Genomic DNA, 72,089 nt, shown 5'->3' with positions numbered 1-72,089 from the left:
GGAGGAATAGAGTTATTGAAGTTCTTGTCAAGAATGAAATGGAATCCAATGTCAGATGTAGACAATTACGGTCAACTAAATCACTTGCCGATTTTAAAGAGTGTAGCAGCACTCTTAAGAAGGAAATCAGGAAGACAAAGACAGGATGAAATATCTTTATCAGATAAGGTTAAAGATTAAACGAAACTGATACTACAAATCCTTTAAGAGCAAGAGACCAAATTAAGAGAGAGAGTAGACCCCTCTGAGAATCAATGCAGTTGACCTTGCGTTGAAGTTGAAGAGATGGGTCAGATACTAAATGAATATTTTGCGTCAGTTGTGACTATTGAGAAAGAAATGTGTATTAGACATGACAGGGAAATAAATATTGTTGTCGAGAGTGTGGTGCTGGAAAAGAACAGCTCGTTATACAGCATCCAAGCAGCAGCAGAATCGACGTTTTGGGCAAAAGCTCTTCATTAGGAATGAGGCTTGTGGGTCAAGGGGCTGAGACATAAATGGGAGGGAGTGAGGCTGGGGGAAGGTAGCTGGGAATGTGATTGGCAGATGAAGATGAGGGAGAAGGTAATAGCCATGGAAGTGGATTGAGCAGAGAGGTGAGAAGGAAGGTGGACAGGTGGGACAATTGAAAAGTGTGGTGCTGAGTTGGAGGCTTGTGACTGGGATAACGTGAGGGAAGGGGGAATGAGGAAACTGGCGAAATTCACATTGATTCCGTATGGGTGCGGGCTCCTAAGGAGGAAGATGAGGCTTCACACATTTGCCACAGGAAGAGGCTCAATAGCCTGGAGCGTTGGAGGTTGAGGGGTGATCTAATAGAGATAGGTTAAATAGACGGGATAGGTTAAATAGACAAAGTCCTTTCCCCAGGGTGAGGGAGTCCAGAACTGGAGGGCATAGCTTTAGGGTGAGAGAGGAAAAAATTAAAAGTGACCCGAGGGGCAACTTTTTCACACTGAGAGTGGTGCATGCCTGGAATGAGCTGCCAAAAGAAGTATTGGAGGCTGGTAAAATTGCAACATTAAAAAGGCCTCTGGCTGGATACATAAATAAGAAAGGTTTAGAGCAAATGCTGGCAAATGGGACTAGATTAGGTTAGGATATCTAGTTGGCATGAATGAGTTGGACTGAAGGGTCTGTTTCCATGCTGTACATTGTGATGGGTCAATGACTTCGTGACTTAATTCCATGAAAGCTGTAATTTATTTGACTATCATACTAGCTGGTAATATTACACCACAGCAGAACATTTAACATTTGCACAGAGATTTTACAGAACAAAATTTACACCAGTCCAGGAACGCAAAAAAATCAAGGGATGACTTTGAAACATTTTGAATACAGGAGTGAGAATGTAAAATGGAGAAATTGGAGGACAACATGCCTGTGTAGGTCACTCTGATGAGTGGATGGCAGGAAATGGGATTTGTTGATAAAACAAGCCAGGAGGATGCAAGAAATTTGGACAAAGTAAATGTACGGAATTTATAATCTGGTGTCAGGCTGATGTGGCGCTGGAATACAAGGGCAGAGGTAAAAATGCTATGAATGACGGATTCAGCAATTGTGAGCTGAGGCAGGGATGGGCTTAAGAGCTGTGTTCCAGAATGGAAACAATAAATCTTGTTGATGATGATCTTTCTGCGTTGATCTCAGGCTCCAATATCAACCCACAAGCAAACAATTTTCATCCAGAGTCAGTTCCTGCTAAGCTCGATGGAGTCACTGAGATCCACAAAACATTTTCAGGGAAGCATTGAGAATGTCGGCTCATTTCTGAGCTTCCCATTCCTGAGCTTCGGATCCCACCTGTCACCGAGCCCTCTGATTTGGCCATGGATTCTCCATCAACATAGTAGCTTATTGGTGGAAAGAAGCGAACAAATAATGGGAGGGATATCAGCATCAGGCCGTGGGAAACTGATTGGGAACAGATTAAGTATTGCTGAAAAGATATTTGTAATAAAAACATACAGGTTTATTATAGTATGTTATTTACTCTTGATAATAGAAACCTTGTTTGAACTTTTGTCCCGATGTGTGGATCAGAGAATTCCGTGTGGAAGAGTGGAGAGGATCCAGTCGTTTTATTTCCCATATTGACCTGGAAGCAACCATGATCCTTTCGTCCATGTCCCTTTTTCACAATCCGACTCATTCACTGAGAACGGATTGCTTGGGATGATTTTTTGGGGGGAAGTCTACTTCTTCTTCTGGTCATGTTTTTGCTGTTCGGCTCATTGCGAACAGCACTTTAAGCTCGCCTTATTCCTGCAGTCTCTTTCATTCTGTTCCTCAGATGGAGACATTCTTGCCCATTAGAAAAGGAGTGTTATCATTTTGCTCCTTCTCCTTTCAGTCCATGCCTCACGTGAACTCCTTGTTCCATTATCTGCTGCATCTCATGTTGGCTCTCAGTTACTTGGATTTATTCAGCAATTGAGTTATTTTTTATCGGATATTTCACTTCATACTTTAACTGGTCTCTGAACTTTTTCTCTGTCACCACAAAAATAACTGCATTTGTGTACAATCTTTGATTCCGCAGCATATATGCAACTCGTACAAAGAGACCAAAAGCAGCTTAATCCAAGGAATAACCCGCTTGAAAGTAATATAAGATATACTCCAACCATAGAAGGATGAAGCTGTCGAATATAGCAAAGAGTAAAAACAGAATTCTGTCTGCTCGCTATCCCCGGGTCATTGTCTGTTTTTCTCTGAGCCATCAGTCCCTTACGCATCGGAATGGCCGTCAGAACGTCCAGAAAGAGAATACAAGTGAATGGGAGAAATGTTGGTAAATTTTTTGTAAATACTTAAAGCTTGACCAGCGACTGTCATAATTGTAACTATAGTTTTGCTTGAGGTTTGTTCCTGAGAAATCGTTGGATTATGTACCATGCAACATTGTTGATGATCTTTCTAGGATTAAATTGATAATAGATTGGAATGTTCATCAAAGATAAGAAAATAAAGATTATTGTGAGAACCCTCGATGCAGTCTTCGCTGTGTGCAAGTCTGAGATTTCATCTGATGTAAATAATGACAACAAATCCATCAAAGAAAAGAGCAGCAGTTAACTAGACAGAACCAATAACCGTCAGGATGCTCAGGGCATAGGCAATACTACAAACAGGAGTCAATTGCAGGAAACACCGTGGATACTAATAGTAAACAAACCGATTAAGTAATACAGCAAATATAATGAAGAGGAGATCAGATGTTGCCATGGCCAACAGATAGCAAGTGGTGCATTTAGAAAGACCACAGTTGCCCCGAGTTATGAGCACAATCGTCATTAGACAAACTGTAAGAGATAGAAGGAGAAAAAGAGATGTGAAGTTACTGATCAAACATTCTCAGTGACTGCTCCCAGACTGTGAGTAATGGGTTTTCACACAAAGTAATTGATGTTCCATATCATATTAAGTTTAAACAATCTGAAGCAGAGCAACAAAACCTCTCTAAACGACTTATTTTCACTTGTAAATAACATAGGGAAGTGTATTGACAGCAAATTATTCCCAGAAATACTGTCATGTACTCAATACATTTGTTTGGGCTCGACAGTGGTTGACTTCACTTGCTTTGTCAGTCACTCTGATTGAATAGAGTTCCCTATAACAGCTACACAAAGACACCAGCAATCAATAAACAAAGTATAGGAGACAGCTAATACAGACATTGATTGAAAAATACATGAATTCAGTTTTGAAGCCTCCATAGTTGAGATTGCCTCCATAAGAGTACACCAAATGACATGACCTACAGTATATTGGCATTCCACATTGTGGACTCTGCCATGTGGGTGAACAAATGATCCGGCATTTAGTGTCTCCCTCTAAACGTCCTGACAATCTGACCTATGGAAACATTCAGTAGTGAATCCAACCATCATTTCCCAATTGGATACTGATTAAAATCAGTGTTTAACACAATTGAGGAAAAATGATCTGTCTTCTGGCTTTGAGACCAGCAAGAGTTAGGAAACTTATGGGACCTGGCAAAATAAGCTGTGACACAGATTATCTGCTGTGGTTCCACACAATACAGCACAGAGGAAATATGCAGAAAAGAGGAAAATCACATATACGTGTATTGAAATAGAATTCATCCCCAATGAACACAGTCCAACGATTTCTCAGGAACAAACCTCAAACAAGCAGACAAAGCACACCCAGAAACGCTCACCACTCTACGCTACATCAAAGACATCTCGGAAATGACTCCAGATGACACAGACCTTTTGGCATCATACTAGTCCACAAACCAACTAACACACTAAAATAGCAGCTAATGATTTTGAAACACCCCAGGCAGGCAACAAGCAAAACTAATGTCATTTAGAAAATACCTTGCAACAACTGTAACACACACTACATTGGACAAACAGGCAGAAAACTATCGACCAGGATACATGAACATCAACAAGCCACAAAAACACATAGCCCATTCTCACTAGTGTCCTTGCAAACAGATTAGGAAGAGCACTACTTTGACTGGTACAACAGATTCAGTTTAGGACAAGCCAAACAGAGACACTCACAAGAATTGCTAGAAGCTTGGCTTTCCAACCAGAACTCTATCAACAAACAACTTGACTTGGATCCCGTTTACCATCCACGAAGAAAAATAACAGGAAATGATATCACCACAGGAGATGGCGTTACCACAAGCAATTACATCATTAAGCCAAGGAAACCTAAACAAATAAGTAGAACGTGAGCCATGCCACCACTGCTTCGTCCGGAGACTCACTGATGATGTTACCTCGTATGGTGACAAAACATCTGAATACAAAACTTCCAGCTCAGCGAGCAAACTTACATCCAGGATTTTCCCAATGTTGGGGAAGTGCAGAAGTGGAGGTCACAGTCTAGGAATAAAGGCTAATCTGTTTAGCAATTCCTGATGAACAGCTTATCCGAATATTCGATGCTGCTGCTCATCGGATGCTGCCTGACCAGCTGTGCTTTTCCAGTACCACACCCTCGACTCTGATCTCCAGCATCTACAATCCTCACTTTCTCCGAGTAAGCTGTTCAGCACTGAGATGAAGAAACATTTCTTCACTCTGCGCGTTGTGAACTTGGGGAATTCTCCTTCACAGAAAACTGCTTGGGCCAGTGTGTCAGAAATATTCAAGATGGAGCGAGGCATGGCTCAAGTTGTATGGAGAGGAAGTGGAAGTCGGGGGGGTGGGGGGGGGGTACTGAGATTGCACAATCAGCCACGATTACATTAAATGATGGTGAAGACTCGAAAGGCCAAATGGAATATTCTTGCAACTTTTCTGGATGTTTCTATTTTTCCTGTTCTCTGCACATGAGACACTCCACTGGACACTAATCACCCTTCGTTTTCAGAGATATCCTCTTGAAAATCTTGGGATTACTTTTAAAATTACTCATGGAATGTGAGCTTTAGTGGTGAGGCCAGTATGCATTATCCAGGTCGAAATGCCTTTGTGGTGTTGTTGGAGACCTGCCTTTATGAACATCTGCATTCCCTCGGGTGCAGGAAAACCCACCATGTTTTTTGGCGGAGAGTTGTAGATTTTTCATCCAGCTAAAGTGATGGAATGACAATATATTTCCAATGTACCATGAAATGTGGTTTCAAAAGGAATTTGCATTGATAATGTTTCTCTGCATCTGCCGTCCTTGTTCTTCTGAATGCTGGCGGTCACATGTTTGTAAGGTGCTGGCGAAAGAGATTCATGGTTGCCATTGTGGTGTTATAAATGACAGAAATTTAATAACTGTTCATGGACTGAATGAATCAACAAAGGATAAACTATTACACACGGATGAAAAACAGAAATAACTCTGTCTGGAATAAACTTGCAAAGCACAAGGCTGAACCTATACAGGAAATGAAAGCAATTAGCTACATCTGGTTGATGAATAAAACTGCGAAGAGATCTGCTTGATAAATTGATTGGTTTACTACCATTGACCAGAAACCCAATTGGACTCACTACATAAACACCGTAGCTACAAGAGCATGTCAGAGGCTGGGAATATAGCAGTGAGTAACTCACCTCCTTACTTCCTGAAACCTGTTCACCGTCTACAACCCACAGGAGTGTGATGAAATACTCTCCACTTTCCTGGATGTGTGCAGCCCCAACAAAACGCAAGAAGCTTGATGTTATCGACGACAAAGCTGCCCAATTGATTGGCAGCAAATCCACAAACATCCACTGTATCAATGTAACTACAGTATATCACATTAGAACTGTTGGAATCTGTATATCAATATAAATATCTGTCAAGGACACCAAGGGATCAGCATTCAGACAGCACCCAACATCAAACAGTAGATTCCTCTGTGGAAGGAAAGTCAGGACAAGAATACAAAAAGAAACTCACAGAGAACCGCTCACAGAATGCTCGCGCTCCAGAACACTCAGTTTCCTGCATTGTACTAACCTCTGGCAGTCTGAGAGTAACACATGATGAGGATAACATTCAGTGTTCTGTTTTGTGCTAACCTCCTACATTATGACAGTAACACATTTTCTCTGAATCTTACATGGTGCTATCAGCTATAAAAATATCTTACCATCCATTATTCCAACAATAGCTTTTTTTTCTTCAAGTAAACTATTTTGGGATTGAAGCCAAAGGATGTTATTGCATGAAAGAGTTGTATCCACTGTGTTATTGCCCTGTGTAAAACACACTGGACCAGATCTGTCCAGGCAGCAGTTTCGGTGCAGCATCCCTGACATTTACAATGGACTGTGGAAAATGACTGTGTTATTGTCACTGCAAACATTTATAGACTTCCAAGTGTAAGCTGGCAACAACAAGTCCTTTCAATACTCCCTCACTCCCACGCTCAACATACTTTCCATCCCTCAATCAGTAAAAAACAGCCTGGGGTTACTTAGCATGTAAATGTGATCTAATAAATCACCTCCTCTTGATACAGCGAGATAAACATAAGGAAAAAAACGTCCATCCAGAAGGAGCTGAAAATACTCAGTTGCCCTGTGTGGGGTCAGTTCCCTGAAGGACCATCCTCAACCAGTATGGGGTTTAGTCTCAAACAATTTTGCACAAAATGAACACAGGCGAACTGTCTTTCCCACGCAGCTCCACCTCCCAAAGTATAGGGAGCATGTGACAACATTATGCCTTTTTTTTAGATTACTTACAGTGTGGAAACAGGCCCTTCGGCCCAACAAGTCCACACCGACCCGCCGAAGCACAACCCACCCAGACCCATTCCCCTACATTTACCCCTGCACCTAACACTACGAGCAATTTAGCATGGCCGATTCACCTGACCTGCACATTCTTTTTTGGACAATGGGAGGAAACCGGAGCAAACCCAAGCAGACACGGGAAGAATGTGAAAACTCCACACAATCAGTCGCCTGAGGCGGGAATTGAACCCGGATCTCTGGCGCTGTGAGGCAGCAGTGCTAACCACTGTGCCACCGTGCCGCCCAATGTAGCACTATGGCCTCACAGTGAATTGGTCTCAAAATATACCCAGAGGATTCATCTCCAAAATGTCAGTGTGAACTAAATAAAGACAATATTAATGCTGGTCCATGCCATGAGGCTATATCAAGGTCTACAGATGAATCGTATTGTTTTAGCAATGTATTACTGATGGCATTATGGATATAGATCCAAATCACCAAGTCCCTCGATCCTGAACATCAGATCAGCTGGAAGGCACCATAACAGGGCTGTCTTTCCCTCTATTAGGTCAGATGGTCTTAAACCTGATTGGATCCTCGGAGCAGCATCACAACATCAAATATCCGAAATCACACATCAGTCACAATAAAGCAATTTGTCTTTCGTTAGTGAAACAATCCGATTGTATCATCCAATCTCCAGTGTTCTGAGCCCTGTGGAGCAGGGACAAGAACAGAGACATAACAAAGCTGACGGAGTACTGCACTCCACGGTGTAGCACTATGGCCTCACAGTGAATTGGTCTCAAAATATATCCAGAGGATTCATCTCCAAAATGTCAGTGTGAACTAAATAAAGACAATATTAATCCAACATAATTACCCAAATCGATACCAAAAGACTAAATAACAATACCACATGAAGGCACATGGGAGGTCCTTCACAAAGACCACTATTGTGCAGGGAACATCAAAGTATAGCAATAATAAAGGGCAGAGTGGGAAACCTCCTTTTGTACAGAGGTATTTGATCATCTGTGGGAGAGCTGCTGCCACAACACTCCAAATCTCAGTGCTTCACCTATTGGACAATACAGTGCATCGATTTACAAATGACACAACTCAAATGTCTGTTTGACAATCGAATAATTCAACAATACACATCACAATTGGCACCCTGTGCTCAAAACCCCTCCCAGTGATCTGTCCTCACAAATATCATGCCCCTACTCAACCACTGATTTTAAAACACACAGGTTAGTGAAAGCATTCTGTGCTGATGCTCATTGATCACTCCATAATGACCTGTTCGACCAACCATTGCACACATTGCATCTGGGCACCCATTTGGAACAAGCTCAACAGGGGAAAAAATACACCCAATGCCACCCTCAACCTGATGGCCACCTTTGTGTGTGGCTGCATCAAGCTGTGCGTGGATCCCCGGTACGCAAACACCAAGTGTCACTACGTACTGAAGTTCTACCTGTCCCCGCTGTTGCGAAGGATGGGCCTGGCCTCGCTGCCGCGGAACGCTCCGAGTAGTTGGACCGTTCCGTATCACCTGTCCTTCGTGGAGAAATTTATGAAGAAAAACACCTTTGACCACAAGTCCATTAGGAAGTTGTCAGCACGTAGTGTCCTTGAGACCCTTCGGGAAAAGGAGAGGGCGTATCCTACCGATCGGTTCCCTGAGCAGACTGTCAAAGCCATTTGGCAGAATGCCTCATCGCCAGAACTTTCCAACAAGCACCAAGACATGTGGGCGGCACGGTGGCCCAGTGGTTAGCACTGCTGCCTCACAGCGCCTGTAGACCCGGGTTCAATTCCCGACTCAGGCGACTGACTGTGTGGAGTTTGCACATTCTCCCCGTGTCTGCGTGGGTTTCCTCCAGGTGCTCCGGTTTCCTCCCACAGTCCAAAGATGTGCGGGTCAGGTGAATTGGCCATGCTAAATTGCCCGTAGTGTTAGGTTAAACGGGTAAAGGTAGGGGTATGGGTGGGTTGCGCTTCGGCGGGTCGGTGTGGACTTGTTGGGCCGAAGGGCCTGTTTCCACACTGTAAGTAATCTAATCTAATCTAATCTAAACATGGCTTGGCTGGTGGTGAGAAGGGCTCTGCCTGTGAGATCCTTTATGCACGCCCGGACTCTCAGCCGCACCACACGCTGCCCTCGAAGCGGCTGCGGGGGGGGACTAGACTGTCACACATCTCCTTCTGGAATGTTCCTATGCAGAGGAAGTCTAGAGAGGAATGCAGTGGTGTTTGTAGAGGTTCGTCCCGAGCAGCGCCGTGACGCGGGACTCCGTGCTCTACGGTCTGTTCCCCGGGATGCACACCGAGACGAACATCAACTGTGCCTGGAGGATCATCAACTCGGTGAAGGACGATCTCTGGGTGGTCCGAAAACTGCTGATCTTCCAGCTGAAGGAGTTGACTCCGACTGAATGTTGCAGACTGGCACATTCCATGGTCCAGGACTACGTGTTGAGGGACGCGCTGAAGTTTGGGGCAGCTACCGCCAAGGCGCGGTGGGGAAAGACCACCGTGTAAAGTCTGCCTGCCTAACGAAGAATAGGGGGCCCATGCAGTCATTTGGGCTCTGCTGACGCCTCAGCTAATCATATGGGCATATGATTGAAAAATGTACAGACCAGTATAAAAATGATAAATTCTGATCTCTGTATGTACACGTTTACATATGTATGGCATGACGAACTGTACAGACCATAAAATTATTTTATGAATAAAGTATATTTTTGAAATTAAAAAAAAATTTGGAACAAGCTGCCTGAGCAACACCCACAATACCTTGACATCAAGGAATGGGGAACACCAAATGTCACTGAGAGGTGATTTGTTCCAAAACCCATCGCACCGATAGCAGGCTTTGAACTCCCACAGAGAGTGAGTGGTCTTTCTAAACACTTTCTAGCCCAGCCAGGGCCGGTGCTCAACCAAACTCCATCAAGGAGGCCTCAGTGCAAATGCATTGGGCACAGTCCAGAGAAACAGAAAATGCTGTACATTACTGAGGAGCCTGCTTCTTAACAAACTCTTCACTTCAATCTCAGTAAGTGAGGATACTGTCACCTGGCATGAGGATTTCCCTTGCTATAAGGAAATAACGTATTTATCAGTCGTCGAGTGGAAATAGGTATGAACCAGAGATTTATACACATTGATTTGTTCCAAAACTTACTAGGAATACCAACAACAGCAAGGATGGTGTAGTATACTTCAGCGACCATTTGCCTTGGAAGATGTATTTTGTTGTTTGTGAAACAATCTCTCTGTTCCTGCTGCTGGCAATCTGTCAGAAATGGAGAATTATCTCGGAGTTGGAGCTGACATCATTCCAGAGACTTTATTTCATATTGTGCGAAATTCCCACTGGGAAACTATGGTTAGATTTGCATTTTTTAAATCGTTTTCCGCAAACAGATTACGGCAACAGGTTTATTTTAATGATGTAATATCATTGAGATTCAAGTCCATAACTGAATACCCCAGAGACTGGATTAATCGGATCCTGTTAGGTCTCAATTGTTATTCGCAATTTGTCTTCAAACAATACTTAGATTATTTCACAGATTATCCATCCCATCAATATCTGAACATCTTTTGATATACTTTTCAGTGATGCTTTCTATTTATATGTTTGGGTTTCTTTGGATAGGAGATGTTATTTCCTGTGGTGATGTCAATTCCTGTGGTGATGTAATTTCCTGTTCTTTTTCTCAGAGGGGTGGTAGATGGTGTCTAATTCGATAGCCTCGACATCACCAACCCCGGAAAGCTAAACATATAAATAAAAATCAGGAATCGTGCACACTGCTACGCCTGAGGCCCACTGAAGATGCTACCTAGTACGGGGACGAAACATTAGGACATGAACCTCCCAGCTCAGCGAGCAAACCTGCATCCAGAAACTCTACCTGAGCTACAAGTAGTCTCAAAACTGTGTCTGCACCTATCAGTCACCACAGGCTTTATTTCTCACTGAGCACTGTGTCAATATTTGTGTCATCCACAAACATGCCCATCACCCCCACCTTCATGCCCTCTGTGTCCCCCAACACATACTCTCTCTCTCTCTCAAACATACTGACACAAACACTCACAAACACGGACACGCACACATACAAAATGTCTCTCTCCTGCACAGACACGCACACACACAAACACAATCTCTCTGTATCTCCCTCACACACACGCATATGTGTACATACAAAATGTACATACACACATACACATGTACACACCTGTTCACACATGCACACACACACATACACACGCACACACACGCACTCACACATGTCTGTCACACACACGCACTCTCTCACACACACACTCACATGCACGCACTCTCTCTCGCACGCACTGTCTCTCTCACACACACACATATGCACACATACATATACACACACACTCTCTCACTCTCTCTCTCTCTCTCACACACACACACAGAGACAAACTTCAACTTCATTTATGAATATCACAAGCAAGAAGGGATATGGCACTGACCCCTATCGTGCACCACTGGGCACCAGCCTACATCTACACAGACAGCCTTCTACCAACATCTCTGACTGAGGCAATATAGGATTCAACAGATCAATTTACTCTGGATACCATGCGCTTTTATCTTAATAATCATCTCCCATGTCGGTTCTTGTCAAAGGCTTTGTTAAAATCCATATAAACAACTTCATTTGCCCTACCCTCATCGAAAGACCTGGTCATTTCCACGAAAAACTCCAAGAGATTTGTTAGGCATGACCTTCCTCTGACAAAGCCAGAATGGCTATCCTTAATTGACTTATGTTGAACATGAAGCTACTTCTATGTAAAGTTTTACGTTTACATCTACTGTTATCATTCTTTAGCTAATGGTTTATGAGGAGTTTCTGTTCCACCTGATTTTGCAGACTCAGTTAGACACTGCCACTCCATCTTGCAGCTGCATTATAACTCATTTTTGTTGTATACTGCCTTCTGAGATGAAATTTACTGCCCCTGTTTCACCTCTGTTATGAATTTGATGGCATGTACTATACTTTCAAATGAAAGTGAAATCTGGCAAGTAGCTGCCATGTCACAGAGTGCACTGGAAAACTGAAAGATGTAACATTTGAGCTGTAAGGTAGATACATGTGTTGTTTTCACAGCAGTTCGAATTTAAACAATCAGTTTAAATCATGTCCCAAGATAGTAAAACGCAATTGAATTCGAATTTTACTGTTTCTTCAACAACAAACCAATGAGGTGCCCGAATGTTTTGGCATATAAAAGCAGGCATTTCAGAGAGTTATCCAGAGAAAGAGCGCCACTTGCCATTGTCAGCCTGGCTGCCCGAAAAGTCTCTCTCTAAAAGTTGCCTTTCTCATATGAAACATCTTTGCAACAGAAGACCGAACAAGACACAGGAAGATCTACAAACAGAGGAGGACAACACTGGAGATGATAGCCATTGTCTCGTTTTGAAAATTGATTTGCTGGAAATTAATAAATGCTTTATCAGATCAGTACATTGTTGTAAATTGGGAGGTAGATAACAATTCTTTAAGACAAATGTGGCTTGAAGTTGTAAATGGTTGTTGTCAAATGTTCACGTTTGGAGTGAAAGAATAAAACTGTTATGTTTTTCTTTAGATAGTGGTATTTGGGAGTTCTCTGCCACTTATACTTGAACAGATTATGAGGCAAGGTGAGTTTTTCTGCGTGTTTGGTTTAATTAGCAGAACGGGTTATCACTGTCGTAATAGTTTGGGGGCTCACCTGAGATTTGAAGAGGTTTTAACTGATCCAATCTGAGATTTGGACAAATGTGAACAGATTTGGGGTACAAAACATCCCAGCAGATTCAAACGCTTGCCGATTAGTGTCCTACATCTATAAATAAAGCATAAATGAGACAATTTGCTTAATTTTGGTTACTTGTAGTTGGTTCAATTAAAAGTGAAAGAAATGGCTGTTAACATTGGTAAAGAGGTTCCAGAGATTAAAGATGATTCCAGAATTTGCCAGGAACATTAAGAAGAAAGGAAAGTAATCTTACTTTTAGAATTAGCAAAGAGGTTAGAATTGGGTTTAACTGAGGACAAAAGTAAGGCTGAAATATTTGGGTGTATTAGAGAAACAGACAAGCGCAGCAGAGTTAGAAAAAACTTAAATTCCAATTGAAAAAAAAGGAGTTAGAAGATAAACAAAAAGACGGAGAGAGGAAAAAGAAAGGCAGAGAGAAAGAAAGAGAGAAGAAAGAGAAAGGGAGAGAGAAATAGGGAAAGAAGAAAGGGAGAGAATAAAAGAGAGAAAATTTGAACTTGAAAATTTACGACTTAGTCAGCAAATTCAAGTTAAGAGTTTGGAGATGAAGATAGAAGACAGTGATATGTACAAATATGTTAAAATATTGCCACATTTTGATGAGGAAGATGTCAAAGCCTTCTTTATTTCATTTGAAAAAGTAACTAGGTAGATGGAGAGGTCGGAAGACTTGTGGGTAATACTAGTTCAGATTAAACTGGGAGGCAGAGCTAGTCAGTTATTTGCAGCGCTGTCAGATGAGAGTTAAAGAGATTATGAAGATGTAAAACAGGCTATTTTGAGTGCTTATGCATTGGTACCATAAGTATACAGACAGCGTTGCAGAAACATAAAGAAGGAACCAGGTTGGGCTGATGTTCAGTTCGAAAGAATTAAAAATATTAATTTTGATAGATGGTGCGTGGCTTATAAATAGATAAGACTTATGTGGATCTTAGAGAGATTATTCTGGTAGAGCAGATAAAGAAAAACTCACGTCCAGAGATGATAAGAATTCATGTGGATGAACAGAAAGTTCAGGAAGTGAGAAGAGCAGCAGAGATGGCAGATGAATATACACTGGTGCATAAGGCAACGTTTAGCTTCTGGCAAGAATTTCATCCAGTGAGGGATAGATGTTGGCGAAGGGGAGGTCCTACGCTGTGAAACTAAGAGTAGAGAACACAGGTATGTGTTTACTACAGATTACGTTGGAAGCCCAAGAGGGTGGAAAGGAAGTGAAAGGCCTCAGGTGTTTCAACTGTGGCAAAGTGGGACATGTAAAGTCACAGTGTGGGAAAAGAGACAGTAAAAGAGGCTAAGACAGTGGCATTAGTGAGGGTACTGAAGAAGGACCTGTGCCCGAAACGTCGAATCTCCTGTTCCCTGGATGCTGCCTGACCTGCTGTGCTGTTCCAGCAATAAAGTTTCAACATTAGTGAGGGTAGTAAAGGAAACCCCAAGTAACGCTGAGGAGTTGCAGTAAAGGGCACAGCCTAGGCAGGGGCTGGGTATGGAGTTAGTGCCTGATCTCTATAAAGAATTTGCCTCTGTGGGTAAAGTTTACTCAGGAAGCACAGGGGCAGAAGGGAAAGAAGTTATAATATTGAGAGATACAAGATGTCACCCGTATCTAATAGTATTAGATGAATGCATTTGCACTTTTTCTAACCTGTTAGCCGTGAGTGTGGTTAATTGGTTGGATAGATGGACAGAACTTTAACATTCCCTGATGTAATATCAGGTTAGAGTGCCAACTCAGGACTGGGGAAATAGAAGAGGGAGTGATTGGCAGAGTGTCAGTTCCAGGAATTCAGATTGTTCTTGGGAACAATTTAGCAGGAACCAAGGTGGGAGTGACACCTCTTGTTTTGGAAAAGCCCAAGGAAGGCCGGAGTTAAAGAAAAATACCCTGGTATTTTCACAGATCGTGTGGTAACAATATCCCACTATCATAAGTCACAGGACGACGCAAAAACTGAAGATAAAGATGAGGTTCAGTCAGCAAAGGCCCTGTTGACATAATGGTGCAGGAAAAAACCTGCACAGACAGAGAGTCAGACATAACCGGGTTAGTTCTGGGTCCTCAAAGGCTTATGGACTTACGACAGAAAGACAAGACAATAACAGACATATGTTGGTGCGTACTCAGAAAATGAGGCAGAGAATATTCCTGAGGTTTATTATCTCAAAGATAGAATCCGAAGATGAAAATGGAGACCACGGCAGGTTAGTGCAGAGGAGAAATGGGCTGAAGTGCACCAGATTTTGTTGCCGGTAGCATACAGACAGGACGTGTTACAGGTAGCAAATGAACTACCTGTAGGAGTTCACCTCGGTGTAAGGAAAACACAGGCTTATGTACAAAAGCATTTCTATTGGCCTGTAATTTTCAAGGACATGGTTAACTTTTGCCATTCATGTCATACATGCCAAAACCACCAATACACTCCAACAGCAGCTAATAAACAAGAAAGACCCTACACAGACAACATGCAAAAATAATGTACTTTACAAAATACCTTGCAAGAACTGAAACAAACACTACATTGGACAAACTGGCAGAAACCATGGACATCAACTAGCCACAAAAATATATGACCCTCTCTCATTGTTAGCTGCTAGTGCTAGGCTGTTTAAGGAAGTCATGGATAGCTTAGGTATGCAGCACTTCAGATCAACTGTGTATCATCCTGAATCCCAGGGTGAGATTTGATAGAGTGCAAAGGTGGCATCAGCCCCTGAAGGCCTTGTTAAGAACATACAGTCAGGATTACGTGAATGATTGGGATAAAGCTATCCCATTGGTATTTGCTATTAGAGATGCCCCAAATGAATCTACTCAATTTACTCCCTTTGAGTTAATATTCAGACATGAAGTGAGAAGGCCTTTAATATTAACTAAATAGAAATTGACAGGACCGAAGTCGGAGATCTCCCACTTGGATTATGTTTTGGAGGTGAGGGAGGGACTAAATCGTTTAGGTGAGTTAGCACCTGAAAAGCGCACAGCATAGAATGAAGCAGGTAGCAGATAATAACTTGGGAATTCAGACATTTTCACTTGGGGTGAAGTATTAGTATTGTTACCACTGGTAGGAGATCCCAGGTTTAGTGGTCCCGACCAAATTCAGAAAAGGTTGAGTCAGGTAAACTATGTGGTAAGAATTCCAGATAGAAAAAAAAATCGGTTATGTCATGTGATTATGTTGAAACCGTATTATACTCGAGAGAGGGAACTGGAGAAACAGGTGTTAGTTACTGCCCCGTAAATTGAGGGATCAAATCCAGATGTTATGGAGTTTGATGTGCCTCAAAACACGTTATGTACTTCCTTGAGGAGTGGGACAGGTTTGTAAAGTATCTGTCTCAGGAACAAAGAACAAAGTTTAAAGGTTTGTTGCAGCCTACATGTGCAGGTACAAGATGGGGAAGACTAATGCTGTTGTGCATTAGTTAGACATAGCGAATGCTGTTGTGAGAAAACAACACCCCTATCAGCTTAATCCTTTCAAAGCCACATTGGTCCAAGGAGGTGGATGCAATGCTCAACAAAGATACCGTCGAGATGGAAATGTGTTGCTGGAGAAGCGCAGCAGGCCAGGCAGCATCGAGGGAACAGGAGAATCGACGTTTCGGGCATTAGCCCTTCTTCAAGAAGGGCTAATGCCCGAAACGTCGATTCTCCTGTTCCCTAGATGCTGCCTGACCTGCTGCGCTTCTCCAGCAACACATTTCCATCTCTGATCTCCAGCATCTGCAGACCTCATTTTCTCTTCAAAGATACCGTCGAACCCAGTCAGAGTTAGTGGGGTTGCTGTTCGTGTTAGTTTCTAACCCTGATGAGACTCAATGATTTTGTGTGGATTATCAGAAGGGCAGCGTCGTATCCAAGTCAGATTCGTACCCAATAACAAGATTGGTGCAGTTTGTAGAGAAATTTGGATAATCCAGTTACATTACAATGATGGACTCACTGTTTGGTTATTGGCAGGTATCGTTATCAGAGACAGTGAAACACATTTCTGCATGTGTAACCCCAAATGAGCTATGTCAATTCAAAGTGATGGCCTTTGGAATGAAGAACGCACCAGCCACATTCCAAAGACTCATGAACTGAGTTGTGTCAATGTTAACAAGCTGTGCAGTCCATCTGGATGATGTAGTGAGTCATGGAAAGATCACATGGTACAATTGTAAAAACTGGTAATAAACTTAAAGAAAACATAATTCACGAAGGTAGAAGGGATATTCTTGGGACATAACATCGGGTCATGAAATGTTGACCACAAGAAAAGCCAAGACGAATGTCATCGAGGAGATTTTGCTGGACGTTTGTTCCAAACGTAGCAGCATAGTAACACGGCAAATCGATTTGCTGAAAACGAACACGAAGTTTTGGTGGACAGAACAATGCCAGGAGGCATTTGATTATTTAAAATCAGTATTAACCACTGTACCAGTTTTAGCTAAATCAAACGTTTTGAAACCCTTCAAAGTTGCAATCAATTCAAAAGACAGAGGAGTTGGAGCTGTCCTGCTACAGGGAGATGATGATAGAATTGAACGGCCGGTTGGTTACTTTTCCAGGAAACTCAGCACCCACCAGAGAAAATACTCTACCGTCGAAAAATAATTATTGTATTTGGTACTGGCCTTACAGCATTTTAATGTTTATGTGACGAACAATGTGTCGGAGACATTTGTCTACACAGGTCACAATCCTCTTACATTCTTGAAATACTTCAAGGACAAGAATATAGGATTATTTACATGGAGTCTTATGTTACACACTTTTAATTAAAAGAAAACATACATGTTGCGGGACGCAAAACTGTGATAGCAGATGTGTTATCTCAGATTTCGCGGAGAAAGTATGGATAAGATTGAACAAATATTAATATTGTGTTTTAGCATTGAGATTTTGCAAGCACCTGTCATGTGACTGACTAGCAATCTCAGATTGTACCAGAAAATTGAAAATATGTAACATTTGGCTTCTATGTTTACAACAGGTCAGATTTTACTAATCAGTTTAAGTTATGCCCCAGGACACTAAAACCCAATTCAATTTGAATTTTATTCTTATTACAACATTGAACCAATGAGATAATCTGATGTTTTATTGAGTATAAAAGAAGCTGACATTTTGAGAATAAGCCAGCGAGAGAACAACTAACTGCCATCATCAGAGTAAAGACCAGCCAAACACTCTCTATCAAGGGTATCTTTTCATATGAAACAACTTTTCAGCAAAAGACTGAAGATAACCCAGGGAGATCTTCAGCTGAAAGGAGCCAGACACCAAACACTACAGCAGATATCTGGTTTTGAAAATTAGGTTGCTGCAATTTTAATGGAGATTTTTATGTATCAGTATATTGTTGGAGCGTGAAGCTGGATAACAGACCTTTAAGAGAAAGGAGGTTTAGAGTTGTAAATACTTATTGTTTAATGATCAGTTTTAGATTGAAAGAATAAATTGACTTTTTATTCTTTAAATAGTCGAATGTGGGAGTTCTCTGTCACTCATACTTTAACAGATTACGAAGCGAGCTGAGCTTTTCTGGGTGTTTGAGTTAATTCGCAGAAAGTTTCACTGCCGTGTCATAACAGACTCCAGACCCAATCCCCACCAGACACAATCCCCTCGAGACCCAATCATCTCCAGACACAATCACCTCCACGCCCAATTTCCTCCACACCCAACCCATTTACACCCATTCCCCTCCAGACCTAATCTTCTCCAGACCCGATCCTGTAAGGGAAGGAATGCCAGGATATTGAATCAACAACCCTGAAGAAACAGTAATATATTTCCAATTCTGAATGACGATAGATCTGGAGGTTTACTTGCAGGGGCTGGTGCCCCTTTGATCTGCTACCCTTGTCTTACTGGATGGGCGTGGTCATCGGTTTGGAAGGAACTATCTCAGAAGCATTGGTGAATTTCTGCAGTGCAACTGCATATAGTACTCACTATTGCGAATGAGCATTGGTTGTGGACTGACTGCATATTTGAGGATGTAGTGCTAATCAAATGTACTTTGTCCTGGATACTGTTGAGCTTGTTGAGTGCTGCTGGAGCTGCACCCATTCAGGCAAGTGGTGAGTATTCCATCACACTTCTAACTTATGTCTTGTAGATGGTGGACCAGCGTTAGGTAGTTAGGATGTGAGTGATATGATTCAGGATTCTCTAAGCTCTGACATTCTCTTGCAGCCACTGTTTTGAAAAGGCTAGCCCAGTTCAGCTTCTGGTTAATTGTAACACAAGGATGTTGATAGTAGTGGATTCAGTGATAGTAACAGACGTCAAGGGGCAGTGGCTAGATTTGTCGGATTGGAGATGACCATTGCCTGGCGTCGGTGTGGCACAAACATTACTTGCCAATTTCCAGCACAAGCCTGGATATTGTCTGGAACATGTTGCATTTGACACAGCCACAACCATCTTCCTTTGTGCATCTATATCCTGGGGTTCATGAGGGTGAAAACATATCTGATTAAAATGCATCAATTCCCCAAGGGTTTCACACGTTAAATTTTTATTAATAGGTCACACCCAACCCTAGGCTCGAGTCTGGAAGAGCTCTCAATCAAAACACTCCCTGTGGTTCTCTCTGCACAACTGACACCAGACCTCTTGAGTCTGTTCAGCATTTATTCTGTGATTTATTTTTCCCAGAGCATTGTGCCACAGTTTCTAAAGAGATGGATTATTTTAAACCGAGGTGATGAGAAATGTAATATCAGATCACTGTGTGACTAATTGATTACAGGATGACATGTGGTGGTCCATGAGGAATAAAGGAACAAAATAAACAGGAGCAAGATTAGGCCAGTCATTCCCTCAAACCTGCTCACTCATTCAATTCAGTCATGGCTAATTATCATCTCAGTGCCATGTTCTTGTTACTTCCCATAAGCTTTCATCCTGCTAACCCCAATAACTGAATCTATCACCTTCCTTACAACATTCAACGCTTTGACTTCAATTCTTTCTGTGTCATCGAATTCCACATTCTCTCCACTCTCTGGGTGAAGAGGTTTCTCATCACCTTCGTGCTAAATGACCCTGCTTTATCCTTTGACTGTGAACCTTGCTTCTGGACAGCCTGGTAATCAGGAACATCCTTTCTGTGTTTACCCTGTCTTGTCCTGTTCGATGCTTGTAGGCTCTGAGATTCCCTTTCATTCTCTCAACTCCAGTGAATATCATCCTAACTAATCAAATCTCTATTCATACCTCATTCCTGTAATCACAGGAATCAGTCTGGTAAAGTTTTGTAACACTCCGTCTGTCGCCAGGACATCCTTCCTCAGATAAAGGAGACCAACACAGCACATAATACTTCAGGGTGGTCTCAAAAAGACTCTGTACAATTGCAGCAAGACATGCCTGTTCCTGTACAACAACCCTCTCACGGTGAAGGCCAACATACCATTTCCCTTCTTCAGCCCCTGCTTCACCTGTCTGCTTCCTCTCCATAACTGGTGTACAGAGACACCCAGGACCCATTGCACCTCCCCCTTTCCCAATCACTCACCATCCAGGGAATAATGGTCTTGCCTGGTTTTGCTCTGAAAGTGGATAAACACATATTTGTCTCCATTATAGTTCACCTGCCATGCATTTACTCACTCATTAAACATGTCCCAATCAGACTGAAGCATCTCTGCATTCTCCTCCCAGCTCACCATCCCACCCAGCTTTGTGTCATCTGAAAGTTTGGAGAGTTTTATATCTAGTTCCTTTTTCCACTAAATCATTATTACAGATTGCGAATAACTGAACCAAACACTGATGCTTGACACTATTCACTCTCTGTCATTGAGAAAAAAAGAAGTTTGTTCATTCCTAAACTGTTTCCTGGCTTACAGCCAGTTCTCCATCCGTGTGACTGGGGGCAATGTACTGACATGTGCTTTAGTTTTTTTTTTGGAGCCTTATGGTTCCTGTTTAATAATCAAATGATAAATGAAAGTAAATTAAAAAGCCTGTTTTAGACAAGCTCTTATCACTTCTCAAACGATTATCAATGTTTGGTTGTTCCAGGCTGACCAAGAGGTCAGATTTGGCCAAGGGAAACATTAAATCATTGGTGATTTGGAATGTCTACAACTCTTTCCATGGCGAATTCATAATAGGTATGGAGCTCCCAGAATTAAGAAAGTATAACTGGTGGGAAGGTGTAACGACTCATTACCAATTGGATAGCTAGGTATTGTTGGTGCTGAATTCTGTCTTGCGACATATGGGTTCCATTAGCTGAGTTTTTCCAGTATTACTGATTTCCTGATCAACATTGATCTCTGGTTGACAATTTTTGATGTTTGCTATTCACTGATATCTTTGTATCAGATAGTCCCAGTCTGATTCCCCGGGGAATTTGGCAGCTGTGGTGTGACAACGTAGGTTCCTGGAATTTGTGAACCCATGTTACTTATGTGTTAGAAAAACTCCAGATTTAAGAATAAACCCTGGTTTGTCCATGTGTTGTCGCTGTATTACTCTCTGAATTTCAGATTTTTGGCTGTTAAGTGTTTAACTGGTGAGTGTTTGGGTTGAGATGTATCCATGACAAACCTAGGCTGGAGCGACTTTGGGAGTAGTTTTATGTTAGACAGAGTACAGTAAGCTTTCTAACTCTCTGGGCTACCTTGTGATAGTCTCTGGTGGGGTAAAGCTCCTGATTTTTATCATTACTTCACCCTAGGCTGTGACCCTCATGGCATTACAAGAACCATCGAAGGTCTCCATGTTGTTTGATCTTTCCACCTCTGGAGTTTTCCATAAGAAATACCAAGCGAAAGGTCGATTTAGAAGAGTGGGACGAAGAGTGCCCAGCATTAACCCAAATGATTCGATAACAGACAACCACATGTGACTGGGCAAATGCATCTGGCTTTGAAGGGAGCAGGGCGTGAACATTTGGGATAGTATGTCATTACTAATGGGCCTTCAAGAAAGGATGAAGCAAACTCAAGTTTAGTCCATATTCTTTTAAGATTTATTAACCATTTCAGAGCGTATTTTTATCAAAAACTTATATTAAAGTGAACAAAGTGAGAAAAATGACTGGACGACACATTGAGATAAGAACACATACGTTCTGAGCTGCTTATCTTATAATTACCAGAAAAAGAAAATGAGGAATCAACATAAAGGTAGGAAACAATTCGGAATAAAGAAAAACAAAACAAATTACAAATGGACTTCAAACAATTACAAGTTACAAGCTACAAATACATTCCAACTCTAATTATCTGAATGAATTCAAACAAAACAAAACAGAAAAGCCATTAATTACTTTCAGATTCGGATTCAAAAGTGAAGTTGTCTCATTTTTAAAGTCAACAACAGCGCATAATATAAATTTGGAATTCAGAGACCCCAATCATCAATGAAGCAAGTCTACGGGGTCCAAACTTCAACACATTATTTTACCTGTAAAAGAGGGATAAAGTAATGATGCAGTGTTTATGATCATGGCATTAATATTTCGTTTTTTCTTCAATAAAACTCTCAGAAATTTGACAAACCATGTTCGTCTGCTGGAAGTATGATAATTGATTATTCTCACCTTCATCAGAGTGACGGCAGTGCTGTAGGAAATACTCAGGAGGAACAGGGTAATGAATGTGGAAGCGGTTGTCCAGATGTTGCCATTATCATCCTCATACTCTTCAATCCGACTGCCATCTATCGCATCTGCAAGAATAAAGCCGAAAACAAATAGTTAGATTATCTATTGATGCGGTCTGACATTTCTGTGTATAAGGAATGTAACCAGGAATGGGTCCATCTTCTTCAAGCCATCAGGTTGATATGAAATTTTACTCGATCTATATCTATGATTGAGTCATTGACTCTCAGCAATAACTTGCTATAACTAACTCCACAGCTATCATTTACTATCCTGAATTTTCTTGTCATTCAATCTATATTTGGGGAATATTATCATAGACTGACAATGATTATTTCAATTATATCTTATAATTTAATTATAGGTACTGATAGCTGTTTACTTAAATACTGTGCCAACACTGGGTAAGAGCTCAAATGCATTTGCTCTTTTAGTTTACTTATTTGGTGAATCATTAAAATCAATGAGATTCACGGTAAACACATTGCTTCATATTTTGTTTGCAGGGTCTGTATGTGTTCAGAATAATTTTTGTGCATATGTTCCTTAATTTATTTCTGTCTATAGCTGGTTGTATCTGTTTTTCCTTTATCGTTTGGGTACGTGATTACGTCGCTTGTGTCCTTGTTGGGATTGCGATGAGTAAACACATTCATGTCCCTTCAGTGCTGGTGTGCTCATTCATCTGGTTGCGATTCTGTATATACATTTTGCTCATTTCACAATGTGTAAGAATCAATGTGTTAATCTCCCACTTCAGTCGTGGGTGCCTATGTTTATGTTTTAATGTCTTAGTGAATATGTGGTTTGTTTTCTTTGTCTTGATGCCGTCTAAAAATGTTTATGCGTCAAATTCAGATTTTATGTATGTTAAGGTCTTTTCATGTTTATGCTCTACAACTGTGTTTTGTTAGTATAAACATCGTGCTTTGATTGATACTTTTATTTTCAATTTTCAGTATACGCTGGGACCGCTATCTTGTAATTGAAAAGTGCTTATAATCTCTCAGTTCAGAACAGCATTCTCTCTCTCTCTTAAATGTACAGTACATGCCTGCAACTTCATAACACCTCACCCCCATCAGAAAATAATGGAACTTCATAATGAAAAGATGTCATCTTTATTTCTCTAATTCTTAACCCCATTACTATGAAATACAAATGTCATTAATCTAAGTTATATTTTCCATATTCATTTCTGCACACGTACATAAAATTCGAATCAGTCAAATCTTATCGACACTTGTTCCTTTAATTCCATGATGACGCACCTGCTATCAAATCTTTATGACAGGCAACATTCACAATCTGCGATGTAAAAGTCTGTAATACAATGAAATGGCCTCATATTTTTGTATTTACATCTTTCCGAGAATATAAGAGGATTGTGATCCGTGTACACAACCATCTCCAACACATGGTTCATTACATAAATATTAGAATGTTATAAGGCCAGTATCAAACTCAATAATTCCTTTTTCAGTATGGAGTATCGTCTCTGGTGGGTTCTGAATTTATTTTAAAAGGAGCCACTTAGCAATTCAATTCCATTATCATCATTCTGTCTCAGTACAGGTCCAACCCATATGTCACGAGCATCGATGGCAGCATTGAAGTGTTTCAAAAATTTTGGTGTAGCTGAAACTGGTGCCGTCGTTAATACTGCTTTTAAATTGTCAAATGCCTCCTGGCATTATTCTGTCCACCGAAATTTTATGTTCTTCTTAAAACTGGTCAGCGGTATGACCATACTGCTGTCCACCGAAATTTTATGTTCTTCTTAAAACTGGTCAGCGGTATGACCATACTGCTGACATTTGGATCAAACTTCCAGTAGAATCCACTTAGTCCCAAAAATCAAAGCTCCACTTTCTTGAAGGATGATTGTGGAAATGATCGACGGCCTTCATCTTCACGTTCATTAGGTCAACGTTCTATGTCCAATGTTATGTCATAAAAACGTCACATCTGCCTTCACGAATTCTGTTTTCTTTATATTTATTCCCAGTTTTGCTCGTTGTATTCAAAACAGTTTTTTTTCCTATCTGACATCTTTACGAGATAGTTCACTTGAATCAACTTTGTCTCAATTTGATAGGGACCACAAAACTTGGCTTTGAAGCAATCTCCTACCACTGGAGAAATGTTTCAATTTTTACCTGCCACCTGCTTCATTCGATACTGTGTCCTGTTTAGGTGCTGTTTAGTTAACTCACCTACCCGATTTAATCTCTCCCTCACTTCCAATACATAATCCAATTGTGAGATCTCTGAGTTTGGTCCTATCAATTCTTCTTTAAGTAGTTTCTAAGGACCCCTGACTTCATGTCCGAATATTTACTCAAAGAGAGTAAACTGAGGAGATCCATTTGGGGCGTACCTCATGACAAACAATATAAACGGGACACCTTTATCACAACCGTTCAGATCATCCTGACAGTATGCTTTCAACATGGTCTTCAGTGTTTGAAGCCACCTTTCCAAAGCTCCCTGGAATTCAGGATGGTACACGCTTGATTTAACGTGCTGTATGCCAAAACTATCCATAACCTCCTAAAACAGCCTGGCAGTAAAATTAGATTTGTGGGCGGCACGGTGGGACAGTGGTTAGCACTGCTGCCTCACAGCGCCAGAGACCCGGGTTCAATTCCCGCCTCAGGCAACTGTCTGTGTGGAGTTTGCACATTCTCCCCTTTGTCTCCGTGGGTTTCCTCCGGGTGCTCCGGTTTCCTCCCACAGTCATAAAAATGTGCAAGTTAGGTAAATTGCCCATAGTGTTAGGTGCAGGGGTAAGTATAGTGGAATGGGTCTGGGTTGGTGCGCTTTGGCGGGTTGGTCTGGACTTGTTCGGCTGAAGGGCCTGTTTCCACACTGTAAGTAATATAATCTAATTTAAATCTAATTTAAAATTTAGATCATTGGTCTGACTGAATCTCCCTGGGTAGCCCATGCTATGTCAAGAAAACCATTAGCTCCTCACCACCTTTTTTGCCTTCATTCTCCGTAATACCCTGGAAATCTGTTGGAGACATCCATTATGGTTAACAACTGGTTACAACTTTTAGTTCTCGGGAGGGGACCTACACAATCAATTATAACCCACATGAAACGTTCTTAAAATGGGGAATTGTCAACAAAGGTGCTGGTTTTATTACCAACTGTGGCTTACCTACCATTTAGCATGTATGACACGTATGGCAAAACGCAATCACATCCTTGAGCTGTCCAGGCCAATAGAAGTGCTTTTGTAACTTAGCCTGAGTCGGCTGTACATCTGGGTGAACTCCTACTTGTAATTCATATGCAAGGCGTGAGACTTCCTGTCTGCATACTACCGGCAACACATCCTGGTCCGCTCTTGTCCATTTATTCTCTGCACTTAGCTGCCGTGGTCTCCATTTTCATCTTAGGATTCTATCTTGAAGATAATAAACCTCAGGAATATATTTTGATTCCTTTTCTGAGTATGTATCAATAAATATATTTTTAATTGACTTGTCTTTCTTTTATATTACCCTTTGGGGACTAAACTTTTCTGTTTGACCCTCTACCTGTTCAGGTTTTTGCTGCAACATTGCATCAAACAGGGTGTCCACTAACTGAACCTCGACTCCTTCACCTTTCGCTTTAGTATTTGATTTTTGTCTGTGATTTATAAATAAATCCTACACAGTCTGGAAATAATCCTGGATATTTGTCTTTTAAATCCTTTCATCCCTGGTTTTCATTTGGCTTCTCCACAACATTGGGAGTCACTCCCACCTTGGACCCTGTTCAGTAATTCCCAAGAACAAACTGGATTCCTGGAACTGACACTCTGGCAATCATTCCCACTGTTACATCCCCAGTCTTGATTTGGCTCTCCAAACTGATTTACCATAGAAGAACGTTAAATCTCTGTCTAACTATTCCACAAATTACCACTGTGTCGAGTAACAGATCAGAAATAGTGCAAATATATTCATCTCTTAGCATGAGAGACTGATTAGCTCCTGTACTTCTCAAAATTATAACTTCTTTCTCTTCTCCCCTGTTCTTCCTAAATGTTACCCACAGAGGCAAACTTTCTTAGAGATCAGGCACTAACTCCATACCCAGTCCTTGCCTACGTTGTGCACTCACCGGAAGCTCCTCGACTTTTCTTGTGGTTTTCTTCACTACTTTTACTAATGGTACTGGCTTAGCTTCGTTTACCACATCTTTTTCGACAGTGCCTTTCTTTAACGACCACACTGTAATCTTATGTACCCCACCTTCTGGCTGTGGCAACACCTTTTCCCAGTGTCCTTCTGAAACCACCAACACTGTAATTTTCTTTGTCCCACTCCATTACAGTGAAAACACTCGAGGCCTATCACATCCTTTGCAACACTTTGGCTTTCTTTTTTCACCTGTGGTAAACTCTTGCCAGTGTGATCTAAGCCTTGTTTCTTCGTGTATGATCTCCCCTTCTCCCAATTTTTAACCCACACAGGATGAAATTCCTGTCAGTACCGAAATTTCAATTTGTGTACTAATGCATATTTATCTGCCATCTCTGCCATTCTTCTCATTTCTTGAACTTTATGTTCATAAACATGAATTCTTATCATCTCTGGCAGTGAGCTATTAAACTCCTCCAGCAGAATAATTTCTCTTACAGTCTCATAGGTCTGATCTATTTTTAAGGGGTGCACCTATCTGTCAAATTGCAATGTTTAAATCTTGCACATTCAACTTAAATCTGATCTGGTTCCTTCTTTATAGGACACAGCAAATAAAATACAGAACAGTACAATATTGCAAACCCCTAGGGGCCCTCGATGTTGAGCCAGCCTTCTATGCTACTTTAAGATCAGACCAATCGACATTCTTTCATTTTACTATCATCCACGTACATATCCAAGAGTCGCTTACATATTCCTAATATTTCTGACTCTACTACCACTGATGGCAGTGCATTCCACACACCCACCACTCTCTGTGTAAAGAGCCTGCCTCTGACATCTCCCCTAAACCTTCCTGCGACATCTTCCCTAAACCTTTCTCAAATTATTTAAAAATATGTCCCCTCATGATAGACATTTCTGCCCAGCGAACAAAGCTATCTGGCTATGCCTCTCATCATCTTGTACACCTCTATCAAGTTGCCTCTCATCCTTCCTTGCTTCAATGAGAAAAGCCCCAGCTCCCTCAAACTTTATTCATACGACAAGTCCTCTATTCCAGGCAGCATTCTGGTAAATCTCCTTTGCACTCTCATTAACCCTTCCACATCCTTCCCATCATGAGGTGACCTGAACAGAACACAATATTCCAAGTGTGGTCTAACCAGGCCTCTATTGGGCGGCAGTATAACCTCGTGGTTCTTAAAATCAATCTCCCTGCCAATGAAAGCCAACAAACCAAAATTCTATCAACGTGGATGATCACTTGGAGGGATCTGTGGATGTGGAGCCCAACGTCCCTCTGTTCCTCCACACTGCCAAGATTCCTGCCTTTAATCCTGTATTCTGCATTCAAATTCGAATTACTTCACATTTTTCTAGGATGATCACCATCTGCCACTTTTCTGCCCAGTTCTGCATCCTATCAATGTCTCAATGCAACCTATAATAGCCCTCCACACTATCCACCATTCCACCAACCTTCATGTCATCAGCAAACTCTCTAACCCACCCTTCCACTTCCTTATTCAAGTCATTTATAAAAATCACAAAGAGCAGAGGTCCCAGAACAAATCTCTGTGCATCACCACTGGTCACCAAACTCCTGGCTAAATACTTTCTATCTACTACCACCATCTGTCCTCTATGCGCCAGCCAATTCTGTATCCAGACAAGCAAGCTTCCCTGTATCCCATGCCTCCTTACATTCTGAATTAACCAACTGCCGGGAACCTTACCAAATACCTGAATAAAATCCATGCACACCATATCCACTGTGCTACCGTCATCGAAGTGCTTTGGCACATCCTCAAAGAATTCATTAAGGTTTGTGAGTCATGACCTGCTCCTCATAAAGCCATGCTGACTATCTCTAATCAGACTATCGTTTTCTAAGTAATATGTCTCTCAGAATCCTTTCTGATTCTTTGCCCACCATTGACATAAGACTGACTGGTCTGTAAATCCCAGGATTATCACTATTTCCTTTTTGGGGCAACGGAATAACATTTGCCACCCTCCAATCATCTGGCACTCCTCCAGTCGACAGTGAAGGTCTAAATATTATCGCCAAATGTACAGCAATCTCTTCCCACACTTCCCGTACTAACCTTGCGTATATCTCATCTGGCCCAGGTAATTTATCTATCCTCATGTTTTTCAAAATTTCAGCACATCCTCCTTCCTCACATCAACCTGTTCTAGCATATCAGTCTATTCACCACTACCCTCAGAAATGATAAAGTCCCTCTCCATAGTGAATACTGCAGAAATGCATTCATTGAGGACCTCCACTACATCGTCTGACTCCAGGTGCAAGTTCTCTCCATTATCCCTGAGTGGCCCTAACCTCACTCTGGCCATCCTCTATTTCCTCACATACGTGTAGAATGCCTCAGGGCTTTCCTTAATCCTACCTGCTAAAGCTATTTAATGCCCCTTTCTAGCTCTCTTAAGTCAATTCTTCAATTCCTTTCCGTCTACCTTGTAACACTTTCAAGTGCTGGCTGATTGTTGCTTCCTCAGAATTAACGAAGCTTACTTCTTCCTGTTGACTAGATGTTTCACATCCCTAGTCACCCAAGGTTCCTTCGCCCGACCGTTCCTTCGTCAGTGGGACAAACCTGACAAGCACTGTCAGCAGGTGCTTACTAAACAACCTCCACATTTCTGTCGTGCATTTCCCTGAGAACATGTGTTCCCAATTTAGGTGCCTCAATTCCTCCCTAATCGCTTTGTAATTCCCGCTCCCAAATTAAATACTTCCTAATACTATATGCTCCTATCCCCTCCATGAGTCTCCTAAACGTCATGGAGTTCTGATTACTGTCCCGAAAATGCTCTCCCCTCCGAGAGATCTGACACCTGAACTTCTGAACCCCCACCTAAACGCTTCTATTACTAATTCATAAGCACTCAAAAACAGCCTTTTTGACATCTGCATAATCTCTTGATCCCTCATCTGACAGTGCTGCAAATACCTCACTAGCTCTGCCGACCAGCTTCGTCTGAACTAACATTATTGACAAGTTCTCTGACCATTCTATCTGCCAAGCCAATTTTTCAAATGAAATTTAACAAGAAGTTTCAACATTTTCTGATCAAAATGTGGCAATCTTTTAACATACTTGTAAATATTAGTATCTTCCTTCATCTTCATGTTGTTAATTTGAGGTTCCTGACTGATTCTGAATTGCAAAGTCTCTCTCCCTTTCTTTTCTCCCTCTTTATCTCTGCTTAGCCACGATCACTTTCTTTACCGTGGTGGGTGGCACGGTGGCACAGTGTTTAGCACTGCTGCCTCACAGCGCCAGAGACCCGGGTTCAATTCCCGCCTCAGGCGACTGACTGTGTGGAGTTTGCACGTTCTCCCCGTGTCTGCGTGGGTTTCCTCCGGGTGCTCCGGTTTCCTCCCACAGTCCAAAGATGTGCAGGTCAGGTGAATTGGCCATGCTAAATTGCCCGTAGTGTTAGGTAAGGGGTAAATGTAGGGATCTGGGTGGGTTGCGCTTCGGCTGGTCGGTGTGGACTTGTTGGGCCGAAGGGCCTGTTTCCACACTGTAATGTAATCTAATCTAATCTTCCCATCTCAATTGCAATTTAAGTTTTTTTTTCTGACTCTTCTGCACTTGCCTGTTTCTCTGATATACCTAAGTGCATGATCAACTCCAACACAATGTCAGCTTTTTTTTGTCCCTGGTTAAACCCAATTTAGTAATTCCAAAAATATATCTTCCTCTGTTGTCATAAACTTTCTTGAAAAATTTGGGAAACATCTTCAAACCCCAGAAACTTCTGAACAAAATTATAAGCCATTTCCCTCACTTTTAATTTAGCCAACCACAGGTAAACGAAATGAAGGAAATTTTCTCACCTAAGTTTTATTTAAAGATGTAGGACATAAGTCGGCAAGTATTTGAATATGCTTGAAGCTTTCACACCCCAAATCTGTTCAAACCTGTCAATCTCCATGACTGGATTTATCAAAGCCTGTCCAAATCTCGAGCTCCCATACCTGTTCCAACATCGTAGTAAACCCTTCTGTTTATTAAACCAAACATCCAGAAGCAACTCACCGTGCTTCGTAATCTGATAAAATATGAGTAGCAGCGAACTCTTAAGTTCCACAATTTAAAGAAAATAACATCAATTATTTTTTAACTGAGCATCAAACAACAACTATTCACAGCTCTAAGCCCCCCTTCACATAACTGCTCACTATCTGCCTGCAACAATATGCTGCACCAACAAGACACTTATTAAAATTACATCAGCTTAATTTCAAAACCACACAGTCGCTGTCTCCTTCTGTGTCTTCACTCTTCCAGTTGCTGATTTCTTTCTTTTTTCTTCTTTCTTTTTAATCTGAGTAAGTTTCACTTGGAAAGGTCCTTTTCAGAGAGAGTATTTTCGAATTTCATTGACAACAAGGTGTTAGATGGGCAATTAGCTCTCCATGACTTTCTCTCTCCACGGCAGTTGCCGTCTGACCAATTTTCAGAATGTTTACATTTTATACATCCCAACATCAGATCATCTCATTGGTTCAATGTTAGTAATGTAACACATTCAAACTGCACTGTCTTTTAGCATCCTGGGGCATAATTAATACTGATTGGCTTAATTTGAATTGTTGTCAAAACAGCAAAGAAAAACCCCTCAGGTATCCATTTCACAGCCAAACATTACATATTTTCAATTTTCTAGTAAACTCTGGGACTATCCTCCAGTCATGTACACAGGGGCTTGTAATCTCTCAGTTCAGAGGTGAATTCTCTCTCTCTCTCTCTCTCTCTCTTAAAGGTACAGTACAAATCAACTTCAAAACAACATGGATGTATTCCTTTCTGAGTGTTTGTGTTAAATGTGACTGCATCTCTGTCTGTTTCTGTGCTTGCATCATAGGGTGTCTATTTTCATAATTGTTAAAGTTTTAATCGAATGATAACAATTGAGTCTGATTACATTGAATAGAAATATCTGCAAGTTTTCTGTCTGTGAAACAAAATGACTTCAGCTGATCGAATATCAGGTTTGATCCCAAATGCTCCAGCAAACTGAGACAAATCTCTAGAAGACAAACTGGCATGACCAATCACCAGTTCAGAATTGGATTATGAGGAATCAAGTTTGGAAGATAATGAACCGGAATAAACGTGTCTAACATTCTTGAAAAGTATCATGTTTCATCGCAAAATATACATTTACAACATTGTCACAGAAATTTTAAATCACGGAGTGTAAGCAGGAAGCTGACTGTTCCCCTTAGTCACTAGTTCCCATTACACAGGGTCACTCCCTTGAAAACTCTACGGGGGGAATAAGAGTTTCAACCACATCTATTTCCAACTCATTCTCTGGTGCGAGATCCCTGCTCGTTTCCCTGAAATGAAAGTTAGATTCGAGCTCCTCTGCACTCTTTGTGATTGGTGCCCAGAGCTTTCCTTTCCAATTGCTGTGTCATAAATAAAAAAGATTTTGCGAGAAGTTTTTTTTAAACATGTTCCCGATTGGTACAATGTGGCATTTAAAGCTGACATGAATTGTGCAGGAATGGACAACTCAGGAATCAGGAACACGGAATCAAAATGCATGATTTTCTTCTGTCAAGACAATAGCATTGTCAGATATAGTTTCAGTGGGATTAAGCATAGAAAAAGGTACGTTGTGGAATTCTGCACTGAGTGAGCTTCACTCTGTCCCTGAACGAGGGTATATCTGAGCTGGGAGCGTTAACTGCACAAGACCCTCGTCTTAGACCTGTTAATAACTGACTTTAACTGGACGGATGGAATATTGATCAGTGTGGGAAATTAATTAAACGATTGTGTATTTAAAACACAATTGGAGAAAAAAAAACCTTTATTATTTTTATTGAATTATTAAAGGTAACCTTTAGATTTTCATTGACATGAATTAATGGTGTCCATCAGTGCAAGTGAAATGTTTACAAAACTCGGTTTACCGCTGGATTTATCAACTGTTCTGTTGATGGTCTTCAGTGGAATCGCTTCATGTCCCACCACACAGGAGTAAGAAGCGCCGCTGGCCCACTCCTCCACTGTGATCGATAACAGGCTGTACATGAAGAAGGAAGTGTTGTCATTCTCTGCCATCACCTTGGTGTTCCTGTAGTTACTGGGATTCACCGGCTTGTTGTTGGTGGTCCATTTGATGAAAACTTCTCTGGGAAAGAAACCTCTCACCAAACAGGTGAGTGAGACGACCGTTTGCTCGGAGATTTCTTCTGAAGTGGGTAGGAGAACGGACACTGATGGCTCCAGAAGATTAGTCACTGCAGAATAATTGCAACAAATGCAACTGAATTTTTAAGAAGTCCTGACACAATTCGGCATGGATTGATATTTCACGACATGTTTAAATGTTCAATTTTCAGTTTTGGACTTACCCACTTTTATTTTCTAAGGATACAGAATGGTATCCAATTTATTAAACAAAAAAGATTTTAAAAATATTGTTAGTAAGTTTTTTTTCTTGATTCCAGCCCAGAATTTGGAAATTCTGTCTATTTGTCAATGCTGATGTTTAGGTCAAAACCAGGTTTCTCCACGCCTTATTTGACTCCATCATAATATAATCTCCTTTAATCCATCTTTTATCTAAAACCAGCTACTTAGGTATCAAATGGTCCCAACAGTGTTGGCTCATTCCCAATAAAAGCATGTTATTGATGTAACCAGACCTAAATAGCACATGCATTTGAAACAAATACAGTAACTTATTTTGTGTTTTAACTTCACTGCTCACCTTTCTCCTTGCGAATGGAATCTCTCGCAGGTGTTGGTAGATGCTGATGGTTCACTGAGCAATCGAAATGGTCTCCACTCAGCCAGGCTTGAGTCGAGATAACTAATGTGCTGGTCACGCTGTCAGCAGCATCTCCGGGCTTGTCAGCAATCTCAGATTTCACAGTTTCCTCTCCTCGCATCCACGTTACCAGGATTCCAGAGCCAAGCTTGGACACAACACAGGTTAAGGTGACCGTTGCGTCCAGTAAGACCTGTTCTATTGGCGGAGGTAGGATTTTAACTGTGTAATCCAGGCAATCGCAAATTCCTATGAAGCAGAAAGCAAAATAATCGAAAAGTTCCTCTTCCAAGATCTGTTTTACCCGTCTTCAGGCAAATCTCCTTCCAGGTGGCAAAGTCCAACTTTTGCTGAGGCTGAAAATGTACCTACTATTGTTTATATATTTTGATTGTGAAAACATTCATGATAACCTAAAACATGCCCTGCGTTGTAATTATTTCAAACGAACATTTGCTGATCTGCAAAATATTGAATAATGAGCAATAGTAAAGGAACACTTACATCAAAAGGAAACAGATACGGCATGATGAGAAACTAGCAGCTGCCTTGTGCTATTTACTTCGCTGAATAATTATATGTACCTGATTCACATTCCAGTGCAGAGTGATTTGGAGCTTTCTGGGGTGCGTTTATGCTTCGACTTTGAGTGAGCCCTTGATGAGTAACCTGACAGGTATAGACGGCGCTGTGAAACCACTCAACAGCAGAGATGTTCAGCCAACTGGTCGCTGAGAATTTGCCATATGCTTCACACACGGGAGAGGTGAAGAAGCTAGAGTCCATGGGGAACCCATTTTTCAACCAACTAACGGAGATTGACTTCGGATGGAAACCGATGATTGAACAGAGGACAGTTGCATACTTGCTGCTTGCGATGTCTTCCCTGGAGCTGACAGTCAGGAGGAGAGTTGGAGGGGCGTCTTCTGATGGACCTTAAGGAAGCATACTGTATAAATTACCTGTCGAATCTGATACCAAATGCTATGGTTTGTTGGATACTTGCCTTTATTAGCTGAGGCACAGAGTTTAGGAGTAGGGAGGTGAAACTGGAATGTACTAAAACTTTGGTTCGACCACAGAAAATGCACTGTATACAGTTGTGGAGCCCACGTAAGAGGAGGGATGTGAATACAATGCAGAGGAACGAGAGAAGGATGACGAGGATGTTACCCGGGATGCAAAGTTGTAGTTTTGAAAGGATGAAATGAGATTGGCTGGACTGAATTTGTTTTCCTGGGAGCAGAGGAGAAGAAGCGGGGACATGATGGAGATGTGTGGAATAATGAGGGCATGGACGGGGAGAGAGGAAGAAACATTTCCACTTGTTGGTAGAGGCAACGTCGAAGGGGTTTAAGGATGATTAGAGAGGATGGCAGCAGAAAAATATAACTCAGGTGGTGGTGGGAATCTGGATCACTCTCTGTAAGGCTTGGAGAGATGACACCCTCATAATATTGAATTAGTATTGAACCACAGTGTGAAGTTATGCAAGGCAATGGATAAAATGCTCGGAGATTGCACAGAATAATTTGGTTTTGATAGGCATCGATTCAAAAAGCCGAATGGTTTATGTTCCCTGTGGTCGCCCTCTCTGACTCTGTGGGAAGTGATATAAATAATGCACCATGTTAATCTCAACTATTCTGTTAATCTCAGTCCCTCCAACACTTACATGGCATTGCAATGCTCTTGTTGGACTTGCTGTGCTGAACCTCACAGTAGATTTTGCTGCAATTCATCTCTGACTCGGTCAGGGTTAACTGGCTGCTCAGGGTGTAAGTTCCCTTCTTGCCCCTCACTGATGGGTAAGTCTTCAATCCAGCTGTGAGCTTCTCTCCGTCTTTCTTCCAGGTCACTCTGGTGACGTCTGGAATGTAATCCATCGCCAAACAGCCAAAAGTAATGGAGCGATCCGTGTCGCCTTGTTGACAGGATGAGACCAGGCCATAAAGTGTGGGGGCAGATGGCATCGCTAGGTAAAAGAAAAATGGGAGATTTAACAAGTTAGACTCTGTGTATAGAACAGTGTCAGTCACGAAACTGTGTTCACAGCTGTGAGACTGTTCCAACGTGTTCCAGTTAAAAGTTCCAGCGGAATTTTAGACTATTTTTGTTGTGGTTGTTTTGTTGACTATGATGTGGTGGTACCTTCATCAGAAACACGCCCTTCCATCTTGATTATTTATATATTACTGCATGAAGAAATAAGAACACTGCGATACCATCATCATTAACTGTTCCAAAATTTTACAAAACATTGCACAAAAAAAATTGTCTCGTCCTTTATATCAGTTTTCTTCTCAAAGTGCTTAATTGAAATTAAATGTTTCCAAATCATACTACCTCAGATTCAAAACATCTCCAAAAACATACATCGTGACTAAAGTTCAATAGTAATTCTGCAATCTGTCGTTACCCAATTACAATATAACCAACCATGAAATTTGATTGTATTAAAGTCTACAGTGGCTTTCAGCATTTCTGGGTTTTGAGACACAGCGTGAATCTGTTTCAATCTAATTCCAATCCGAAATAAAAGAAAACGGATGTCAATCCAGCAAGTCTGCTTATCCTGGAAGGTATTAAACTGCTTGAAAGTGATTAAATCGACACTCATCCAGGCAAGTGAATAGCATGCAGTCACAACCCACAAACCTTGCAGACTGTGGCCAGGCGTAAGTGGACACGACGTGAGTTACTTTGCTGCAAACTGACTGGTGTCTGACCTGCTCTTGTCGCCACAATATTTAAAAGCAGACTCCAGTTCACTTTATGTCAATAATAATCCACAGCATTTTCAGGATGTCGGATTCACAAATGGTATTAACATAGATTCATAGAGTCATAAAGATGTACAGCATGCACCCTTCAGTCCAACCTATCCATGCCGACCAGATATCCAAACCCAATCTATTCCCATCTGCGAGCACCAGGCCCATATCCCGCCAAACCCTTCCTATTCATGTAACCATCCAAATGCCTCTTAAATGTTGCAATTGTACCAGCCTCCACCACACCCTCTAGCAGCTCATTCCATACACATACCACCCACTGCATGAAAAAGTTGCCCCTTAGTTCTCTTTTATATCTTTCCCTAAACCTATGCCCTGCCCTCTAGTTCTGGACTCACCCACCCCAGGGAAAAGACTTTGTCAATTTATACTATCCATGCCCATCATAATTTTGTAAACCTCTATAAGGTCATCCCTCACTCTCCGACGCTCCAGGGAAAACAGCCACTGCCTGTACAGCCTCTGCCTGTAACTCAAAACCTCCAAACCTGGCAACATCCTTGTAAATCTTTTCTGAACCCTTGCAAGTTTCACAACATCCTTCTGATAGGAAGAAGGCCAGAATTGCACGCAATATTTCAACAGTGGCCTAACCAATGTCTTGTACAGCCGCAACATGACCTTCCAACTCCTGTACTCAATATTCTGACAAATACAGGAAAGCATACCAAACGCCTTCTTCACTATCCTATCCACCTGCGACTCCACTTTCAAGGAGCTATGAATCTGCACTCCAACATCTCTTTGTTAAGCAACACTCCCTAGGACCTTACCATTAATTGTATAAGTCCTGCTAAGATTTGCTTTCCCAAAATGCAGCACCACGCATTTATCTGAATTAAACTCCATCTGCCACTTCTCAGCTCATTGGCCCACCTGGTCCCGATCCTGTTGTAATCTGAGGTAGCCCTCTTCGCTGTCCACTACACCTCCAATTTTGATGTCATCTGCAAACTTACTAACTGTACGTCTTATGCACACATCCAAATCATTTATGTAAATGACAAAAAGTAGAGGACCCAGAACCGTTCCTTGTGGCACTCCACTGGTCACAGGCCTCCAGTCTGAAAAACAATCCTCCACCAACACCCTCTGTCTTCTACCTTTGAGCCAAATCTGTCTCCAAATGGCTAGTTCTCCCTGTATTCCATAAAATCTAACCTTGCTTAGCAGTCTCCCATGGGGAACCTTGTCGAACGCCTTTCTGAAGTCCATATAGATCACATCTACTGCTCTGCCCTCATCAATCTTCTTTGTTACTACTTCAAAAAACTCAATCAAGTTTGTGAGACGTGATTTTCCACGCACAAAGCCATGTTGACTATCCCTAATCAGGTCTTGCCTTTCCAAATACATGTACATCCTGTCCCTCAGGATTCCCTCGAACAACTTGCCCACCACTGAGGTCAGGCTCACCGGTCTATAGTTCCCTGGCTTGTCTTTAACGCCCTCCTTAAACAGTGGCACCATGTTTGCCGACCTCTAGTCTTTCGGCACCTCACCTGTGACTATCAATGATACAAGTATCTCAGCAAGGGCCCTGCAATCACTTCTCTAGCTTCCCACAGTGGTCTTGGGTACACCTGATCAGGTTCTGGGGATTTCTCCACCTTTAACCGTTTCAAGAAATCCAGCACTTCCTCCTCTGTACTCTGGACATTTTGCAAGATGTCACCATCTATTTCCCTACAGTCTATATCTTCCATATCCTTTTCCACAGTAAATACTGATGCAAAATATTCATTGAGTATCTCCCCCATTCTCTGTGTCTCATCACAAAGGTGGCCTTGCTGATCTTTGAAGGGCCCTATTCTCTCCCTAGTTACCCTTTTGTCCTTAATATATTTGTAAAACCCCTTTGGATAGCCAAAGCTATTTGATGTCCCCGTTTTTCCCTCCTGATTTCCCTCTTTAGTATGCTCCTACTTCTTTTATACTCTTCTAAGGATTCACTTGATCTCTCCTGTTTATACCTGATGTACGCTTACTTCTTTTTCTTAACCAATCCCTCAATTCCTTTAATCATCCATCATTCCCTATACCTACAAGTATTCCCTTTCACCCTGACAGAAATAAACTTTCACTGGACTTTCAATATCACCTTTTCTGAAGGCTTCCCATTTTATAGCTGTCCCTTTACCTGCGAACATCTGCCTCCAATCAGCTTTCGAATGTTCTTGCCTACTACCGTCAAATTGGCCTTTCTCCATATTAGAAGTGACCTGTATAAGAAGGACGGATTGCACCTAAATTGGAAGGAGACAAATATACTGGCAGGGAAATTTCCTCGAACTGCTTGGGAGGATTTAAACTAAAAAGGTAGGGTGTGGGACCCAGGGAGATAGTGAGGGAAGAGATCGATCTGAGACGGGTACAGCTGAGAACAGAAGTGAGTCAAGCAGTCAGGGCAGGCAGGGACAAGGGAGGACAAATAAATTAAATTGCATTAATTTCAATGCAAGGGGCCTAACAGGGAAGGCAGATGAACTCAGGGCATGGTTAGGAACATGGGTTTGGGATATCATAGTTATTACAGAAACATGGCTCAGGGATGGGCAGGACTGGCAGCTTAAAGTTCCAGGATACAAATTCTAGAGGAAGGATAGAAAGGGAGACAAGAGAGGAGGGGGAGTGGCATGTTTGATAAGGGATAGCATTACAGCTGTGCTGAGGGAGGATATTCCTGGAAATACATCCAGGGATGTTATTTGGGTGGAACTGAGAAATAAGAAAGGGATGCTCACCTTATTGGGATTGTATTATAGACCCCGCCCCCCCCCACCCCACCCACCCTCAATAGTCAGAGGGAAATTGAGAAACAAACTTGTAAGGAGATCTCAGCTATCTGTAAGGATAATAGAGTAGTTATGTTAGGGGATTTTAACTTTCCAAACATAGACTGGGACTGCCATAGTGTTAAAGGTTTAGATGGAGAGGAATTTCTTAAGTGTGTACAGGCTATTTTCTGATTCAGTATGTGGATGTACCTACTAGAGAAGGTGCAAAACTTGACGTACTCTTGGGAAATAAGGCAGGGCAGGTGACTGAGGTGTCAGTGGGAGAGCACTTTGAAGCCAGCAACCATAATTCTATTCATTTTAAAATAGTGATGGAAAAGGATAGGCCAGATCTAACATAAAACATCAATGTAAATATTTAAGGTCACTGTTCCTCGAGATGGAAAATACCAGGCACCTATGTTGAGAAGTTAAAAAAAAATAAGGTCTGCAGATGCTGGAAACTAGTGTCTAGATTAGATTGGTACTGGAAAAGCACAGCAGATCAGGCAGCATCTGAGGAGCAGGAAAATCAACATTTTGGGCAAAAGCCCTTCATCAAGAATAGAAGAATATTGCTGATGAAGGGTTTTTGCCCAAAACGTCGATTTTCCTGCTCCTTGGGTGCTACCTGACTTGCTGTGCTTTTCCAGCACCACTCTAATCTAGACCTGTGTTGAGAAGGCAAAGAGAGTGGTGCTGGAAAAGCACAGCCTGTCAGGCAACATCCGAGGAGCAGTGGAATCGATGTTTTGGGCAAAAGCCCTTCATCAGTGCTGTTCCATGGATGCTGCCTAACCAGCTGTGCTTTTCCAGCTGCACATTCTTCGACTCTGATGTCCAGCAACTGAAGTCCTCAATTTATTCCCGCATCTGTTGAGAAGCTTCCTTCTCACTTAGCAATGCAAGGCATGTGTCTCTCGATGGGATGATGGTCGCTGCAGCATCAGAGATAGGAGCTGATCATCGAGACCAGAAAAAGATCTGTCTCGCCTGATTGAAGGTGAAACTTCCAACTGGCAATTAAAGAACAAAGAACAAAGACAATTACAGCACAGGAATAGGCCCTCCAAGTTTATGATTACCCAGATCCTCTATCCAAACCTGTTGCCTATTTTCTAAGGATCTGTGTCCCTCTGCCCCATGCCCATTCGTATATCTGTCTATAAATATCTTCAATAAAGCTATCATGCCCACCTCTACCAACACGCTCCAGGCACCCACCACCCTCTGGACAAATTACTTACCACTTATATCTCCCGTAAACTTCTCCCCTCTCACTTTGAACTCGTGACTGGAGTAACTGAGTTCCCCACTCTCTGAAAAAGCTTCATGCTATCCACTCTATCTATACCTCTCACGGTTTTGTAGACCTCAAACAGGTTTTCCCTCACCCTCCATCTTTCTAACAAAAGTAATCCTAATCTACTCAACCTCTCTTCATAGCTAGCACCCTCCCTACCAGGCAACATCGTGATGAATATCCTCTGTATCCTCTCCAAATCATCCTTATCCTTTTGGCAATATGGCGACCAGAATTGGACGCAATATTCCAAATGTGACCAAACCAAAGTCCTACACAACTATAACATGACCTGCCAACTCTTGTGCTCAATATCCCATTCAATGACAGAAAGCATGCCGTATGCCTCCTTGAGAACTCGACTGACCTGCGTTGCCACAATGTACCTGAACATCCAAATCTCTCTGTACATCAATTTTCACGGGGGTTTTCCATTTAACGTATAGTTCCCTCTTGAAATAGACCTTCCAAAATGTATCATCTCACATTTGCCTGGATTGAACGTCATCTTTCATTTCCCTGCCCAACTCTCAAATCCATATTCTGCTGCATTCTCTGACAGTCTGCTTCACAATTCGCTACTCCACCAATCTTAGTGTCATCTACAAACTTTCTAAACAGACCATGTATACCTTCCTCCAGATCATTTATGTATATTACAAAAAATCCAAATTTTGGAGGTCTTTGAAAACGTGACTGCCTCCTTTAAGCATTCAGAGACTTTGGAGTATTATGGCTGACTGAGTTGGCCATTTCCCCAAGTATGGTTCGAGATATTAACATTTTAACTTCAATAACTATCAAATTAACACCCAGTTTATTGCAAAGAATTAATCTCATACTAAACACCATTCGCTCACTGTCATGTTCTGAACTTCCATCCACATTGACAACCTCGAATCTGCCCTGCATGAACGTCCGTGGTACAGCTGTCACTAACTGGACATGCCACCATAGTTTTCACACACCCCCTGACAGGATCCAACTCTTCCAGACATATTCCCAGCCCTTAGTCATCTACCTGTCATCTTACCCAAAGAAACCTGTGCACATTGCAACCTACCTCCCTATCCCACCTGCCCTTACTGCCTGTCATTTCACCAACTTCTGATTATTGCATTTTGACATCATGTCCACCTACCACTTCATGACCACTTCACTACCACTGACCCAACCTGGCGCCCTGTTTACTATCAACTAACTAGCCTTGCAACTGATCCATCTGTTGCATTTACACTCAAACTACCAGTGATCCCACCAAGCACCACGCTTCCAAACTAAAACGTCACAGCCTATCAGCTCACATTGCATCACATTATCACCCTCTCCCGTTACCAAATCTCCACCTTCTGACCTTAGTAAACTTATTTTGAACTTCGAGCCTGCTTCAACATTGAGCCATAGAGTCACACAGAACGGAAAGTGACTCTTCACCCGAACTTGTCCTTGCCAAACAAGGCTCCCAAACTCAACTAGTTTGCCTACATTTGGTCCATATCCCGCTGACCTTTTCTTATTCACATTCTTGCCGAAATGTCTTTTAAATTTATAAATGTACCTGCATCTGCCACTTGCGCTAGCAAAAATTCTATTAAGGCAGCATCCTTTCTGTGAAAAATGCTGCTCCTCAAGTCTGTTTTAAATCTGATCTTAAACCATGCTTTCTAGTTTTGAACCGCCCTACCAGTTGAAAAATACCTCTAATATTCAATTTATTTATGCACCTCAGAATTTTCTTAAACTCAGTCACCCCTCAGCGTCATACTCTCTCTAAAAACAAATTCTGAGCCTATCCAACCTCTCTTCATAACTCAAACCCTCCAGTCCCAGTAACATCCTTGCAAAACATTTCTGCACCCTTTAAAATTTAATAATATCCTTCCCATAAGAGTATGATCATGACTAAATGCTATACTCCAAAAGTGACCTCACCAATATCTCATGAAGGCAATGAAGGCAAGCGTGCAAAACACCTTCTTCAACACTCTGTCTGTCTGTGACACTTTTTTCAGGGAACTAGGTACCTGAAGCCTAGGCTGTCTGTTCAACAGCACTCCTACAGCTCTACCATTAACTGTGTCATCCTGTTCTGGTTTGTCAGACCAAAATGCAATATCTCACATTCATTTAAATTAAACACTATCAGCCATTCCTTAACTCATTGGCTCAGTTGATCAAGATCGCATTGTACTCTTAGATAACCTTCTTCACTGTCCACTACTCCATTAATTTTGATGTCATCTGGAAACTTAATAACCATGCTTCAATGCTTTCACAGCTTATCATCTAGCAGAGAACCCCACTGATGCTTTCTCCACCGACCCTGACATAAAGTAACAGCTTGCTTTAAAGATTTAATGTCTTGACCTCAAGTACTTTCTGTGGCAGAGAATTTCAGAGGATCATCACTCTCTAGTTGAATATTAAACAATGGGGTTAAATGTTATTAAGCATTATAAAGGTTGTTGAGCAGAAATATTTATGACAATTTCATAAATGGAACAGCAATAGGTAGAGGTGGAGAGGCTTCCAGTATCATCTAACTTTTATGTTCCTTCAACAGCATATCCCAAAACGTTGAGCTATGAGGACAATGGCAGTACAAGCATTGAAGAATTTCACCTGAATGTTTCTCTTCAAACTACACTCGAACCTAAGTTGCCCGTATTCACTGTCTCTGTCCTGTTTCTCGATTATAAGCTGATGAGTATTAGGTTCTCAGGGAGAAGAAAGAATTCAGACACTTTCATGCTTATCCAGAGGTGCAAATACTCACTTGAAGACTCAAAAACTAATTTAAAAACTCATAGCATGTCCACACACCGATGATGTTCCAAATGGTTTCCTTCAGTGACCTGAGGGAATGTATTTATAGTCATGGAGTCATAGAGTCAAGCAGATCATCAGTCCAACTGGTCCATGCCATATTGTTTCCACAATAAACTAATACCAACACTCTACGTATGACCATATCCCAACAAATCTTCCCTATTCATGTATTACCCAAATGTCTTTTAAACGTGGTAACAATACCTGCAATCCATCACTTCCTCTGGCACTTCATTCCACATTTAACCACCTTCTGTGTAAAAAACAAAGTTGCCTTCATCTCCATTTTCGGTCTTTCTCCTTTCATCTTAAAAATATTCCCCCAGTTTTGAACTCCCCCTCCTGAGGAAACAAAATCTTTGCTATTCACCGTATTGTTATGAAATTGAAAGAGATTTTGTTCACTTTCAGACAAAAAGTGTTTTCCACATTTTCAAAGTAAGTTTAAAGTGCAGTACAGCTGCAGAACAGAACAGCTAAAAGATTATCTGTTCCAAAAAAGATGCAGCAAATGCTGTTAAATGGGCGCCCGAGTTTCTGTTGCTGTTTTGGTACCAATTCAAATTTAATCAATAAGTTTAAATTATTTAGACGAAAGTGAGGACCGCAGATTCTGGAGATCATAGTCGAGAGTGTGGTGCTAGAAAAGCACAGTAGGTCAGGCAACATCCGAGAAGCAGACGAATCGACATTCAGGCACAAGCCCTTCATCAGGAATCCATCCCTGTGGAAGGGGCTTATGCCCGAACTGTCAATTCTCCTGCTTCTCAGATGCTGGCTGACTTGCTGTGCCTTTCCAGCATGACATTCTCGGCACTAGTTTAAATTCTGCCCAGGATACTGAAATACAATTGTGTTTGAATTTATTATATTGACAGCATCAGACCATCGAGAAGGTATGATATTGGGGCGTATTAAACCAAGGCATTTTAGAAATTGTTCAGAGCAACTGCCACTGAACAGCAGAGCAACTGCCGGCGAGCTGGAGAGCGAACTATGCATCTAACAGCTTGCTTTCAAATTTCTCAAAGGAATAAGAACACCCTCTTTATCAAAAGGCTTCTTTTCCTGCAACAGCAGTAAAAATGTAAGAAGATGAGCCAGGAAGATCAATAGGTGGAAGACTGAAGATAGCGGACAAGACAGAAACTGTGTGGACTTCAGATTAATTGAATGTAATATTTAATAATTCTGCTGTTGGAGCAGCATTGTTATAGACGTGGGGTCAGTTAATAATTAGTTAAGAAAAAGGGGGTTTGGATTTGTTAATAGTTTTGTTTAGTGCTCTGTTCGAAAATAATAGGCTATTTTCCTCCAAATAATGGAAATTAGAAGTTCTCTTTCATTCACTCACATTGTTAAAAAAATACGAGGTGTGGAGAGTTTTTCTGTGTGTTTGGTTTTAATTAACAGAAGGGTTGAGCGTCGGCGTTGTAACAGTATGTCCCTCATGATTTTATTAACACTGTAGGTCGCCCCTCGATCTTCCACGCTGCAGTGTAGAAGTCCTAACCTATCCAGCCAATATTTATAACTCAAGCCCTTCAAGACAGGCAACATCCTGGCACCATTTCCTGTACCTTCTCCGTTTAATACTGTCCCAGCCGCAACAGGGCTACGAGAATTACACACATTACTCCAGAAGACGCCCCATCTGCGATCTGCACAACCTCAACATGACAGCCCAATTCTGAGACTCAAAAGTTTGAACAATGAGTGATAAACGCATTCTTCACCAATCTCTCCATCTGTGATTTGAATTTGAAGGGATTATACCTGCATCCCTCAGTCTCTCTGTTCGTCACCACCATCCAGGGCCCTGCTATGAAGTGAATAATTCCTGCCCTTGTTTGTTTTGCCAAAAAGTAATACCTCACATTTAAACAAAGTAAACTCCATCTATCATTTCTTAAGCCATTGACCCAATAGATAGTAACTTTCTTCACTGTCCACTATGTCATTAAGTTTGGTGTCATCTGAAAACTTACTGACTGGGTCTCCTATATTCTCATCCAAATCATTTAGGCACATTACAAACAATTAATGGGAATGAACGTTTCCTCACTGTTTAACCCCACTGATTTGGAATAACAAAATATAATGTCAAATTAAAGGAATCTGATAAATTTGATCGTGGTGCTACAATTTGAACTTGTCAGATATTTAAAATTCATTCTGTTTATCAATTAATTACAGCCTCTTTAGGTCACTTTAAATATTTCACAGGATTATCTTTCAGAACCAGCCAATGTGCCTCCCTCTGTTATTTGCAGATCAATTATGACATCTGGGATCGATCCTATTTTTCCATTAATCAAGTGTTAAAGGGCACAAGACCGAAGTCAAGCACATGGAGTTAGGTCAAATCAAGCATGATCTAATTAAATTGCGGAACAGCTCAAGGCGCTTTGTGCCTCACTGCTGTGCCTACCTTCCGATCGTTGGGTCACAGTTTCGGCTTTCACTGACGCTAAACAATGTTTTAATAAAATATATGAACGACGTAAAGGTTGTTTTTTTTTTAATCCTGCTTATTATTTGGAATGGGAGCATCGACATTCTACATTTAATTGGTCAAAATAAAGGCCACTGATTTAGACCAATGGCTGCACTCTGGAGAATTATTGTTACTCCTTGATACAGTTAGTTCTGAAACTACGGCTGAATATCAGTTCACTCACATGTCAAGCTTATCGAAAACAGAAATATTTGAGCAATAATTAAAATGCATTTTTCTGATGAAAATTATTAACAATCTCTGCTTTTCCAATTGAAAATGGAAACGCAAACTTCGGATGATGGAAATCTGAAATAAAAGCACAAATTGCAGGAAAAACTCAGCAGGTCTGGCAGCACCTGTGGAGAGAAAGCAAAGTTAACATTTCAAATTCAGTGACGGTTATTTCACAAACTATTTCCATATTTTCTCGAACCAGAAACTGCACCCAAAATAAAGCACGAATGAAATATATAGCACAATTCCCTTTGCCCCGCTCAATCAAAATCTCCCAAGCCTGATATATTATTTCTCAGAACCGATTTCCAAATTCCTGCAGTCTATGACTCTACGATCTATGAGAACTCACACCCAGTGTGTAAGATGCTGATGAAGCTTGTTCGATTACTGTTGGCAAAGTATTTTCAGGAATGCTACTGCATGAGCTGAGATGTAAATTAAGTACCCACTGCAAAGCTATGATCATCTGCTGCTGGGGTTTGAATATTTACACCCCACTGAACAGTCAAATTCTACTGAACGAGTACAGCATTGGTTAGAGAGAAAATACGCATTCTCGACATTCTGTCATCAATTGTGCTGAGGAATCAATTTATTTTGGATTTGATATAAATATACATTTATTGATGCGAGTCAGATTTGTCCCTTACTAATCCACCTACGCTACGCAACCCTGAGCACTATGTACAATTTAGTATGACCTAACCTGCACATTTTTGGATTGTTGGAGGAAACCGAAACACTCATGCAGACACGGGGAAACCATGCAAACAGTCGCCCGAGGCTGAAATTGAATAGGATTCGTGGTGCTGTGAGGCAACAGTACTAACCACCGAGATGCCGTGTCACCCCAGGACAAACGAAACGAATGCAGACACGACCAATAGAACAGTGCTGATCCTAACCTGTTCATCCTGTCACTACAAATGTAGATTCACTGGAATTTAACATTTACCACAGCATCTGGGCGGCACGGTGGCACAGTGGGCGGCACGGTGGCACAGTGGGCGGCACGGTGGCACAGTGGTTAGCACTGCTGCCTCACACTGCCAGAGACCCGGGTTCAATTCCCGACTCAGGCAACTGACTGTGTGGAGTTTGCACATTCTCCCCGTGTCTGCGTGGGTTTCCTCCGGGTGCTCCGGTTTCCTCCCACAGTCACAAAGATGTGCGGGTCAGGTGAATTGGCAATGCTAAATTGCCCGTAGTGTTAGTTTAAAGGGGTCAATGTAGGGGTATGGGTGGGTTGCGCTTCGGCGGGTCGGTGAGGACTTGTTGGGCCGAAGGGCCTGTTTCCACACTGTAATGTAATCTCATCTAATCATCTATCCAGAGAGCATGCATTAACGTGAATGAGAATGTTTTCACAATAAACATTCATTGTTGTAGTAAACTTAATGTCTCATTATAATTAACACAATCATGGAGGTCAGAAATTTCACTAATATAAACACAGCTCACTAAGAAATATATTATTCTCTGGATTAATTTTACATATTCTTAAAACATTTCTTAAATTTTGACGATTTTGCACATACTGTAGAAAACAGTGCAAAAATATTGCATTCCACTGTGTAAACGCATTTATGTTGTATAAATCATAAGAAATGTTTACAGTCAGGTTTGGTTTGCTATTGCGAATTAATTTTGTTATTAATCACTTTAGAGTGAAGAATAATTTTTTAAAATGCATGGATTGAAAACTATTGCTTGATTTAATTAATGTCTAAATACATGGTCATTGCACTTAACCAATCTGAGAAGTAGCCTTCAGATTGCAATATTTTAGCATTCAGTCAAATGCAATAATTAAAATAATATTAGTCTATTTTAATCGTTTAAAATAAACAGCCTTTTCTCTTGTCGTTTAGTTAGTGTCATCTGCAAAATATTAAATGGCGTAAGTCTGAATACAGAGTATATCACAATATAATATATTCTCTGTATTCCCAGCATCTATTCTCATGATGAGATCACGACAGGATTATTATAATTAATTTGACAGCGAACCTTTGGTCACCTAATGTACTATATCAGTTCCATTCTAACGAAAGACTCCAGAATTGATATGTTGTTGTAAAATGGAACTCTCTATACTTAAGAAAATGTCAAGAGCCGTGTCGCCAAAATCACCTACTTAAAGTTTTATTCCCGGAAATCAAGTTAATCAGGAATATAATACTTAATTAACTCAAGTTACTTGCAAAACTGATCTGTTCTTCATGGAAACATTTCGGGCAAAATTGCGAAATGGTTCCTATCAATGATCTTTTCCAGCCTGAAGTATTACAGATAGTGTTCAGCGGAATTGAAAGGTGATCGTTGATTAATGATTCATCAAAATGGCATTTTGTTCGATATCAAGAACTATTAGAACTATTAGAACATTCTACTTTTGAAATTCTATTGATGTTTCTCTGTTATTGGTAAATGCTTCATGTCAGATCTTGTGATTGGAGTAGGTAGTTGAGTTCTGAATTAGAAATGTAAACCAATGTTAATGTTTGCAACATTAATCCAAAATTGCTACTTATTATTAATCAAAGTGTCATAAGGTATTTTCTTCCCTTAATTTCCAAACCCTTTGTAACCTGCGTTTTTCCTCATATTGGGCTTCAAAACATTTCAGCTCACATGATGACTGCACTCAATGGGGAAACTGGAGCAGTTCACTGACATCATCAATATTCCCAAATAACTCCGCTGGACTCGAACCTGGTGTTGTGTGAGTTTCAACTTTGACCATTAACGTAAATAATGCACAAACAAATATAATAATCTTCTCAACAGAACAAATATTACCAAATGATAATACTGAGATTCAATGATGAGTTTGCAGCAGAACTGACTCTGCAAACTCTTTCAACAGAACCAAAACGGCATCATTGCAAACGGATGGCACAGTGTTTCAGTGGTTAGTACTGTTGTTTAACAGCACTGCAGTCCTAGGTTCGGTTCCAGCATCGGATGACTGTCTCTGTGGAGATTACGCATTTTCCCCGTGTCTGCGTGGATTTCCTCCCACAGTCCAAAAATGTGCAGGTTTAGTGAATTGGCCATGCTAACTTGCCCATAGCGTTAGGTGCATTAGTCGGAGGGAAAGATCTTATCTATTTATCCTATCCATGTGCATTGAGAGATATTTGTTGATTAATGCGCTCATGTCAAATCAAAATTAGTTCAATGATAAATGGTACCACACAATCCCGTAATTTATAATACTTTTAGTCTTAATTGTGAAATCTTACCTAATAGTCAGTAAGACATTTTAGTCACAAATATATTTTTGAATGAGGTTAGTTAAAGCAGAATTTGTGTAGTCGATGTTTAAAACTGAATTCTTTTGAAGTAAATCCAATAATGTTTTTTTTTCTTCATTTCTCAACCTCCCACTTTTCTGTCTTATGTCTTCTGTCTTCAGGAAATTACAAACTGGTCTAATGTCGCCACTTTAGTTTAATAAATACAGAAACAACGTACAAAAACCAAAGAACTTCACAAATATTACTGATTAAAAGTGGTCCAGACAGACAATCTCTTCAGCAGAAAAATACCATAGACTGAAAGCATGAAACCCCTTGAAAATAAAGTTCGATTCTACAAAGTGAGTCAGAATCCAATTAACTCAACTCAACACAATGAAGCAAAACAAAATCGGAATTTAATCAATTCAAATCAACATAATGAAACCCAGCGCTGCAAGAAAGTTCAATCTAGAATGTAACGAATCTAGCTGATCTACTGTGTCCGTTGCACCCGATGTGGTCTCCTCTGCATCGGGGAGACAGGACATCAACTCACTGATCCTTTCAGAGAACGACTCTGGGACATGCACTAGCCAACCCCACTGCCCCGTGGCTGAACATTTTAACACCCCTCCCACTCCCCCACGGGAATGCAGGTCCTGGCCTCATCGCCAAACCCTAACCACCCGACGCCTGCAGGATGAACGTCTCATCTTGGGACCATCCAACCACATGGGATCAATATGGATTTCAATGGTTTCTTCATTTCCGCTCCCCCTTACCTTATCCCAGATCCAACCTTCCAAATCAGCACGGCCCTATTGAACATTCCTACCTGTCCCTGGCACTGTGAGGCAGTCACAATGCCGTTCCAGTTGTTAAATTTGTTAATCTACCTGTTTAAGAGACTTTTAGTTTTTCAAGTAATCCAGCCATACAGTTTGCTTAACTGATTTTTTAAAAAATCACCGAGCAACTGAGTCCGTCGCAGCCTTGTTCAATTCTTAATTGCAGGGTGTAATCACTTTTCAGAAAGATCATTTCAAGGAATCAAGCGAGCTAAACGGGGTCATGAAATAGCTTTAGCAAGCAGAATTAAGGAAAATCCCAAACATTTTATTCTTATATAAGAAGCAGGCGGGTAACCAGAGAAAGGATTGGTCAACTAAAAGATAAGGAAGGAAGGCTGTGTGCAGAACCTGAGAGAATGGGTGAGATTCTGAATGATTACTTTGCATCAGTTTTCACTGAGGAAAGGAACATAATGTATCATGAGTTTAGAGACAGAAGTTTGATTAGTCTGGATCACGTTGGCCATAAGTAGGGAAGATATGTTGGGTATGCTAGAGGTTATTAAAGTGGACAAATCCCCAGGACCGGATGGGATCTATCCCAGGTTGCTGAGGGAGGCGAGAGAGGAAATAACTGGTGCCCTGACAGATATCTTTGTGGCACCCTTAAATACAGGTGAGGTGCCGGAGGACTGGAAGGTTGCTTATGTCGTCCCCCTGTACAAGAAGGGTAGTAGGGATATTCCAGGTAACTATAGGCCAGTAAGCCTGATGTCGGTTGTGGGGAAGTTGCACGAGAGGGTACTGAGAGATAGGATCTATTTATATTTAGAAAAGAATGAGCTTATCAGTGATAGGCAACATGGTTTTGTGCAGGGGAGATCGTGCCTTACCAACTTAATAGATTCTTCGAGGAAGTGACCAAGTTGCTAGACGAAAGAAGGGCTTTTGATGTCATATACATGGACTTCAGTAAGGTGTTTGATAAGGTTCCCCACAGTAGACTAATGGAGAAAGTGAAGTCACATGGTGTGCAGGACGTTTTAGCTAGGTGGATGAAGAACTAGTTGAGCAACAGGAGACAGAGTGTAGTAGTTGAAGGGAGTTTCTCGAAATGGAGAAAGGTGACCAGTGGTGTTCCACAGAAGTCAGTATTGGGGCCACTGTTGTTTGTAATATACATAAATGATCTAGAAGAGGACACTGTTCGTATGAACAGCAAGTTTGCAGATGACACAAAGATTGGTGGAGTGGCAGAAAGCATATGGGACTGTCAGAGAATACAGGAGGATATAGATGAGAGTTAGGTGGAAAAGTAACAGATGGCTTTCAATCCAGATAAATGTGAGGTGATGCATTTAGGCAAGTCTAATTCTAGAGCTCATTATACAATGACTGGAACAGCCTTGGGAAAAGTTGATGGGAAGAGAGATGAGGGAGTGCAGGTCCATTGTACCCTGACGGTTGCTGCACAGGTGGATAGAGTGGTCAAGAAGGCATATAGTATGCTTGCCTTCATTGATTGGGGTATTGAGTATAAGAGCTGGAAGGTCATGTTCAAATTGTACAAGACATTGGTTCGCCCGCATGTAGAATGCTCTGTACAGTTCTGATCGCCACATTACCAAAAGAATGTGGACGCTTTGGAGAGGGTGCAGAGAAGGTTTACGAGGACGTTGCCTGGTATGGAAGGTGCTAGCTATGCAGAGAGGTTCCGTAGATTAACTTTATTTTCACTAGAAAAAAGGAGATTGAGGGGTACCTGATTGAGGTTTACAAGATCATGAAGGGTATAGACAGAATGGATTTATTCCCAGGGTAAAGGATTCAGTAACGAGAGGTCATGCTTTCAAGGTGAGAGGTGGAAAGTTTAAGGGGGTTACATGAGGCAAGTACTTCACACAGAGGGTGGTGGGCGTTTGGAACGTGTTGTCAGCAGAGGTGGTAGAGGCAGGCATGGTAGATTCATTTAGGATGTGTCTGGACAGATGCACGAGTAGGTGGGCAGCAGAGGGATACAAATGCTTAGAAATTGACTGAGAGGTTTAGACAGTACATTTGGATCAGCTCAGGCTGGAGCACTCCCCCCCCCCCCCCCCCCCCCCACCCCCGGTGCTCACCTTCCACCCTACCAACCTTCGCATAAACCAAATCATCCGCTGGCATTTCCGCCACATCCAAATGGACCCCACCACTAGGGATATATATTTCCCTCTCCACCCATTTCCAACTTTCGCAAAGACAGTTCCCTTCGTGACTACCTGGTCAGGTCCACGCCCCCAACAACCCACCCTCCCGTCCTGGCACCTACCCCTGCCACCGCAGGAATTGCGAAACCTATGCCCACACCTCCTCCCTCACCTACATCCAAGGCCCCAAAGGAGCCTTCCACATCCATCAAAGTTTTACCTGCACATCCACCAATATCATTTATTGTATCCGTTGCTCCCGATGCAGTCTCCTCTACATTGGGAAGACTGGACGCCTCCTAGCACAGCGCTTTAGGGAACATCTCTGGGACACCCGCACCAATCAACCACATCACCCTATGGCCCAACATTTCAACTATCCCTCCCCCTCAGCCGAGGACATGGAGGTCCAGGGCCTCCTTCACCACTGCTCTCTCACCACCCGACGTGGAGGAAAAATGCCTCATCTTCCACCCCGGAATGCTTCAACTCCAGGGCATCAATGTGGACTTCACCAGTTTCCTAATTTCCCCTTCACCCACCTCACCACAGCTCCAAACTTCCAGCTCAGCACTGTCCCCATGACTTGTCTTACCTGCCTATCTTACTTTCCACCTATCCACCCACCCTCCTCCCTGACCTATAACCTTCATCCCCTCCCCCACTCACCTATTGTACTCTATGCTACTATCTCACCACCCCTACCCCATGCTCCTCTCATTTATCTTTCCACCCTTCAGGCACTCTGCCTGTATTCCTGATGAAGAGATTTTGCGAAACGTCGATTTTACTGCTGCCCTGATCTACTGTGCTTTTCCAGCACCACTCTAATCTAAACTCAGGCTTGGAGGGCCGAAGGGCCTGTTCGTGAGTTGTAAAATTTCTTTGTTCTTTGTTCTTTGTTCTAAATCAAACAAAGCTCATTCCAGATTCTGATTTTCACCTAACTCATGAATACTCACATAAAGAGAAATTTCATGGTTCTTACCTGCAGTCACTGTCACCATGGTCCCTTGTCCCCACTAATAAAGATAGTCACAGCGTTACATTCTCTGGCTAGGTCCACACTGAAACTGGCTCTGCTTAAAACAAGCAGTAACCTGCTTTTATTCTGAATCTTGGTAACCCTGAGCAACATAAATTCACGGGAAATGTTCATCACATTCTAATTATACTAGCGATGCTGCTCACTCTTGCCAAATGATTCAAATGTTTTATATTCCACAGGGTAACACATGAACACGTCTCAAACAGGTGCATCAATAATTATCACCACTTTTATAAATCAAACTGAGATGTTTGGATAATATCACACAGAACTAACACCATTGCAGTTTTAGATGGCTTGTAAATCCAAATATCGACCAAGTTTCAAACAATTCGGGCTAAGTGGGTTTTTGTATTGGTCATAATTGCAGTGCTACAGCCCAATTACTGTAGTATACTCCACAGTAATACATGGCGGTGTCTTCGATCTTCAGGAGCTTAATGTCCAACCCGAAGGTATTGTTTGAAATGTCTTTGAATGCAGTAAACCGATCCTTAATCGCTGGTGCATAGTTATTTTTCGATGAGCTGTAGTAGTGAAGCAGCAATTCCAGCCCCTGCCCAGGAATTTGTTGAATCCAGTACATGCTGTAGCCATCAACACTGAACCCGCTGGCTTTACAGGTCAGTCTCAGGGAGCCTCCAGGACTACCGGTCTCTGCTTCGGGCTGACTCAAAAGATCCGCCGACTGGACACCTGGGAAAAGACGACATACAGCCAAAGTATCAGTGAAATGAAATGGTTGCTGACTTTGCTACATTCCAGAGGTAAAGTAACACTGAGACTGGGACATTGATCATAAATACTCACTGGATAATAAAGTCAGGAACAAGCTGAGAGAAATTATCAACAGCATCCTTCTGGTAACTTGAGGAAAAACATTTGCCAAGAGCTCGCTAACCAATCCAAATCCGGGACCATTGAACTCCGGTAGAGTGACCAGCTTTTAAATGCACATCAGAAGGGGCAGGCTGCCAGGTTCCACCTGCTGGTTTCCTGCTGAACGCCAAAATTGGAAACTCATCTCAACTTGCACAACCCGAACAGATTGGCTGTTATATTTACACCAGTCTGTACTTAAAATGCGGGCATGTATCTGTCTTTGGAGACTTGCATTACCGAATGGCATGATTCAAAAACTTCCCTTCCTTTTAATAGTGAAAGTACAATGAAACAGCGTGAAGTATGGTGCAGATCATAGTTATCAATTTTGCATTTAATCAATTGGAAATGCATTCACAATATTTCTACTTTTACTCGACTGGTTATAACAATCAAAAAGTTCAATGACATTATCAGCGAATACAAATACTGGAAACATGTTTGTTTTTTGCAGAAAGTCCAAGTCTCTAACACACTGCCAAACTAAATTATAATTTTTTGCAGAGGTTTCTAAATTCTAATTAGGCAACTTAATTCGGATGATGTCCAAAGTGATTCTGTTTACAATGTGGGTGCACGTCACTCTACCTTCCAGACCTTGTGAGGTGAACAATCTCCTCACATTACAGAATGTTTCTCTGCATTTCTCAATTTTTTTCCGATCCTAAGACCGTGTCAGGCAGCATTCGACGAGCAGGAGAATCGAGGTTTTTGAAATTCCTGATGAAGGCCTTATGCCCGAAACCTCGATTCTCCTGCTTCTCGGCTGGTGCCTGACATGCTGCGCTTTTCCAGGACCACACTCTCGACCATGATCTCCAGCATCTGCAATCCTCACTTTTTCCGACCCTAAGGCCGCCCTTGAAACTGTGCAGTGTTGGAAAATCGCCTGCCTGATCGCTAAACATTGAATGAACAGTGAAATTCAGGTGAAGCTTTGAAAGGGAATTTAATAAATTAAAATGGGTCCGTGAATAAGAAAGAAAGTTTCTCAGCTTCCATATCATTGCTGTGTGGGGACGAGTTGTCGATCAGACACTACTATTGAGTGTGTCGTAAATTATAGCCAATCACAAGAAGAAATGCCACTGATACAGGGCGCAAATAGATCATTTATCTGTCCCTTGGCAGCTATGACACGCACTATTAACTCATGGAAATCAGCACAATTAAACGCCACTCTATATCACTGCTAGCCATATATGAAGGGTCCCTCTGTTTAAATGAGACGCATGAATCGATAAGTTTTCGAGAAGCTCTGCAAATTCAAGCCAATTCTATTTTGTAAACTTAGATAGATAGTCAGATATATAGATAGTCAGATAGATAGATAGATAGATAGATAGATAGATAGATAGATAGATAGATAGATAGATAGATAGATAGATAGATAGATAGATAGATAGATAGATAGATAGATAGATAGATAGATAGATAGATAGATAGATAGATAGATAGATAGATAGATAGATAGATAGATAGATAGATAGACAGAGAGACAGATAAATAGATAGATAGATAGATAGATAGATAGATAGATAGATAGATAGATAGATAGATAGATAGATAGATAGATAGATAGATAGATAGATAGATAGATAGATAGATAGATAGATAGATAGATAGATAGATAGATAGATAGATAGATAGATAGATAGATAGACAGAGAGACAGATAAATAGACAGACAGATAGATAGATAGATAGATAGATAGATAGATAGATAGATAGATAGATAGATAGATAGATAGATAGATAGATAGATAGATAGATAGATAGATAGATAGATAGATAGATAGATAGATAGATAGATAGATAGATAGATAGATAGATAGATAGATAGATAGACAGAGAGACAGATAAATAGACAGACAGATAGATAGATAGATAGATAGATAGATAGATAGATAGATAGATAGATAGATAGATAGATAGATAGATAGATAGATAGATAGATAGATAGATAGACAGAGAGACAGATAGATAGATAGATAGATAGACAGAGAGACAGATAAATAGACAGACAGATAGATAGATAGATAGATAGATAGATAGATAGATAGATAGATAGATAGATAGATAGATAGATAGATAGATAGATAGATAGATAGATAGACAGAGAGACAGATAAATAGACAGACAGATAGATAGATAGATAGATAGATAGATAGATAGATAGATAGATAGATAGATAGATAGATAGATAGATAGATAGATAGATAGATAGATAGATAGATAGATAGATAGATAGATAGATAGATAGATAGATAGATAGATAGATAGATAGATAGATAGATAGATAGATAGATAGATAGATAGATAGATAGATAGATAGATAGATAGATAGATAGATAGATAGATAGATAGATAGATAGACAGAGAGACAGATAAATAGACAGACAGATAGATGGATAGATAGATGGATAGATAGACATTTACACCGTCAGACAGGCACGGACAGAATACGTATTGACAAAATACTGACTGCATGCTTGGATGAATGGACAGATGTATAGGTGAATTTCTCTCTGCCTCGGTCTGAAAAAAGGAATACTATACTAAATTCTAAATGTTCTATTTTTGACTTCATTGCTTGAGCAGGTTCTTGTTCCATTTGTGTCAGTCTGTCACCTTCAGTCCTTCCTGAAATCCTTAATTTTCAAATATCTAGAATGTAAGGCACTGATGAATTGAACCTCAGCAATAGTAACTTGGAGATAGCCCAATGGTACTCATGATCATTCGCAGCTCAAAGACAGAGAGCGGGTATATGCGTGGATTCAGATAGAATGGTTTCAATACTTGGAATATGTGTCTCCTTTATACAGGACTCAACTCTCAATATATGTTCAGTCAATTTATTTAAATCACAGCAAAGTCAGTGTAGATGGACGGCACGGTGGCACAGTGGTTAGCACTGCTGCCTCCCAGCGCCAGAGACCCGGGTTCAATTCCCGCCTCAGGCGACTGACTGTGTGGAGTTTGCACGTTCTCCCCGTGTCTGCGTGGGTTTCCTCCGGGTGCTCCGGTTTCCTCCCACAGTCCAAAGATGTGCAGGTCAGGTGAATTGGCCATGCTAAATTGCCTGTAGTGTTAGGTAAGGGGTAAATGTAGGGGTATGGGTGGGTTACGCTTCGGCGGGTCGGTGTGGACTTGTTGGGCCGAAGGGCCTGTTTCCACACTGTAAAGTAATCTAATCTAATCTAGATCATTGGAACGATACCTATTACAGTTGCCCTGTAAATTCTTATTGTTCGATGTTCCCATGAAGTGAGAGTCATCAATATGCCCCTTTCCATGCAGTTGATCTTCTATTATGACATTTCCTGAGCATATGGAGGCTGGTATGGTAATGGAAAACCCAAACTATGCAACAAATGCATTAATATTTTACAACGATTATGCTTTATTTTCCTTGAGAACAGAACATCGTTTTTGAATGTGTCAAGACAAAGAAAAATGAACAATCATTATTAGTAATCAGAAATTTCTGAAGTGATTTTCAGAGGCAGCTGCAACATTGATCAACACTAGTTCATCCTCCATCTTGTTTTAGAAATTCTCTCCAACATCCTGAGATTATTAAACTGTGTTGAGTTTCAGATTACCCTCAAAGGGCAAATCGCAGTGGTAACTGTTTCTTACCAATGGATATGAGGGAAACATGAGGGAAGGCACAATACCAGATCCGCCAATATTCAACAGCCTACCACCCTACACAGTAACTGATATTTCTCCATTTTATCGCCATTCCTACTTAACAAGAGGAAATTAGTATTCAAACAACGCATTGCTTTAATCTCCTCGGAGTTCCACAGCCTTCAAATTTCGAAAACCATTGATTACTTGTAACTGATTGGTATCTTCCCGTTGATTAATCGTTGCAAACATTGCCATAACGTCAGGAATATTCGTGCATCATAACCCTTAGTCTGAAAAAGAGTACTTTAAGGCGATGAGTCAGTATGTTCAAAATTTCTTTGGATTACTTTCAAGTTTTCTGTGTATTGTATGTTTTGATTTTTGTGTTGGAAATTTCAGAATAATAGAACAATTCTGGGGTCGGATTCAACTCAAAGTCTACAGTCAGTACCTGTGTTGTCGGTGCAAATAATTTCTGAGAGACATGGAATCAGTCTGAATTCTCAATGCATCTGCAACTGCAGCTCAGGCACTGATGACTGTTGTGACATGATCGTGAATCTTTCTGCCAATGAAACCAAACACAAGAAAAGCTCACCTCGCCTGGCATTCTTGGAAAGTATGAGTAATAGAGGAACTCCCCAAAATTCCATTATTTAAAGAAAAAATAATAATTGTATCCATTAACTCCAAAACTGAAAATTAAGCAACAGCTATTTCCAACTGTCAGCCTCCTTTGTCTTAAAGGTTTGTTATCTACCTCCCACTCTATAAGAATATACTGATCTAATAAATCCCCTAATAAATTTACAGCGAATCAACTTTTAAAACCAGACAGCAGCTGTCATCTTTCTCTCTTTGTTGACCTCTCTGGGACGTCTTTGGTTTTCTGCTGCACAGATGTTTCATATGAACAAAGTATATTTTAGAGAGAGGTTGTTTGGGCAGTCCGTCTGATAATGACATGTGGTGCCCTTGCCCTGCTAACTGTCCAAAATGCCTGATTTTTATGTCCCAAAACATCAGATCATCTCATTAGGTCAATGTTGTCCAACTAGTAAAATTCAATTTCGATTGGGTTTTAGTATCTTGGGACACAATTTAAACAGATTGGTTAAATTCAAACTGCCATGAACACAACTCATGTATCTAGGTTACAGTAATATGTTACATCTTTCAATTTTCCAGCGTAGCCTTTGGCTGCCAGTCAGTCAGATGATAGTTGACTACAAACTCTCAGTGCCAAAACAGCCTTCGTGCTCTCTTAAATGTACAGTACATGCCTTCAACTTCGTAATATTGCCTCGAGTTCGGTTTATTCGTGTCTTCCCGATCCCTATTTGCAATGACAATGATTATCTGAATTTCCAACCGAATATTCTCTCACATTCCCCTGTGGTGTAGAATTGAAGACCTTTCTGCCATCTCAGTTCCATACATAGTATCCAATTTTACTATTTCAAAGAACTGAAAGGGAGTTATCCCTACTGTACTGTTCAATTTACTTTTGATTCCATCACCATTAAGAAAATAGATGATCATCACACTACCACACTACTGACTTTTTGGGACATTGGGTGCACAGTGTCTGTTTCAACACCTACATTGCCACCCTCAATTTATTTCACAGATGCATTACTTGCTTACAAGGAGATGCTATGGAAGAGTGAAACACCCTTTTCTCTCTCTCGCTTTATGAGTCAGTAAGACAACAATGTTAGAATGCCTCCAGAAACAAAGTTTAGAAATGGCCTACTCAGCAACGCAGGATGAACCACCTATTCGAAACAGTTATCTCGCTCCACACAAGCAATAATAGCGTTTACTTTTTTTCCTCATATGCCAGCATTTCCACCATTGGAGATTATATCATGAGTTGGTAGTAGATTGGATCCTGTGCAATTATCGCACATGTAATGATGGCACATTATCCGTACACAGTTTTAATCTTATTTTGATGTGAATTCTCGTGAATGTCATTTTATTTCCAAAATTCCTGGTGAAGAGTGGTCAATGTGATCTCAGCTAATGTTAGCAATTTGGAATTAATGCCAATGACAGATGGAATAACAACACACAAACGCACATGCATGCATCCAATGGCAGAACAGTTGGTCACCTTAATACAGACAGAATATGTTGGTTAATTGGGTTTTGACGGATGTTGCCAAGATTATACAAACACAGTATTGGCTTGGCAGGAGTTGTTCAAGTGGTGTCGGAGAGATTGAGGGAATTTTTTATTTGAGAAGCACTTAAGTATCACGGCCTGGATACAATAAATGGGAAGTGTTTATCAAGCTTCGGAGGAAACTGAGTAAGTGGAACACTTCGAGATAAGTTAAGGCAGCAAAGTGGCATGGGACATTCAGGACGCTGACTGCATGAAATAGTAGAGGCTGAAACACTCAAATAATTTCAAACATGTTTGGTATGTACATTAAGTGCCTTAGCTTGTGCATTTATGGACCATATGCTATAAAATGAATGTAGACAGGAAGGCTCATTTTCCAGAGCCACAGATCAGATGGGCTTAGTAATTTCTTTATGTAGTTAAGATTTTCTATTACTGTAATACTATGTTTTGCCCATTCTATAATTTGGAGGCTGTCATTCACTTGATTTATAACGGACATTCCGCAATGTTTTCAATGATATCACAGATCCATAAATTCCATACCACACGTTGTCTGCTGATGTGGACATTAATGTTAACATGTTCCACAAAGGATGACCGGAACAACATTTTTTAAAATTCTGCTCAGATCAGCAATATCAATTAATGAAGCTTAAGACACATAACTTTCATTGACATAATTCAACCAAATTCACCTGCGATTAGTTGCAAATTACAATTGTAGCATTGTATGGAAGATGAGCCCTCACAGCATGGAGAATTATTGACTAATGCAAGAAACCATCAGAGAATTGTTCAGGGTTAATCACGCACACCCACTTGGTATGGCTAAAAAAGGTGATGCTGAACTAATTCGCTTGATGTGCTCCACATGCAGTTCAAAAATGTATTTGAAAACGTCCTTCACAATAGGCTCTAGAGCAAATTGGCGAAATTATGGATTAAACGTTCACATTTTTTAAAAAATTTGGACTGGAAAAAGGTTCATAGTGATATTCTACAGTTAGATAAAGCCTTGGTATAAATTGCACAACTTTACAATTTGCAATAACATGAAACTAGCAAATCTTTATGAACAAGGAGTAAGATAGTTCAGAATTTTATAAGGACCTGGAGAGGTTTGTGGAATAAGCCAACAAATGACACCTGGAATGTAGCACACAGAGGTTTAACACAATTAAGTTAGTTAGAAAGAATGTAAAGAGGCAATAAGAAAAGAAAGCACACAATTATAACACATCACCGAATGGAAAAGCAAGAAAGCCAACATCATCACTGGTAATCGCAATCCAGTAATGATCTCCTACAATCTCTTATAACAAACAGAAATTCCAGAAAGCTGAACACACGCACCGACAGGTCCCGGAACAGTTTCTTCCTGGCCGTTATTAGACTGATGAGTGGATTCTTTAACTTCAAATATTACTGATCTTGTTAATGTTGATCTTGCCTCATACACATCCTTTGTGATGTAACCTAAAAGCCTTACTCTGTCTAAGTATGTTTTTCTCACTCTATGATCTGTGACCTTGCTTACTATGATCTGCCTGTACTGCTCGCAAACACAGCTTTTCACTGTATTGAGGTACATGTGACAATAATTCAAACCAAATCAAATCAGCAGGATTTGAAACCTCTGTAGAAATTTCATAAGGCGTAACTTTGAGTGCTGCAAACAGTTTTGGGCATCTTGGTGGCTCAGTGGTTAGCACTGCTACCTCAGAGCACCAGGGAGCTGAGTTTAATTCCACCCTCAGGCAACTCAGTTGGAGTTTGCGCATTCTCCCCATGTATGCCTGGGTTCCTTCGGGTGCTCTGTTTTATGTCCACAATCCAAATATGTGCAAATTAGGTTGACTGGCCATGCTAAATTACCAATAGTGTCCAGGAATGTGCAGGCTGGGTCAATTAGTCACTGGAAAAACAGGGTAATAGGGAAGGGGTTTGGGTCGGGGTGGGATGGTCTCTGGAGGATCGCTGAGGACATGATGTGCCGAATGGCTGGCTTCCATGCTTTAGGGATTCTATTAATATATAGACACGATATAGTACAGCGAAAAGATTCAAGAGTACGTTTATAGATGAGGAGCTTTCATTGCGCGGGCATGTTGTGGAAGGAGGAGTAGTTTCATTTTCAGGAGAAATGTAGGAGATGGGGTTGATTGACACATGTAACATGATGAGCACAGCACCAACACCCACATCACTCGCATTGATAGCCACCGTGAACGGCTTTATCGTATTAGTTGTAGTTAATGCTGAGCCAGTGGTTAACACAGCTTTCAGGCTGTCAAATGCCTTCTGACAGTCTGCATTCAATGAAATTTCCTGCATGTGTTTAGCAATTCAGTAAGTGGAGTAGCGGCACTACTGAAATTTGATGTGATTTTCTGGCAAAACCCACTCAGTCCCAGGAATCATTCTACTGCTCTCTTTGTCAATAGTATGGGAAACTCCCCAGTAGCCTTTGTCTTCCCATTCCTTGGGGCCATCTGTCTATGACCAATAACATGGCCCAGGAACAAGACTTGGGCTTTGGTGAATACACTCTTAGCTAGGTTTATCACCAAGCCTGTTTCCTGAAGTCAATCAAATATTTCCGATAAAAGCTACAAATGTCCCTTTCACATATGACTAAAAAAACACCAGATCATCGATATTCACCGCACATTGGATAAGGACTTTATTGGTTAATCTTTGAAACGTAGCTAGCGCATTTTTCAGACCAAATGGCATGATTTTAAATTGATGCAGTCCTTTCGGCGTTACAAAAGCCAAAATTGTCTTTGCTGTTTCGGATAAGGGTGCCTGTCAGTATCCTCAGAGTAAGTCTAACCTAGAAATATAGGTTGCTTGTCGCACCTTCTCAATACAGACTTCCAAACACGGAATCAGATATGAATATGATTTTCTAACTTCACTGACTTTGCGGTAGCCTCCATATAATCACTGGGTACCATCTGATGTTTGCATCATAACAATGGGTTAGCTCCAGTCACTACAACTCAGTTCAATTATGTTATCTTGGAGCAAGTGTTCAATCTTATTTTGAAACCATGCCAACTTTCGAGGGTTATGTTCATAAATGATCTTGCAGAATTGGAACAGCATTTACTATATCCACAACATTCTACGTTAGATTAGTCCTTCCCACCTTATTTCCACAGATCTCTCTATCCAATAACAACAACCGTTTCAGGTCATTTCAACTTTCCTCGAGAAGGTAACTCAATCATTTATCCCAATTTTTGACATCTTCTCAATTGTCCCATTTAATTTGAGGAATGTTTAATTCAGAATCCTGTGAACCTGGCTCTTCACTTTGTGTTGTAATCAGTAGCAACATTCCTTTTGCTTTCCTTCCCTGTCAAAACAGCTTTTGAGCAGATTCATGTGACACTCTCTCTCTGATTTTTTTTTCTCTGTCTGGAGTCCTTATCAAATAATTCATCTCACTCAATCCCCTTTCAACTTAAGACTAACTAAACCACGATTTTAAAGTTTCAGCTATAACTGAAATCATCACTAACACCTTATCTCCGTTCGCAAAAGTACAAGTTTTTGTTTACTTGTCTGTTTCCTATTTTGTCGTATACTGTGATATTTTGAAGTGCTGTCGAGCCTTGCTCTATTTAACTGTTCCCCAAAATTTAACACGTAGCCCAAATATGTGGAATCGGAACTCCGACTCACCAATTTCTCCTTTATTAATTTCTGTGGTACTCTCACTTCATGCCTCAAAAACTAATTTAAATGCATGAATTTGGTCGATTCATTTGGTGCTTCTCTGATGTCAAGAAGCACAAATGGAAGCTCCTATCCCAATCATCTGGATAGTCTTAAGTATAGCCCCAAGCCTGGTCTTTAATATCTGATGCCAGCTTTCTAATGCTCCCTGCAATTCTGGATTGTATGCAGGTGATTTTAATTGCTTTATTCCGAAGCTATCCATAACTTCCATGAATAATTTTGATGTAAAATTTGACGCTTGATCTGATTGCATCTCTGTGAATAGTCTGTATGCAGTGAAGACTTTGAGCAACTGTTGGGAAAGCAAATCTTAGCAGGACTTATACACTTAATGGTAAGTTCCTAGAGAATGTTGCTGAACAAAGAGATCTTGGAGTGCAGGTTTATAGCTCCTTCAAAGTGGATCCGCAGGTAGATAGGATAGTGAAGAACGTGTTTGGTATGCTTTCTTTTATTGGTCAGAGTATTGAGTACAGGAGTTGAGAGGTCATGTTGCGGCTGTATAGGACATTGGTTAAGCCACTGTTGGAATCTTGCATGCAATTCTAGTCTCCTTCCACTGTCTAGAGTTGAACTTAAGTTGATGTAATTTTAATAGGAGCTTTTGCTGGATCAGTATATTGTTATAGAATTGGAGGTAGATAATACACCTTTAAGAGGAAGGAGGCTTAGAATTGTAAAAAGTTGTTGTTTAATTTCCACGTTTAGAGTTAAAGATTACATTACAGAGGAGGAAATGCGGGATGTCTTGAAATGCATAAAAGTGGATAAAACACTAGAACCTGATCAGGTGTACCTGAAACTCTGTGAGAAGCTCGGGAAGTGATTACTGGGACCCTTGCATCATCGATACTCACAGGTGAGGTGCTGGAAGAATGGAGGTTGGCTACCGTGGTGCCACAGTTTAAGAAAGGTAGTGAGGAAAAGACAGGGAACGACAGACCATTGAGCCTGATGTCAGTGGTGGGCAAGTTGTTGGAGGGAATCCTGAGAGACAGGATTTACATGTATTTGGAAAGGCAAGAACCGATGAGGGATAGTCAGCATGATTTTGTGTGCAGGAAATCACGTCTCATGAACTTGATTGAGTTATTTTCAATAAGTAACAATGAGTCTCAGGTAGATAGGTGAATGAAGAAGATGTTTGGTATGCTTTCCTTTATTGACTAGAGTAACGAGTAAAGGAGTTCAGAGGTTATGTTGTGGCTGGACAGGATGTTGGTAAGGCTACTTTTGGAATATTGCATACAGCTCTGGTCTCCTTTCTATCGGAAGGATATTGTGAAACTTGAAAAGGTTCAGAAAGGATTTCCAAGGATGTTGCCAGGGTTGTAGGATTTGAGTTATGGAGAGAGGCTGAATAGGCTGGGGCAGTTTTCCTAGGAGTGCGGAGGCTGAGGGGTAACATTGCAGAGGTTTATAAAATCATGAGGGGCATGTTTCGGGTAAATCAACAAACTCTTTTATTTGGTATGGGGCGAGTCCAGAACTAGAGGGCATAGGTCTAAAGTCAGAGGCGAAACATATAAAAGAGACATAAGGAGCAACATTTTTCACGCAGAGAGTGGTGCATGTGTGGAATGAGCTGCCCGAGGAAGTGGTGGAAGCTGGTAAAGGTGCAGCATTTAAAAGGCACCTGGATGGGTGCATGAATACGAAGGGGTTCGAGGGATAGGGACGAAGCGCTAGATAATGGAATTAGGTTAGGTGAGGATATCCTGACGACATGGACGATTTGGACTTAAGGGTGTATTTCTCGATGACTCTATGACTTGTGGGTAATGCTAGTTCAGATTCAATTGTTAGGCAGAGCTGGTGAGGTATTCGCAGTGCTGTCAGATGAAGGGTTCAGAGATTGTCAAACAGGCTATTTTGAGTGTTTATAAATTGGTACCAGAAGTGTACAGACTTCAGATTCAGAAACACAAAGAAGGAAGCAGATCAGACCTCTGTTGTGTTTAACATGATCATTTTGATAGATGAGTGTGGGCCTTAAAAATAGATAAGACCTGTTAGGCTCTTATTCTGCTGGAGGAGTTTAAAAACTCTCTTCCAGAGATGATAAGAATTCACGTGGATGAACAGAAAGTTCAAGAAGTAAGAAAAGCAGCAGGAAAGTTAGTTGAATATACATTGGTACATAAAGCATACGTCAGCTTCCAGCAAGAATTTCATCCTATGAGGAATAGAAATTGGAAGAAGGGACGATCCTACACTACAAAAAAAAGAGTAGAGAGCACTGTTAATTGTTTACCACAGGTTAAAGAAGTTGAAGAGGGTGGAAAGGAGGTGAAAGGCCGCTGGTGTTTTCAGTGTAATGGAGTGGGACACATACAATTACAGTGCCAGTTCTTTCAGAAAGGCATTGGCAAAGGCACTTTCACTGCCAGAAGGTGGGACACGTAAAGTCACAGTGCTAGTTGTTAAAGAAAGGAAAGTATGTGGTGATTGAAGCTAAGCCAGTGGCATTAGTGAAGGAAAACACAAGAAAAGTCGAGGAACTGCAGTAGAGTCCACAGCCTCGGCAGGGTCTGGATATGGAGGTATCACCTGATCTCTACAAAAAAAAATTCACCTCTGTGAGTAAAGTTTACTCAGAAAGAACGGGGGAGAAGGAAATAAGTTATAATTTTGAGCGATGCAGGATCTAACCAGTCTGTAATAGGAAGAGATGAACGTGTTGGCAGTCTTTATGAACTGTTACCTGAGAGAGTAATTTTTTGGATAGATGGACAGAAATATGGCATTCTGCTATGTAAGATCAAGTTGGAGTGCCAACTCAAGAGAATGGAAGTAACAGTGGGAGTGATTGACAGAGTGTCAGTTCCAGGAATTCAGTTTGTTCTTAGGAACGATTTCGCAGGATCCAAGGTGGGAGACACGCCCCTTGTTGTAGGAAAGCCTAAAGAAGACCAAGAAACGGAGCAGTTAAAATAAAAACACCCTGGTATTTTCCCAGACTGTGCAACCAGATCCCGCTATCATAAATCACAGCAAAAAGCAAAAAACTAAAGAGAAACATGTAGATATTGAGGTTCAGTTAGCGGACACTCCGTTTGACGTAATGATGCATGAAAAATTTGAACAGGCACAGGGTCAGGGAGATGTGTTTCGTCCTAAAAGGCCAATGGACGTACCACCGACAGACGAAGCAATAAAAGACATATATGTTGATGCATACTCAGAAAAGGAGGCAGAGAATATACCTGGCGTTTATTATCTTAAAGATAGAATCCAAAGGCAGAAATGGAGATAATGGCATAGTGCAGAGGTGAAATAGGCAGACGTCCACGAAATAGTTTTGCCGGTAGCATACAGAAAGGAAGTCTTCCAGACAGCCAAATGGTAGGTAAGACAAAGGCGGTAATACAACCAGAACCTTTGTAGCCAATTCCCGCATTTGAAGAACTATTCACGTGGGTTATAATTGATTGTGCAGGTCCCCTCCAGAGAACAAAATGTGGGAACCAGTACTTGTTAACCATAATGGATGTGTCTACCAGGTTTCCAGAGGCAATTTCATTACGGAGTATAAGGCAAAAAGGGCGGTAGAAGAGTTAGTAGCTTTCTTCACGCGTTATTGGCTACCCAGAGAGATTCAGTCAGATCAAGGATCTAATATTACTGTCAGACTGTTTAAGGATGTTATGGATAGCAATAGCACACAGCACGTTAAATCAAGTGCGTTCACTCCTGAATCCCAGGGAGCTTCAGAGAGTTGGCAAGAGACCCTAAAGAGGAGAAAGTGAGGACTGCAGATGCTGGAGATCAGAGCTGAAAATGTGTTGCTGGAAAAGTGCAGCAGGTCAGGCAGCATCCAAGGAGCAGGAGAATCGACGTTTCGGGCATGATCCCTTCCTGAAGAAGGGCTCATGCCCAAAACGTCAGTTCTCCTGCTCCTTGGATGCTGCCTGACCTGCTGCGCTTTTCCAGCAACACATTTTCAGCAAGAGACCCTAAAGACCATGTTGAGAGCATACTGTCAAGATTACCCCACTGATTGTGTAAAGATATTATATTTGTCTTGTTTGGCATGAGAGATGCCTAAACGAATCTACTCAGTTTGCTCCTTTTGAGTTAATATTCGGATATGAATTGCAAGGCTCTTTGAAATGAATTAAAGAGAAATTGAAATGACCAAACTTAGAGATCTCACATTTGGATTATGTATTGAAGGTGAGTGAGAGATTTAATCAGGTAGCTGAGATAGCTACACAGCACCCAAAGAGGGCACAGCATAGAATGAAGCAAGTGGTAGTTTAAAAAAAAAACTCTGGAATTCAGGTGTTCTCCTGTGAGGATGATGTTTTTTTTTGTTACCAGGGGTAGGAGATACCTCCAAATTCAGGTTTAGTGGTCCCTATCAAATCGAGAAAAAGTTGAGTAAGGTAAATCAGTTGGTAAGGATGCTGGATAGAAAGAAATAAAACTGCATCAGGAATGTCATGTGAATATGTTGAAATCTTCTTATAATTGAGAGAAGGAATGAGAGAAACAGAAGTTAGATACTGCACCGCAGAGTGAGGAATCAAATCCAGATGTTGTGGAGTTTAATGCGTCTCAAAAGACGTTTAAGGGTGAGCAAGTCCTTGAGGAGTGGGATAGGTTAGTGCACTATTTTTCTCAGGAGCAAAAAACGCAGTTGAAAGTTTTGTTAAAGCAGTATGAGGACATATGCAGGAATAAGATGGGGCGGACAAATGCTATTGTTCATGAGGTAGATGTCGGGAATGCTGTTCTGATAAAACAACACCCTTATAGGCTAAATCCTTTCAAAGCCACACCGGTCCAGATGGAAGTGGATGCGCTGCTCAATGAAGATATCATTGAACCGAGTCAGAGCGAGTGGAGTTCACCGGTTGTGTGAGTTCCTAAACTGACAGGACTCAATAATATTTTGTGGACGATCAGAAGATCAACAACATAACAAAATCAGGCTCATACCCAATGCCAAGATTGGAGGATTGTATAGAGGAAGTTGTATAAGTCAGTTACATCACAAAGTTGGATTTACTGCATAGTTATTGACAAGTACCTTGATGAGGGAAAGTGAAAGAAATCTCTGTGTTTCTTTCCCCAAATGGGCTATATCAATTCAAAGTGATTCCCTTGGAATGAAAAATGCACTCAGCATATTCCAAAGACTCCTGAACAGAGTTGTGGCTGTGTTAACAAACTGTACAGTCTATCTGGACGATGTAATGATCTTTAGTGAGTCCTGAAAAGATCACATGGTATAGTTGGCAGAGCTCTTTGAATGACTATGAGAAAGTAAACCGTTGATAAGTGTTAAAAAAACCGGATTTCCGAAGGCAGGGGTGACGTTCTTGGGGCATTACATCTGCCATGGAAGGTTGACCCCAAGGAATGGAAAGAAGAAGTCCATCGAGGAATTTCCATGACCAACCTTGAAGAATGAGGTGCCTTGATTCTTGAGACTAAATGGATTCCACCTGAAGTTTGCTCCAAACCTCAGCAGTGTCGTGGCACCATTAACAGATTTACTGAAGAAGAGCACAAAGTTTCAGTGGACAGAACAATGATAGGAGCCATTCGACAATTTAAAGGCAGTATTAACCATCGCACCAGTTTTAGTTACACCAAACGTTTTGAAACCCTTCAAAGTTGCAATCGATGATAGTGACATAGGAGTTGAAGCTCTATTGCTCAAGGCAGATGATGTTAGAATTGAACAACCGGTTTGTTACTTTACAAGAAGCTCAACTCCCACCAGCGAAAAAACTCTACCATCAAAAAGGAACTATTGAGTTTGGTATTGGTTTTACAACATTTTAATGTTTATGTGATAAACAATGTTTCGGAGCCAGTTGTGTACATGAATCACAATCCTCTTACATTCTTAGAATGATTTAAATACAAGAATATGAAACTATTTCATTGGAGTCTTATGTTACAGACTCTTTAAGTTACAAATTTTACATGCTGCAAGTCGTAAGAATGTGATAGCAGATGCGTTATTGTGGATTAACTGGATAAAGTATAGTAGAGATTAAACAAATGATTTATACATATGCATTTCATTACAATGCAGTGAAAATTTAGAAAAAAGATGAAACCATGTTTTCATTATAATTGTTCATATTTTTCTTCCCGGGGTAGATGTTACAAATGTGTGTACCATATCTTTATGAAAGAGAGTGAAAGCTGCTTTGCACTGAGAGCTTGCAGATACCTGTTATCTGACTGACTAACAGTCTCAGAGTGTGCTGGAAAAGTCAAAATATGCAATATTTGTCTGTGAAACAAATATCTGACTTTTGGTTGTTATGATTTTACAACAGTTTGAATTTAACCAATCAGTTTAAATTACACCTCAGATACTAAAACCTAATCGAATTTTAATTTTACTGTTTTGACAACTTCGAACCAATGAGACCATCCAATGTTTGGGGTATAATGGAAGCCAGCAGTTTGAGGATTATCCAGCGAGAGAGCTAGACACCAAACGTCATAGCCAGAGTTACTGCTAGCCAAACACCCTCTATCCAAGGTACGTTTTCACATGAAACATCGGGCTGTTTGGTTTAATTAGCAGAGGGCTTCACGACTGTGTCATAACATATACCATCTTTATTATCTTCATGGAGATCTACTTTTCCCCTACCATATAAGAATTTCTCTTTGCCCCAATTTCTATCTGCCATGCAATTGGAAACCAAACTTTGATTTATGAACCAATTCATAATTATCAGCCATTTCAGCTGTTAATCTTACAGTTTTAACATTTTGCTTTTCAACACGAGTTCTCACGATCTCAAGAAGTGATTGTTGAACTCCTCCAAAATAATAATTTCTCTCAGAGCATCAGCTATTTGTTCTATTCTATGACTAATGAGTCATAAAATCAGGGAACCATACAGAGCAGAGACAAGCCTTTTGGCCCAAACTGGTCCATGCCAATCAAAATGTCCATCCACGCTAACCCTATTTCCCTGCACTTGGCCCATATCCTTCTAATTCTTTCCTACCTATGTGCTTGTCTAAATGCCCTTTAAATGTTGCTAACGTAACCCCTCAAACACTTCCACTGGCAGTTCATTCCATATGCATTCCACACTCTGTGTAAAATAGTAGCCCCTTCGGCTCTCTTAAATTCTTCCCTTCTAACCTTAAACTGATACCGTCTCATCCATGATTCCCTAACCATGGGAAAAAGACTGAATGCATTCACCCTATCCATACATCTCATCTTCTTACATATTTCAATAAGATCCCACCCCCCTCAGTCTCCTACACTCATCCCATAATTTCTCAACTTTTATAATGAATGCCCTGACTGATGAAGACCAGTGTCCAAAAAGTGTTCTTTATTGACCTATCTACCTGTGCTTCCACTTTCAAGGAACCATGCACCTGAATTCCAAGGTCCGTCTTTTTCACGATACTCCTCAAAGCCCTAGCATTCAACATGAAACCTCTGCCTTGATTCGACTTTCGAAAATGCAAGACCTCTAAATTATTGGCATTAGACACCATTTGTCATTTCTCAGCCCACTTCCCCAGCTGATCAAGATCCGGCTGCAATTTTTGCAAACCTTCCTTACTGTCCATGATACTGCCTATTTTAGTGTCATCTGCAGACTTACTAATCATGCCTTGTACATTCTCAACCAAATCATGGATATAGATAACAAACAGTAATGGGCCCAGCACCGACCCCTGAGGCATTCCACAACTCACAGGCCTCCAGTCCAACAAGCATCCTTCCACTATTACCCTCTGATTCCTACGATCAAACCAATTTTCTGCGTAATATGCCAGCTCCCCCTTCCAGAACGCCCTACCATATAGAACCTTAATAAAGGCCTTACTGAAATCTTATGTCTCCCGTACTGCTCTTGTCACTTCAAAAAGAAACTAATGACAAATTTGTGAGGCATGAACTCCTATGGGCAAAGCAATGCTGATTGTTCCTAATTAAACCCTACTTTTTCAAATGGATGCATATCTGATCTTTCAGAATCTTCACAAGTAACTTATCTATGACAGATGTTAACCTTACTGGTCTTTAGTTCCCAGGTTTTCTTAGCAGCCCTTCTTGAATAAGGGCACAACATTCACTAACCTCCAGCCGTACGGGACCTCACCCGTGGCGAATGATGATGCAAAAATATCAGCAAGGGCTCCCATAATTTCTTCTGTAGCCTCTTGCAGTGTTCTTGGATATGTCTGGACAGGATCAGGAGATTTACCCACCTTCAAACATTCTAATACATCCAAAACCTCCTCACTGAGACATGGACTGTCCCTAACTTAAAGTAGTGGACCAGCTTTGCCCCTCTCCATAACTAATAACTTGCCCAATTTGTCAAGATTTCATGTATTTCTCTATGGTAAAAACAGAGGA

General features: G+C 41.1%; 1 long non-coding RNA gene and 1 gene segment (V, D, J or C); both read right to left on the bottom strand.

Annotated features, from left to right (window-relative positions):
• Nucleotides 1–21,965: 21,965 nt before the first annotated feature.
• LOC148136439 (uncharacterized) lies at nucleotides 21,966–24,116 on the bottom strand. The gene is made up of 2 exons (XR_015754403.1): nucleotides 22,562–24,116; nucleotides 21,966–22,425 (listed from the first exon to the last, which is right to left on the bottom strand). It is a non-coding gene; the product is annotated as an uncharacterized LOC148136439 (long non-coding RNA).
• An 8,497-nt stretch (nucleotides 24,117–32,613) lies between these two features.
• LOC148136438 (Ig heavy chain C region, secreted form-like) lies at nucleotides 32,614–54,278 on the bottom strand. The segment is given in 7 exon segments: nucleotides 32,614–33,064; nucleotides 33,538–33,846; nucleotides 34,182–34,532; nucleotides 35,273–35,572; nucleotides 53,252–53,287; nucleotides 53,684–54,007; nucleotides 54,122–54,278. Coding segments are annotated over 7 exon segments (1,758 nt in total).
• Nucleotides 54,279–72,089: the final 17,811 nt, after the last annotated feature.

Source organism: Chiloscyllium plagiosum, unplaced genomic scaffold (assembly GCF_037043375.1).
Source record: "Chiloscyllium plagiosum isolate Xiang-an unplaced genomic scaffold, Cpla_swu_hap1 HiC_scaffold_45, whole genome shotgun sequence".
Lineage (NCBI taxonomy): Eukaryota > Metazoa > Chordata > Chondrichthyes > Orectolobiformes > Hemiscylliidae > Chiloscyllium > Chiloscyllium plagiosum.
Note: the sequence above shows the minus strand (reverse complement) of the source record. Positions and strands in the feature narration are given on the sequence as shown.